This window comes from Apium graveolens, chromosome 5 (genome assembly GCF_009905375.1).
Source record: "Apium graveolens cultivar Ventura chromosome 5, ASM990537v1, whole genome shotgun sequence".
NCBI classification, from domain to species: Eukaryota; Viridiplantae; Streptophyta; class Magnoliopsida; order Apiales; family Apiaceae; genus Apium; species Apium graveolens.
The window spans coordinates 25,014,137-25,086,225 of NC_133651.1; the positions used below are offsets into that span (position 1 = coordinate 25,014,137).

Here is a 72,089-nt window from a genome sequence, read left to right on the forward strand (position 1 = left end):
ACGCTGTAATCAGCTACTGAGAGCTCCAAAACTATTACAATATTACGACTATAGTGGCTACACAAGATCCACTAACTGTATATAAAGCAAGCAAGTTCTGGGTAAAGTAGATCTGAGAAATTGGGAGTGAAGTTCTTACTGAAGTGTGGTATTCTGAGTTCCTGGGGGGAGTAGAAGCACTGGACGGAGGTTCTACCCCTCCTTCTAGCGCCAATAATAATCCCAAATCACCCCGGGGTCCCTTCCCTGTTGAACCCGGACTCAAATTCCGTTTGGACAGAAATAATGGTGGCGTGCGATGTAACTGTAGGGTGAGAACCTACAAAACAGAACCGGAGGGGGGTGGTGTCCCCGCGGCACCTCCGGCGTGAGAATGAGAAAGGGTTTTGAAGGAGAACGGGGGTAAAACGAGAATTATACGGATATTGTGGTGTCTGTATATATGTGTGTATATAAGAGATGAAGTAACCCTTTATACTCCTTTTATTCAGCCTTTTATAGGCTTTCCACTAGGGTTTAGGGGTTTGTATCTGTTGATCTGGACCGTAGGTGTGTTTTTGGACTATAGGACGTGTGGAGGCCCATGATGAGCCGGTGTACTATTGAATCCGGACCATAAGAACGTTCTGGATCCGGGGTATTTGGACGGTGATGATATTGATACGTGTCCTGGGTCCTTCAGTATTACTGCTAAACGAGCCCTGAACCCTTTTTATTGGGCCTTGGGCTCTTACAGCTGGGCATGTTATATTATATGCTACCAGTATCAAAGTTTAAGTTGGTAGAAAACTTTGTTTGATTCTCTACTATTTCCTAAATTCTAACAATCATTTATAAATAAAATGAAGATAAGTTTTTATCTTGCATATAATGGCATGTGCTCCATTTTTCGACTTAAAAATAAAAAATGGATCACATACAGTGATATATAGGATAATAATATCTTAAAAATGGGTGAATAAAGAAAATTGTTAAAATGGTAGTTTCTTTTGTCCCATCTATTTATTTTATGTTTCAATTTTTTAAATTTCAAAACTTATCAAAAATAATAAAATCTTATAATATAAAAATTATTTATATTCACTCATTTTTTTCATTATACTTATTTTATACATTAAATATTGTTTAATATTATTATTTTACTCATTTTTAATTTTTTCCTTCATTATTTTATATTTTGTCAATAACTGGGCGGGACTGCTTAAGATCTGGAAGGAAACCAGTAACTTTACCCCTAGTAGCATATTATAAGTGAACTCAGACGCCGCCGTGTATATTAAATTAACTTTTGAAAATGAAAGAGGATCAAGTACCAGCCCAGTAGGCAAATATTGACAATTTTAATTTTTGGCTTGAGACCTCAAGATTCGAATATAATGAGAGGGCAAGAGAGAGAAAAGACACATACGGAATTGTCCGACACTAGCACGGAGGTTTTTGGAATTAAAATATATACTACATGACAGAGTGGAAATTAGTGGGTCCCATCCCCCTCTATTATCATTCCATCAAATAGCTCCTCCTTCAGCTCCATAAATATAATTTCTGGGTTCTTTATTAAAATTTGAAGTAAACTAAAATCTGCATATCATCTAGTGTGGACAGAATCGAATGTGTTAATCCAAGTTAGCATCTCGGCTGAACTTCAGTTGATACAATATTCTATTTTAACAAATTTTTGTGAGCGGAATTGAAAACAATGAACAATTTGAGATAAATTGTCACCGTTTGAGTTTGTAGTACAAAAGATAGCAAATACAATAGAGTTAGGAAGCTAATGTTGTAATGTACAACGGGATTGTACAAACCACAACATAGAAGGAAACATGAAGTACATGCTCATCTCCACGCAACTGTACACGCATATTATGTTTACAGTAAATGGCAATATGGAAAAAACAGGGGGGACTAGTAGGGAAGAAATAAAAAGAGAGTGATAATCAATGCAACATAGCCTGGGTGGCCATTGTCTCCTCTCTAACAGATCTTTGCACGTTACATAAAATCACAAAAACACAACTCATAATTCACACACACACACACAGTCCCAAAAGGAAAAAAAATAAAACAGACAAAGCAAATTTGCCAGCTCTCCTTCTCTTCTCTTGCAGCTTTCAATACCCTCCACCTAATAACAGTCTCACCCTTACATATATATTCACTTTCTTGTTTTCTCCAACCCTTAAAATCTACGGTCACAGCTGCATTTGTAAAATGTAGCTTCTTTTACTACTATAATCTTGAATCTTTGTTTTCTCTAATATTTTTATTCCAAGACGGTTTTTCCACTGGTTTTATAAGTTATATTGAATTTTGATATATGAACCTATGAAGAAGTTTAACTGGTTCAAGCAAATTGCGAATAATGGTAAGCTGGAGAGGAGACTATCTTTAGGTGAGTACAGGAGAGCTGTGTCATGGTCCAAGTATTTGATATCTTCTGGTGCTGCTATTAAAGGAGAGGCTGAAGAAGAATGGAGTGCAGATATGTCTCAGCTTTTTATTGGTAATAAGTTCGCTTTGGGGAGGCATAGTAGGATTTATAGAGGGCTGTATAAGCAGAGAGATGTGGCTATTAAGCTCATTAGTCAGCCTGAGGAGGACCAAGATTTGGCTGCATTTCTCCAAAAACAGTTTACTTCTGAGGTTGCTCTCCTGTTTCGGTTGCATCATCCTAATATTATCACTGTAAGCTCTCCGTAAACTGTTTTAATTTTTGCCCGGATTTAAACTTCATTTTGCATTATTTGTATCCAAGTAGAGTGGATTTCTGAAACAGATGAAGTTTTTTTTCTTATGCCTTCAACATGCTTTGGAGTTTCTGGTTGTAATTTTTATTTTTTGATTTCATTTCGAATTTTTGGTTTTGGGGTGGAATTTAGAGAATCATAATCTCTGCCTTTGTCCGAACTTTTTAAGCTTGAAAATGATTCCTCTACTTAAGAGTAGGATAAAGTTTGCGTACATCACACTCCCTCTTGAACCTACTTACGAGTGAGATATACCGGATATGTTTAGTTGTCTTGTCAACATAAAGAATTACGTTGTAATAAGAAGCTTGTGGAAAAGATAGCAAGTACTAGCATAACTATAATGTTGTAAGGATCATTATACCACTAGATATAGAGTCAAATTCAGGTAACTCGCAATTTTTTTTGGTTTCTCCGTCTTAAAATTTTGGACTTCACATGTGTTTTAGTTTGTGTTTTAATGGCATTGAGAAAACACTTTATTTCGTAGGCAGAACCACATTGGGACCTGAGGCAGTGCCCCCTAATTTATTATCAGGTACTATTCTGTTGACATGGTCACTTTAAGTTGAGTGGGCTTGTTGGTATGTTTACTTGTTCATATACTAGAAGCTATCAGATATCAAGATTCAAGATTCAAGATTCAATTACCTCATTTCAGTTTATACACATCAAAAATGATCCATGGAATGAACCTTGTCGAATTATCGTCTCGAACTCTGGATATTACTTACACTATTCACGCATTTCACTACTTATGGTTTTGCTTCGATGTTCATCTTATTGACAGAATTGTGCATTGCACTGTCACACTGACGTTCACCCAAGACTGGCCTCTAAATGTAAAATGTAGTTTGTAATTGTTATGTTATGACTGCTCATAGAGCTTGAAATTAGACTTCATAGCTATAATACATACATATAAACAGGTATAAATATACTCTTTATGCTTTTATCATGCAGTTCTTTGCAGCATGTAAAAACCACCCAGTATTCTGTATCATTACTGAATACTTGGCTGGGGGCTCCCTGCGCAAATATCTCCATCAACAAGAACCGTATTCACTTCCCATCAACCTAGTTTTAAAGTTTGCAATCGACATTGCACGAGGAATGCAGTATCTTCATTCTCAGGGTATAATTCACAGGGATCTTAAATCAGAGAACCTGCTTCTGGGGGAAGATTTGTGTGTTAAGGTAGCAGATTTTGGAATCTCGTGTTTGGAATCTCAGTGCGGTGATCCAAAAGGATTTACAGGAACTTACCGATGGATGGCACCCGAAATGATAAAAGAAAAGGCTCATACAAAGAAAGTTGATGTTTACAGTTTCGGCATTGTCCTATGGGAGCTTTTGACTGCATTAACACCTTTCGACAACATGACTCCAGAACAGGCTGCTTTCGCAGTTTGCCAAAAGGTATTTTGATCTGCCTAAGATAGTATCCTTTCACAGTTTTTCATATTCAAATGGATACTTATGACTTTGTTCCATTAATATAGTATTCCATTTATTTCCTGCTGTCCTGTGTTGTTCTTTAAAGTTTTATATGTCCTCAGTCCTTGCGTCGATCTAGTTAGTCATCCGGTCTAATTGTTTGTAGTTGATCATTCTTAATAAAATTGTCTTAGATGTGCTCTCAGAGAGCTTTTTTTAGTGTTAATATTGCATATACTTGTCTGTCCTCCAGCATCTTGTAAAGGACTGTCAAGTCAGCATCAGCATTTACAAGCTCCAAAATTCTTTTTACCATTTCATTTCCTGGTGTTAATACTATGATTAGAAGAACTTATGTTTACCTGGAATAACTTGTGTTTCGTGAACCTTTAAGTGCTTTATTGCAGTAGACCATCTTCTTTTAACTTTCTTGGCATTGTTGACAGAATGCAAGACCGCCACTGCCATCTACATGTCCTCTAGGGTTTCGCAGTCTCATTAGAAGATGCTGGGCAGGTAATCCTTCTAAGAGGCCACAATTTGATGAGATAGTTACAATCTTGGAAAGCTACTCGGAGTCTCTTGAGCAAGACCCTGCTTTCTTCTTATCGTATGAAGTTCCCAGTCGTCAAGGAATCTCCTGTTACCTGCCCAATTTGATAAGTTCTTGTACCAATGCTTCTCAAGAAGCATAGCTAAGAAATGTTGTAGAAGCTATATAATGCTAGTTACATATATTGCACAATGCTTTAATAAACATTTAAATAAATGTATATTCCTATTTGTGATGCTGGAATATGTCAAAGGCAGTTCCCTTCACTGTTATGCTTTAGATTTCCGTGTGTATTTGTATTGGAAAACCAAAGAGCATCTACAATTTGAAAAAATGAAGAGTTCAATTTCACCCTCACTGTACTCTCGTGCCTTTCTCAAATGTGTTGTGTTTGATGCTTTATCTGTAACCAGGGTATACACCTTTCGCGTACTAGATAAAGCGTTTTGTATGTCTTTCGGAGATCATATTCACCATTATCATTTCGCTGAAAAAGATCCAAGTCCCCTTCTTTGTCTGTTTGCCAAAATACTAAACAGAAATAAAAATCGAAACATGCAATATTTATGCGAACAACATATACATGAGAGTGCACGTACCTTGGGAAATATTTGTGGGGAACATCCTACCTTCAGCTATTGAATGACTTATCAGTTATCACCATGGCATCATATCTCATTGCAATTTTTATTGTTTTGCATTTATTTGTAACAAAGCAGTCGCATGAATTTAGGTACCGTTGATCCCTGTGATGTTTATGCAATGGTTTTACAATACGGAGGACATTACTGACTCTCCCAAATTTCAAGCTCTGCAGGCACAGAGAGGCCTGTTTTAAAACTGTGTTTCTTCCGTCTTTTGTGAACAGGTACTTTGTTATTGTTATTGGTTAATTCCTAAAATCCGAAAATTTTAACACAAGACAGTTTGGCCGAGTGGTCTAAGGCGCCAGATTTAGGCTCTGGTCCGAAAGGGCGTGGGTTCAAATCCCACAGCTGTCAACTTTTTTCCCCTGTTATATTTATATATAATAATAATAATAAAATAAATACCTCGTCAGACTGTAGTCTTGAGGACTACTTTGAAAAGAGCGAAAACCACAAGCCACCTCCATATCTCTATCTCCTTTATTCAATCATCACTACCATTAATAATACTAACAATCTCAGCTTCTATCTCCACCCGGCCCAACCATGGCGACTCAATCGGCGCCTCCTTCCAATCCTCCTGACCCTACTCCAGGTTCTCTCCTCTCTCTCTCTCTCTCTCTCCCCCATCTCTCTCTCTCCCCCCCATCTCTCTCTCTCTCTCTCTCTCTCTCTCTCCCTCTCTCTCTCTCCCTCACCCCCTCTCTACACCTCCCTCTATCTATCCCTCGCTATCTCTCTCTCTCACACGCATATCTTCAATCAGCTTGATTTGTTTTTTGTAATTTGATTAGATTTTGTATGCTTAGTTTTTGTGGCGCAGGTTTAGATGCTAGTCTGAATTTCATTTCTGCATATTATGTTAAATCCTGTTTCCCCTAAATGTTCGGAAACCTAACCATAGTCGGTAGGGACATATACCGGATACATAATTTAATTTAGAGACACTATTGCTCTAATTGACTTCATTAAACTAAAAACTAAAAGCTCTAAATTCCGTTGAAATGAACTTCCTTCACAAAATAACTACATATCATATCAACTAGTTAAGTCTGTTATTATCTGGTATAAGACTTGTAGCACCTAGCAAAGTACTATTGTAATCAGCAAGTTGGAGGCCGGAAACAAATTCAACAGACCAAGCTTGATCGGAAATCATATTATCTTATATAAATATAGTAATATACAATATTTATTAATTAGTATTATTAGAATTTGGGTTTACAATTAATTAGGAAAAATATGCAGAACTAAGAATAGGAAGGAGGAAGGAGTAACACAAATATTAAGATGCAATTTGGTATAAGTATGACTGTATGAGTATGAATTTGCGATTATAAAAGTAACATAGCAATTGATAACAATGTGTTGCTTGCACAAACACTGGACTTTTAGAGGACAGATAAGTTTTACTAACTTACCACTAGTTTGACACAAATTAAATAGCTGACGGGTGACTTTGTTTATAGAGCTAGACTTTATGGATTGTTTTTTATTAAGGTTTCTTTTGGCCTGGATATATACCGACTCCAAAGTTGACGCATAGGAGACACAATCCAGTAGGGGGGTGCGGTAATCTAGAGATAAAACGTGATGTTACTCGCTCAGGATGTGAATAGGCATCGCACCAAGTGAATTAGTGCCATTTTGGATGTCTAATGTATTTGTGTGCTGATAAAGACAAATACTCCTCAAACAAGAGGGCTATTTGAAGGCCTAAAATTTTTAAGAAGCTTTAAGGTCTTTGATGGTAAATTAAGAAAAAAAATAATATCAGAAGAGAGAGCTTGTTTTTATGTTGCTGGTAATAAGAGAGCGATTATTGCACTGTTCTTTACATGATGCTGAGGTTATCGTTACTTCATACTTCATATCTGTAGTACGGTTTGTAATTACTTTTTTTTGTAAACAAGTGCCAGCTTCCAAAGAGCTATAATTTTTTTGATGTAACTCACTACAGTTCCTACAACTTCGATAATTGGTGGGAACATAGACGAATGATGTATGAATACTTAAGCAATTTAAATTTACTAATCGCAGTTTCAGAGGTTGCAAAACCAGTTTCTGAGGTCCATCAAGATGCCAAGGATATATCTCCGCCATCTGTGTTTGTCAACTCTGAACCAATTCGTGAGGATCAAGTGCAGAATGCTGTCAAATTTCTTTCACATCCGAAAGTTAAGGGATCTCCTGTTATGTACAGACGTTCATTTCTTGAGAGGAAGGGCCTTACGAAGGAGGAAATAGATGAAGCCTTTCGTCGTGTGCCGGTATACTTCATCAAATACGCACTTTAACTATCCATTTTTCAAATACAATTTCTTGAATATTATGAATAGTTTATATGGTGACATCTTGTTTTTTGACTGAAGGATCCAACCCCAACCGTTTCAACTGGTCAGCCAACTGAAGGTAAACCTTATTATTTTTAAGCCAGGCTTCTTATTTTAATAATGACGTAAAAGATTTTGAGGGTGAGTGGAAAATGGTCATGTTGAATCTGTTTGTATCTTTTATGTATGTTGACAACAGGTGTGAATTTGAACTCATCAAATATGCAACAGCAAACCCCAACTCAAGCTTTGCAACCTGCATCCAATACTCCTGTTGGTACCATCTCTAAAGGAGGGACCTCGACACTATACCGACTCGGATGGCAACAAGCTCTTCTTGCTGTAGGTTTATTGGCGATATCAGGTGCTGGGACAGCTCTAGTTTTTCAGGTACTAGGATAGGACCTATGTCCTGTTTTCGGTGGGTGAAATAGCGCATCACATTTGCCAAAGCTTTGCGTTCATATACGTTGAAATTAATGAACTTATTTTATGTATTTGTTTCTTATATGCGGCTTGCTTTATGCTTCTCTTTTTTTTATTTGTGATTTTTCCTCGGCAAAGATAATAATTCTTCAAGTGGCTTACTCTTTTAGTTTACACTGTCTTGTTTCAGAAAGCTATTGTTCCTAGGCTAAAGTCTTGGATTCGCAAGGTTATATCAGAAGAAGATGAAGAAAAGAAATTAATTTCAAAACCCAGCTTGGCTGAAGAAGCTGCTAGTGCTGCAAAATCTGCAGCAACTGCCGCTGCTGATGTGGCACGGGCAAGTCAGGAGATGTTGATCTTAAAAGATGGAGGTTGGCAATGATTAGTGTTCCAGCCTCTCTACTAGCATTAACAGCATAGCTTATCTTTTATTTATTTTTTTAATTTCAAACTTGTCTTTTTCTTCCCCTCTGTATCTAAATATTCGGTTTCCTTTTACTACGCAATAGTAATATAGTATAAGTACTCATAGCTGACATTTCTGTGTCCATGCAGAGAAGAAACACAATGAGGAACTGATGAGGCTGCTAGGAATGCAAGTACAGGAAATGAAATTAATGAGTAATGCCTTGAGAAATTTGGAAGGTAGTTCAAATTTTCTATTTTTTATTTGTTAACAATTTATTGTTATTACGAAAAAGATTGGGTATACAGTAAAAACAGTTGCTATTCCAATTGTATATTCAACGCTCACTATTATATTATTAAGATTGCACAAACCTATCTCAGGAAATCTCCATTGTCTACGGCCCAAATTTGTTCATCAATAACTTACTATTCATTCTATATCATGATTAACTACATATTCCACTACTTTATTAACTCAAAAAACAATTATCTTCTGCTTCCTTTATGAATATTTTGATTTACTTGCAAAAAAGAAAAGAGGTTCTGTTGCTGATTAAATTTTAGCAATTATAGATTGACCATGTAGTTACCTGCTGGATATTATTGTTCGTGATAGATTGATAACTCTTATGAGTTGCGTATAGATGCTGAAAAGTAACACTACCTCATCTTTTTGTGGTTTTGTTGCACTAATTGTACAATATGGATGAAATGGTATTACGTGCCCGTTTGGGAAATCTTAAAATAAGTAACTTATGACTTAAAATGATTAAGTGCGAAATAAGTGATAAGTTGATAAATACTTATAAGTTCTATAAGTGTTTGGATAAATTTACTTATAAGTCAGAAGTTTTTTTACTTAAATGAATTAAAACAAATAATTATTAAATACAATTATCTTAGTTCATGAATCTTAAATTAGAAAATATTTAAAAATTTATATTTTAAAATCAAAACTTTAGAAAAAAGTGAAAAAATGAAAATAAGTTGGAAAAAAGTACGTCACTGCCAACTTTCAACTTATCAGCTTATAAGTTGTAAATTCAGCTTATAAGTTGGGTCGACAAACACTCGTCGATAAGTTGTTACGGGCTTATAAGCCATAAGTGACTTATAAGTATATTGCCAAACACGCCCTACATCTTGTACGCTTTTTACAGATTGCACTGATAGGCCATAGGGGCATAAATATCTTAAATTACATGCAGGCAAGAATTATTATGCAGCCTCCCAGACGTCATGTGCATATTATTTTATAAGTCGGAAAAGGAGGGGGGGGGGAGTTGGAATATAATTTAGTAAAGAGGTTTTGATTTTATATTTATCTAAAACCGTCTACAATCATATATCAATGGCTGTCTTTTTGCAAGTCTCATATTTTTGTACTAATTGTTTCTTTCTTCTAAATAGTAATTTGGACCGTAGGCATTAGCTTATCTGTTTATTACATGATTTAGGAAAAACTAGTATTTCTGGGCAAGACGATGGATTCTCTCTCAATAGTTCAAAGGTAAGTATTTATGTGATTGGAATTTCTTTATGGATACTAGGAGTTGGGTTGACATTCTTTGGTATATTGTCAAATTTTTTCATTTAAATCTCTTTCGTATGTTCTAGCCACCGTATTCAAATGGCAAGTCAGACTTCAGTTTGAGCTCAGGTTTGTTTGAATTAGATACCAAATTCTGGTCTTGTAAACTAACCACTTGATGCCTTTAATATCTAAAGCATGTGCACATTTTTTGTGTACAGCAAGACCTTTATCTCCACCTGCATCCGTGGAACCATCTGTTGCGCCACCTCACCCAAAGTCATATATGGAGGTTACTTTAAATATCATATTTTTATTATTCAATATTCCAATTTAATGTGTTTTGTTAAGGTCTGAAGGTCGTTGAAGCCATAGTCAGTATATAATCTCTTTTTATTAGGTCTCCTTCACTCGAACATATGTTTTCACTATTTGAAAGTGAGATCAATCCTTTCCTAAGATTTTATTGATCTTAATCTTGTTGCAGATCATGGCTATGGTTCAGAGAGGAGAAAAACCCTCTAATATCAGAGTAATTTCAATCGAACTTTTATCATCTTGGTAAATGTCCACTTTTTGTTGGGCTTACTCCTGACTCTATTCTGATCTTGACTTTTTATCAGGAAATCAATGATCTTCCACCAAACCCGAATCAACCAGTACCAAATCCTAGTCTAGCACCGAGACCAAAGGTTTGGAATATATTATTAACTTACAGATAGTGAGATAGTTGTGTTACATTTTTCATGTTTCCCTTGCCATTTTGTTTTCATTGTCACTAGCAGCACATGCCAGTCGCATCTGATTAGTTTAAAACTATAATTAGGTTCTATAGTTTTAGCTCATAACACACTGTCACCTGAAGTGCCTATTCCTGTCAATTTTATTGTCATATTGAAGAAGTGGAAACATAACTGGAAATGCTAGACTTATTGCTAATATGGATATGGTTTTTGTAATGATTGTGGCAGCATCCACACTAGCCATGTGAAGAATTTTACTATTACATTATTACTCTGGACCTCTGGTTAATTGGAAGGAGTGAAATAGGGAGAGAATTGAATAAAATTTGTACTGTTATATGGATTAATATCTATAATTCTCATTTTTTGGTCCATTTGATTCCTACCAATATAGGCTAGATCGTAGGCCGACCAATTTGAGGATTAAAGTTACGTTCTCCTTTCTACTCATTTTCCTCGCAACCTGTAGAAAATTTACGTTCCATTTTTTTTTCATTCTTCCCTCCTATATCATTCTCTTCCTCTTTATATTGTTACATTTTATTCTTCCCCTGATCCATTTATTTCAATATAAATGCAACATGAGTGATGAAACTATTGATTTTCACCTCTCCTTGTCCACACTTCGAAAAAGTTATTACTTCTGTTATATTACCCAGGGTGTCTGATTGTGAGTTTGAGGTCTGAAAAGACCTTCCTTTAACTCAACACCAAAGCAGCTTTCCTTACTCGTCCTGTATGAATATAGAAATGAAACATTTGACCAGTGCACCGATAATTTGATTGCATTACTGTCAAGGATCATGTTTGCATGCCTTCACATAAGAAGGTTCTAATTAGTTTAATTGTTGTTCCCTCTCTGAGTAGCCATGGGAAGCTGTTCAGATGCCGGGGGGCTCAAACCAAGCTCTTCAATCTCAAGATAATGGACTTCTTAATAATCAGATGAACGGTAACAATTCAGTGCCCTGGTGGCAACAAAAGCAATCAAACAATGTGAGAATTAATGAAATAGAATCTACAGATGAATATGGTGCTGGATCTTCTGGTGCACAAACTATTGATCGACCCATTCAGCGCTCTTGGGTTCCTCCTCAGCCTCCTCCAGTTGCAATGGCAGAAGCAGCGGCAGCAATCCGACAGCCAAAAAAGTCCACATATCAGAGTGAACCATTGACCGACGATCAGTTTTTGGCTCGTTCTTCAGAACTGACGAATGAATTGCAGAGGGTCACCAAAATATCTGAATCAGGAGGTGTAACAGAGGCCAATGGTGGAAGCTCTGTGCTGAACACAGAAATACAAACAGAGGAAAGCAACTCTTACATTGAGGCCTAAATGAAGACTCGGAGGACGGGGAAGGGGTTTTGTGGGTTTATAATTATTGTTGGCATCTGGGATTTAAGGTAATGTTTGTACTTTGAATGGCTTGGACTTGGTAATAATTACCCTCAAGTACATTTCTTGGTACATGGATGCACTTGTTGAAAAAGTTATAAATATCCATGATACTTTTAATTTGTAAGTGAATGCAAAAGTATTACAAGGAATAAAGTTTTAATTAATCAGCGGACGCATCACACTTGCGTGATGTAAATTGATTTTCCAAACTAGGTAGTCATCTGAAAGTCACCCCCCTCCCCCACTTGTTTTTTACAATTTGTGGGGTTTATCAAGCTATTAAGCTTCTTAAATTAGTTGGTGAGTGTTCTTCATGGCAGGAGATGTTGATAAATGACAGTTGATATCGATTGACAAATTTTTAAGTAATCGATTTTGTCGTTTTAGAAAGTCGAAACCTCTGTGGCAACTCGGATCAAAGATATTAAAGATGTCTACAATATGATTTTAAAAATAAAAAGATGTCTACATCATATAGCAGATATACTAAAAAAGGTGTCTACAAAGATATACCAGAGGGTAACATGAACTAGATACAATATTATTGATCGCCTTTTTAACACAAATTCAGTAAAAGTAACGGGTCGGGTCGGATACGAAATCCAATTCAATTTTTTTATGTTTCGGCTTGGTTTCGGGTTCGAATATCGAAAATAAAGAATCAAATCCAATCTTTCAGAATTTGGAACAATTTCAAGTCTAATTTGGATACTTTAAAAGAATTTAATTATAAAAAAATTATATTATTATGTAAATATGTTAAGTAACATATTTTTTAAATGGTAAGAATACAAAAGCAGTATTTTATTATATCAAAAAAGGTAGTATTTTATATATTGTCAACAAAGATTTGATAAAATGATTGAGGTTTTACTATCCCAAAATGTAGGTTAAAGGTTCGATTCACTCATGTGTGTGCGTGTGCGATTGTTTAACTAAAAACAATATACTGTACGTATTCACGCAATTTAATATTAGCATAAAATATAATAAATTTGAAGGGATATTCTCTATGGTACCACCGTAGAATTGGCTTTTCCCGTTGATACCATCAATTTATTGATTTCTACTCGTGGTAACCTTGTACATTTAATTTTTCACTTAGATACTCCCCTGTTAAAATGTGATAAAATTGATTTCGGTTTGAAAATAAATTGTATATTTGAATTCTTTGTGAAAAAATACATAAATTACATTCTTAAATAATGTAAAATGGAGTCAATATGAGTAAATTAATAATGGTCTGTTAGGTAATGAATCACACACAGAGGGGTGTGTGAAAGTGTTTTTCTGATTTTAGGCTTTTCTTGAAAGATAATGGTTGAACAAAGTAAATTAAATCTTGTATAGAAAAGTGTTCATGCAGAAATTAAACTTGCACAAAATAAAGAACACAAATCTTCAAAACTCACTTAATTTTTGTATTAAAAATTAAGATGCTTTGCTACAAAATTTCTAATCTCTTTGAAGTTAAAGAGCTCAGCTTCTTCTCGAGAGTGTTACAAGAATTTTGATCAAATTGTTACTTCTAACTAGAGGACCAGTGTTAACTTTATAGCTCAGTTAATTGATGGTTTACACAGTGGATAATAAACATGCTATTAGCTTTTCTAAACTGTCACTTGTCATTTCTATTTATAGAAAAGCAAATCTTCATTTCCGGCTTAGCATATCTTTAGTATCCAGTGTTTACTTTAGTATTCCTCTGTCAGTTAATCTTTGTCATTGATCTTGCACACACTTCAAGCTACTTTTTGTAGACTTGTCAATCCAGCTGTTGGATTGTTTGTTGATTGTTTATCTTGGATATTAAACTGATCTGCAATTTTGTACTTTGAGACTATACTTCGAGATTTCCAGTTTGATTCATTTGAACACTTGATATCTCAATAGGTACAAAGGCTTATCGAGATCTCTAGTACTCCATCATGAGTTTGGCTTGTAGAGGTCTTCAGCTCATCGAGATCTCTAGTCTTCATAACTTCACTTGACTTGTAGATATCTCTGAGTTCTCGAATGGATATAGACTTGTCGATAACTCTGAGTTCTCTAGTGAAAGAATGACTTGTTGATATCTTTTTGAGTTCTCGAGTAGCTTTCCTGACTTCTCTACTCCCGGTGGATATTGCTTATACGTTGAGTAGATATTACTCATCCGTCGAGTAGATGTATAGCTTATCCGTCATCCGTCGAGTAGATGTTATTCATCCATCGAGTGAATATATAGCTCATCCGTCGAGTAGATATTGCTTATATGTCGGTACTCTCTGGAGTTTGAATGACTTCTCGATAAGTCATTATGGAGTTTTCGAATGACTTCTCTATAACATTAAATTTGTGACTTGTAGAGATCTTGACTTAGAACATTTTTCTCCAACCAGATTTATTCAACTCCAAGCTTCTTCAAAATTCTTCTGAGGCATGATCTTCTTGATCTTCTTCCAGATAAAATCCTTAGGCTTGATACTGTTTTAGGAAAAAGACTTCAGTTTGCTCCTTTGCATTTTTACAGACTTTAAGTGTTACAAGTATAGAATACAAATTTAGATAACGATACAACTTACTTAGGGTTGACCCCAAACTTAACTGATTACTGAAAATAACTATTCATTAATCTTCCACTCAGATCATAGATGCTAATGACATTGTTAGCTCCAGTAATCTTTGACATTATCTATTATATATTACAATCTCCCCCAACTTGTTCATTATGAAATTATGCACAAGTTCTGATTGATGATGTCAAAACTTTATCTAAATGCAGAACCCAAGAACCCAATTTTCCCATCTGATCTTCTTTTGTGAGTTGCATTTAGATTTATTCTTCCTTCTCCCCATATCAAGAAAAGAATATTATTATATGGCAATATCCATTAGTTGTCTTGGCATTTAGATATATTCTCCCCCCTTTTGACATTATCTTCAGGAAGAAAGATCCAGCTAGATGCACATTGTTCAAGCTTTTGTAAATTTCATTTAGAACACTATCAACAGCTACAAGTTTTAGTGATGTCTGTAGTGATGAATTTATCAAGTAGAATAGAATAGGCAATTCCTAAGCTCTCTGTTCTTTTGAATAAGTAGTCTGACTACTTCTCACTGCACTATCCTCATGACTTTTAAGCGTCAGAGTAACCTCACAAGGATTGCTTAATCTAAACACTCATCTACCTCTCCTTTTTCCAGGAAGGATCATGCCTCTCTTATTTTCTGTGATTCTCTCAATCTTTTCTCACATTCTCACATGAAAAACTCAATTGTTGTTTGTCCTACAGAAATAAGAGGTGGCTGAGAAGAGTTAATCTGTGATCATATAATTAGGGGAAAGCCATATAGGGCTAATCATACTCATTTCACCAGAATAGTGAGTGCATAAGCATCTGTGACTTGGGTCACAGTTTGACTTACAGATTGCTCTGTGGTTATGACAGTGTGTTGTCCTCCACTTATAGTAGGAATCTCCAATTGAATTGGAGGGGATTTGACTGGGTTACTGTCATGTGCACTAGCCTCAAACCATTGTGTGTCTTGCAACACACTGGCACTTGAATGTGCTAAGCTTGCCTTTCTCATGACAGGATCATGGGCAATTGTACTTCTAGCTCTTACTGCTAAGGCAGCTTTTGCTAGAGTTATGAGGGGAGTTGTTCCTTCTTGAGAAATCTCCAATTGAATTGGAGAGGATTTAGATAGCTACCCCTCAGGAGTACTACCCTCAAACCTATCAGTCTGTTAAGACTGTTTTGCACATGAAAGTGCATGAGTGATATTCATGAAAAATCGACAAGTTTTCATGTTTGTGATACCAGTTCCTTTTTCTCAAACAACAAAATAACTGAAGAACATTCTGGGGATTTTGTCCTTTTGTAAAACAGGTTCCTTTTGGGAGTTACCTGAGCGGGGTTTTATTTGAGTTTGTGTTTGTGTTGCTGTGCTTAGGTGAACTGCAGTTTAGTTTTGAAATATTTTAGCTGCAGTTTTAGCACTAATACATGTGGATAGATTATCTGAATTCCCTGTTGTGTTGAACTTGTAATGCATTGAACAAATGTCCCCCTTTTTGAGTTTCGTTAGACAAAGACATTGTAAGATATTTTTAGTTTCAAGCATTATTGCAGAGAAGACAATATTCAATACAGATATAAGCACATAGAAATCATTACACAAACAGAAGAATGCTTAGAGAAGAATTTGGATTTTTATTAATAATAGAAACAAAGTACATTAAGACATAGATTCAACAAGTAAATCCTAATTTTACCTACTCTAGTTTGGACTTCTTCTTCTCTGCCTCCAACCTCCTTGCCCTGCGCTGATAAGCTCTGGACATGGAGTGTGCAAGAGAAATGATTCTCTCCTGCAACTCCAGAGCAGCTAGGCGTTGCTGCTCAGCTACTCTTGCACGTCTCTCCTGCCTGAGAGAGACTTCCATCTCAAAGAAAATGATGTTGAGTTGATCATCCCATGAGAGTTCATCAAAGATCTCTCTTGGAATATCAAAGGGGCTACAAACAACCCCCTAAGACGGACACGGAGTCCGAAGGGATCAAAGTAAATTTGATCTTCATCTCAATGATGAACAGGCTGATAAGCTCCATGATTAAGCCTGTAAAAGACCGGGGCATCTATTAGAGAAAGAGAGAGAGAGAAAGAGAGAGAGAGAGAGAGAGAGAGAGAGAGAGAGAGAGAGAGAGAGAGAGAGAGAGAGAGAGAGAGAGAGAGAGAGAGAGAGAGAGAGAGAGAGAGAAACATGAGGTGAGTTTGAAATCAGAAGTTTGTTGAGAATAGGAGAGTGATGAATGATAAAGAGTTAAGCATTTTAATTTATAGAGGGAGTAAAAATAGATACCAATAGACTCTTGAGTTGCCCAGATAATAAGAGTAATAATCACATAAGCACATTTGACACTTAGAAGTGACTAGTTACTATTTCCCATGCAAGTACTCAAGAATATTAGTTCACTATTTAGAATAACTGTTTCCCATGCAAATAAACAAGTACTCCCTACAAAAAAAATAACTACTCCTATCAGCATATAGTCAAATAATTTACCACTATTAGCATACTCAAAACAACACAAATAATGTACTAGTCTACCAACATTAAACTAACCCATTTTCACGTAAACAAGAAATCACAAGAGTATGTAAATGTGTCAATAAGTCAGAGAAATTAGAGACAAAGTATGTCAAAAGTATTTTTCTAAACATAATTTATGATTTAAATTTGTTCAGTTTTTCATACTTTTTGCTTCTTCTGATCTGTTATTTATTAACTTCATATACTGAGGATATGAAGTAATAAATATTCAGTTTTTTTATAATTAAAAAAAATTCCAAGTTCAAATTAATCGAGAAGTCTGGGTATTTGTAGTGAAAGAAGATGACTTGTCGAGAACTCAAAAATAGACATTTGGAGTTTGACTATCGAGAAGTCATTTAGAGAAGTGAAGTACATATCGAGAAGTAATTTTAAATCACTCTTATAGAGAACTCAAACTTGACTTATCGAAATGTCAAATAAATACCCAGTTTGTCCCCAAAAGTGGAATGAATTAATTCTAACTTTTACTTGAATAAATTCAAAATAAAATTAAAATACATTTTCTAAAAGTATTTTACTAAAATAATTTATTAATTTAAATTATCTTAGTTCTGAGTTATTGATGAGTTAAAGTTTGTACTTATTGAGAACTCTATGAATGAATACTACTAGAGAACTCTATAAGGACTTATCGATTAGTCATTTTGAACCTATCGAGAAGTCACTTGAGAAGTCAATAAGTTGACTTCTCGAGTGACTCACTCGAGAAGTCCTAAAATGACTTGTCGAGAAGTCACTTTATACTTATCAAGAACTTAGTTCTCTAGATACTTTTGGTTATTGTAATTTTGCCTTGAGTTAATTTTACATATTAAAGATGTAAATTAACAACTAAACAGTTCACTCAGAATTTGAACGATTCCAAGTTAATTAAATTTGAAAGACAATTATACAGTTAATCAAATTAATTTTGATTTACTGGAGATTAATCTGCTGCACAATATTTGCTGAGTTCTTACCTTAGGATGAAGAATTGAGCATTCCAATTTCACCTACAAGTCTAGTGAAAGTTGTTTCATCCAAAGGTTTGGTAAAAATATCAGCTAGTTATTTTTCTGTTGGTACAAAAATAAGCTCAGTGGTACCATTAGTAGCATGTTCTCTAATGAAATGGTACCTCACATCATTGTGCTTTGTCCTAGAATGATTTACTGGATTAGCTACTATAGATATAGCACTAGTATTGTCACACATGATAGGAATTTTGTGTAACACTAGGCCATAATCCATTAGCTGATTTCTAATCCAAAGCACTTGAGCACAACAACTCCCTGCAGTTATGTATTCAGCTTCAGCTGTAGAGGTTGATATAGATTGCTGTTTCTTGTTGTACTAAGATACAAGTCTTTGTCCAAGAAATTGACAGCTTCCACTGGTACTCTTTCTGCCAACCCTGCATCCAGCAAAATCTGCATCTGTGTATCCAACATCTTCAAAATCAGTTCCCTTGGGATACCATAATCCCAAGTTAGGAGTTCCCTTCAAATATCTGAAAATCCTCTTTACGGCTATCAAATGTGATTCTTTTGGATTGGCTTGAAATCTTGCACATAGACATGTTGCAAACATGATGTCTGGTCTACTTGCTGTCAAGTAAAGCAATGATCCAATCATCCCTCTATAGCTTGAGATATCTACACTCTTGCCCTTTCTATCTTCATCCAACCTTGTTGCAGTAGACATAGGTTTAGATGCAGGTGAACAATCAATCATTCCAAACATTTTCAAAAGATCCTTGACATATTTAGTTTGGCTGATGAAGATACCATCACTTCTTTGGCTGACTTGAAGTCCAAGGAAGTAACTCAGTTCTCCCATCATACTCATTTCATATTCACTTTGCATAAGCTTGGAGAATCTTTGCAACAACTTCTTATTAGTAGAACCAAAGATAATATCATCTACATAGATCTGAACTAGGATCATATCTTCACCATGTTTCTTGTAGAAGAGAGTCTTGTCTATGGTTCCTCTAGTAAAACCATGCTTCAATAGAAAATCTGATAATGTGTCATACCAAGCTTTAGGAGCTTGTTTTAGTCCATATAGAGCCTTGAGTAACTTATACACAAAGTTGGGAAATTTTGGATCCTCAAAGCCAGGAGGCTGTTGTACATAAACTTCTTCTTCTAGCTCACCATTCAGAAAGGCACTTTTGACATCCATTTGATACACTTTAAAATTTGAATGTGCAGCAAATGCTAGAAAAATTCTTATAGCTTTAAGTCTTGCAACAGGAGTAAAAGTTTCATCATAATCAATCCCTTCTTCTTGTGAGTAGCCTTTTACAACCAACCTTGCTTTGTTTCTGGTGACTATACCATTTTTATCCATTTTATTCCTGAACACCCATTTTGTTCCAATAATGCTTCTGTTCTTTGGTGCATGAACTAATTTCCAGACTTTGATTCTTTCAAACTGATTCAGCTCTTCCTGCATGGCAGATATTCAGTCAGGATCCAGCAAAGCTTCATTAATTTTCTTAGGCTCTGCTTGAGACAGAAAACATGCATGTAGGCACTCATTAGCAGTTGTACTTCTAGTCCTCACACCAGCAGTAGGATCACCAATAATTGCTTCTCTGGTGTGACTTTTATCCCATTTCCTAGTGTGAGTTTGTTGATTTGTGTCTTCATTATTTTCTTTATTATTAGTATGAATGGTAGATCCTTCTTCTCTTTCTCCCCCTGAGTTTGTGCCATCAAGATCAGGTGTTTGAGATGAGCTTCCATTACCATGTTTTCCCTATTCAGTCTTCATTCATCATTTGTTGTGCATTGACTTCATCTTGTCCATCAGAGTCACTATCAATGTTCAGGTTTTTAAATATAAGGGCTTCAGCTTCTTTATTATCAAGGCATTCCAAGCCTGAACACTTGTCATCATCAAAGGTCACATCTTTGCTTTCCATAATCTTCTTTTGATTAGTCACATACACTTTGTAGGCTGTTCTTTCCAGTGAATATCCCAGAAAAATTGCTTCAAAGACCTTTGAGTCAAATTTTCCCACATATTCAGAATTGTCTTTCAAAATATAACACTTGCTTCCAAACACATGAAGATGCTTTACAGTAGGCTTTCTCTTGGACATGATTGAGTAGGGTGACTTGCCATGTGCCTTGTTAATGAGATATCTGTTCTGAGTATAACATGCAGTGTTGACTACCTCTTCCCAGAAACTTGTTGGCAACTTGGCATCTTGCAGCATTGTTCTAGCAGCTTCAACCAATGTTCTGTTCTTTCTTTCAACTACTCCGTTTTGTTGAGGTGTCCTGGCAGCTGAGAATTCTTGAACAATACCTTTGCCTTTGCAGAATTCACTTGATGTAGCATTTCTGAATTTTATTCCATTGTCACTTCTCAGTCTTTTCACACAATTGAAATCTTCAGCCTGCTTTTCTATCTTCTTGATGTGCTCAATTATGATATGTGGAGTTTCATCTTTAGAGTACATAAACTCTACCTAAGTGTATCTTGAGAAATCATCCACCATCATAATTGCATATCTGTTCCTTGAGATTGATATGACATTTACTGGTCCAAACAAGTCCATGTGAATAAGTTGCAAGGGTGCACTAATAGAATTCACAGTTTTTAACTTGAGACTAGATCTTTTCATCTTTCCTTTCTAACAAGATTCACAGACTTCAACTTGAGCAAACTCCAGCTTGGGCATGTCTCTTATTAACTCCTTTTGGACTAAGTTGTTAATTGCCTTGAGATTCAAGTGAAACAACTTCTTGTGCCATAGCTTGCTTTGTTCTTCTGATGCCTTGGTGTAGAAGCAGCAAATACCATCCTTATTTGTTGAGTCCAAGTCTGCAACAAATAAGCCTTCTTTCCTTGCTCCTTTCAGAGCAATTTCACCAGTTTTCTTGCTGATAAAGGTGCATTCTTCTTTGTTGAATAAAACTTCAAAGTCTTTGTCTGCAAATTGGCTAACACTGAGAAGATTCACCTCAAGACCAGCTATCAGTGCTACATCATCAATGATAACATTTTTAGAAACAATCTTTCCATATCCCATTGTGAATCATTTGTTGTTGTCTCCAAAGGTCACCAGTGGGCCAGCTTTCTCCTTAAACTGTGATAGCAGGGCCTTATCACCTGTCATATGTCTGGAACATCCACTGTCTATGATCCATATGACTTTCTTCACTTTGCCCTGCACACAATGAGATTCAGGTGTGTTTAGTAAGCCAAGCAGTGTTGGGTACTCTTCTTGTTAACTGATTTAACAGAAGTAGAGTGATTTGTTTCAGATAAAATAGAGTTCAATGATTGTTGTGCATTTTCCCTTTCTGATGTAGACTCAAATTATGTTTCTTTTAGGTCTACTCTCAGTTTGTGACAACTCTTCATCACTTTCAAGTTGCAAGGGATGCAATCAAACTTATCACGGAATGAGTAGGGATCATCTAAATCTACTTCATTATATTTGCATGTTCCTTCAGTTGGCTTACTAACACCCTTTTTACAAAGATGAGTTAGATGATTTGTAGAACTACATATTCCACACTTCTTTCCAGGAATGTCTGCAATATAGTTCATATTGTTGCTTTTGTTTTTCCCAATTCTTCCACTTCTATTTTTCTTTTTCTTACTTGTATCTTCAATCTTAGTTTCTTTGACAGGAGTCTTGGTACTTTGGTTGCCCATGAGATTTTCTTCAGCCTTGGAAGATTGAATTGAATATGCATTCTTCTTTTCATTATCCTCATATGCAATTTCTTGTTTGATAATCAATTCTTCTTCACTGAAGTTTACCTCACAAGTCTTAAATACTGGTGACCCAACATTTTTCAGCATTGCTGGAACATTTTCACTCTTTGTTGCTTTTCCTCCGTCACCAGTGTTTTTCTTCTTGTTGTTTAAGGTATTATAATCAAGACCAATGGCAATGTTTGCACATGGTTTATTTTTCTCATGGTACTGACCAACCAATTCAGATGCATTCTTGAAGGACTTCAACTTTACTTCACTTTTCTCCAGTTTTTCTCTTAGCACACCCTCAATCTCATTTGCACACTTGAGCTTATTTTCAAATAGCCATTTTCTTATTTCAAGGCTTCAAGCTCCACTATCAACAATTCAGCTTCTTGTTTTTCACTTTCAAGCTTCTCATTTAACTTTGTTAATCTGTTAACTTCTTCATTAGCAGCAATTATGCTTGTATGAATGTGAAACATTTCTGTGCTCATTTTTTCAACAGTTTCCTTATTTTGATTCTCATTTAAATCAGTGGAGGTAAGGGTTGGTACCTGTGATTTAGATGAGGATGATTCTCCTTGCTCCAAGGCCATGAGCGCATAGTTTCCAAGTTCTTCATCTTCATCATTTTCAGAATCATCCCAACTTTTACCTTCTGCAATATAAGCTTTGCTTTGCTGTTTTTTCAGAAGAGCTTCATACTTTGCTTCAAGTTCAAGATAAGCCTTATCTTTCTTTGCCTTCTTGGGTTTCCTGCATTCTGTAGAAAAGTGACCTCGTTCATCATAGCTGAAGCACCTTATATTAGATCTGTCAACAGATCCAGTTTTGTAACCACTTTTGCTATCAAAATTATACTTCCCTTTCTCTTTCCAGCTGCTGTCTTTGTTAAAAGACTGTCCTTTACTTTTGAAGTATCTTGGCTTCCTTACTCTAATGTTAGAGAATTTTCTAGCCAGATAGGTCATTGACTGATCTAGCTCATCCAGTTCTTCAAGAGTGTAAAACTCATCCTTTTCCAATTCTAGTATGACTTGCTCATGTGAATCAATTTTTCTCTGCTCACTTGTTGAGGCAACTGAGGTATGAGATTTGGGTTCATCATTGGATATTTGGCCTTCATTTACTATTAAAGCACTTGAACCATCTATAATATATCCTTGGCCAGATCTCAATGATTGCCTTTGAATCATCTCTAGTTCATAGGTTTTGAGAATTCCATATAGAACTTCCAGAGTTATCCTGCTCAAGTCTCTCCCTTCCCTGATTGCTGAGATTTTCTGTTCCAAATAATCAGGAAGAGTAAGCAAGAAATTTAGATTCACCTCTTCAACTTCATAGTAATTGTCATGAAACTGCAAGTCATTTATCAACTTATTAAATCTTTCAAACACTTCAATAATGCTTTCCTTAGGCTTAACCATACAACTCTCATACTGTGAAATCAGTATTATTCTTTGATTAGATCTAACTTCCTCAGTTCCTTCACAGAGTATTTCAATCTTCTCCCATATTTGTTTAGCAGTGTCACAATTGATAATGTTGTTGTACATCACATTGTCATGTGACTCAATCAATATCAATTGTAAGCTGCTATCCAGGGAGACTTTGTCCTTTTCAGGGTCAGAATACTCAGCTGGATCTTTAGGAGCATAATGAACTGGTATGACCATGTCTCCATCTGTAGATTCCTCAACTCTTACCATAGGAATGAAGGGTCCATTCTTGAGAATCTGAACATAGAGTGGATTGGCCATCTTGATAAACAACATCATTTTCTTTTTCCAAAGAGTATAGTTAGCTTTGTCAAAGGTAGGGATTTTGATGCTACTGATTTTCTGTGTATTCATTCTTCCAAGATCTTGAATCTGTTTTCTTTCAGATTTTGCTCTGATACCACTTGTTAGGTAATGAATCACACACAGAGGGGGGGTGAATGTGTTTTTCTGATTTTAGGCTTTTCTTGAATGATAATGGTTGAACAAAGTAAATTAACTCTTGTATAGAAAAGTGTTCATGCAAAAATTAAACTTGCACAAAATAAAGAACACAAATCTTCAAAACTCACTTAATTTTTGTATTAAAAATTAAGATGCTTTGCTACAAAATTTCTAAGCTCTTTGAAGTTAAAGAGCTCAGCTTCTTCTCGAGAGTGTTACAAAAATTTTGATCTAAATTGTTACTTCTAACTAAAGGACTAGTGTTAACTTTATAGCTCAGTTAACTACTGATTTACACAGTGGATAATAAACATGCTATTAGCTTTTCTAAACTGTCACTTGTCATTTCTATTTATAGAAAAGCAAATCTTCCATTTCTGGCTTAGCATATCTTTGGTATCCCGTGTTTACTTTAATCTTCCTCTGTCAGTTAATTTTTGCCATTGATCTTGCACACACTTCAAGCTACTTTTTGTAGACTTGTCAATCCAGCTGTTGGATTGTTTGTTGGTTGTTTATCTTGGATATTAAACTGATCTGCAATTCTGTACTTTGAGACTATACTTCGAGATCTCCAGTTTGATTCATTTTAACACTTGATATCTCGATAGGTACAAAGGCTTATCGAGATCTCTAGTACTCCATAATGAGTTTGGCTGGTAGAGGTCTTTAGCTCATCGAGATTACTAGTCTTCATAACTTCACTTGACTTGTAGATATCTCTGAGTTCTCGAATGGATATAAACTTGTCGATAACTCTGAGTTCCCTAGTGAAAGAATGACTTGTCGATATCTTTTTGAGTTCTCGAGTAGCTTTCCTGACTTCTCTACTCCCGGTGGATATTGCTTATCCGTTGAGTAGATATTGCTCATCCGTCGAGTAGATGTATAGCTTATCCATCGAGTAGATATTGTTCACCGTCGAGTAAATGTTATTCATCCATCGAGTGGATATATAGCTTATCCGTCGAGTAGATATTGCTTATCTGTCGGTACTCTCTGGAGTTTGAATGACTTCTCGTTAAGTCATTCTGGAGTTTTCGAATGACTTCTACATAAAATTAAATCTGTGACTTGTAGAGATCTTAACTTAGAACATTTTTCTCCAAACAGATTTATTCAACTCCAAGCTTCTTTAAAATTCTTCTGAGGCATGATCTTCTTGATCTTCTTCCAGATAGAATCCTTAGGCTTGATACTGTTTTAGGAAAAAGACTCCAGTCTGCTCCTTTGCATTTTTACAGACTTTAAGTGTTACAAGTATAGAATACAAATTTAGATAACAATACAATTTACTTAGGGTTGACCCTAAGCTTAACTGATTACTGAAAATAACTATTCATTAATCTTCCACTCAGATCATAGATGCTAATGACATTGTTAGCTCCAGTAATCTTTGACATCATCTATTATATATTACATGGTCAAGTTTGGTTATGAAGTTTAAATATATCTTACTCATTTTAACTCCGTTTTATATGATTTAAAGGTCCATTTCATGTATTTGTTTTGCAAATATTTCAAATATACAACTTGTTTTCTAGTCCGAAATTAATTATAATACATTTTACTTAACAAGGGGTATCTGAAGTAAAAAAACCAAATGTACATGGATACCACGGCTAGAAGCCAATAAATTGATGGTACCAACGGGAAAATCCAATTAAACAGTGCACTACTAGAAATAGTAGATACGACATCGGTCATTAGACATCGGCATATAATGCACCCGATGTTAAAATGCAGTTTAACATCGGTTTTGTAAAAAGCGATGTTGAATACGCATATTGACATCGGTTTCACTTAGTAGCCGTTGTCTATCTTCAGAAATTAAAAATGCCACAAATATATTTTTAACTTTGACATCGGTTCATTTTGTTAACCGTTGTCTATGGCCTTTTAAAAAAAATTACTTAACTTCCCCCCCCCCCGTTTTTCAGTACACTTCCCCCTTTAATTTTAACAAAAAAATTCACTTAACATATTTTCCCCCCTTTTCCAAAAAACCTCCCGCGACCCTCTCATCTCTCCCCGACCCTCGCCTCTCTCGCCTCTCTCGTCTCTCTCGTCTCTCCCCTCCTTCTCTCTTAGTCTTCTTACATTTCTTCTCTCTTCTTACCTTAGTCTCTGTTAACGGTCTCTTCTCTCTTTTCTCTGAAACCCTAATTTTAGCCCCAATTCTAATTCAAGATTTGGAGCTTCAAATTAGAGAAAATTAAAATTGAAATTGGGCTAGTATCTGGAGGTTGGAGCTAGTATCTGGAGGTAGACATCATAATAAGGTACGTAGTTTCTCTTGCGTTACTATTCAGCTTCTGTAGTTTCTCTCTCATCTCTCCCAATCTCTCTTAGTCTCTCCCGACCTCTCTCTGCAAACTCAACTCAGTTGTCTAATAAGGTACGTGGTTTTGGAAAAGGGCAGGTGTTTAGTGTGTGTTTCTTGGAATGTGTGTGTGTAAGTGTGTCTGAGATGGGATTTCTTGATTCCTCATGGGATTTTGTGCTTTGATGTTATGGTGTAGTGGAAAACAATTTTTAAAGTTCCTTGCATTTTATATAATGTGTTTAGTTGTTAGTTTTGGTAATTTAATCGTACGGATTTAAGGATTTGCTATATATATGACGTGAGCATATTTTATTTAATTGTGATTGTTATTAAACTGGTGATGATGAATAATAAATTACGTATTCTATGTGAAATTGATTGGTTAAATAAATAATTAATATCACTTTACTTGTGGATCCTAAAAAAAGATTGGTATTGTTTGTTTGGATACATTTGTTATTTTGTTACTTGTATGCCCAGTGATTGATACTCCTATTTGATGTTATCTTAGTTCTAGTTGACTCATTGCACTTTGACATGCTCATTCAATTATTGATATTTTCTTTAGTTTTAGTCAACAAACTGAAAATTCAAACTAGAACTTATGAATTGTGATAATAATATCCTAATGTTGCTAATGTTCCATGTTATGAAACTATACCAAGGTATCAAACTGGTTCAATGGGATATGTCCATGTATACAGAATGGCAAGAAATAAACACAAAATCGCAAAATAGGAATTACTGGACGCATCAATTTTGAGGCATGTTTACATCAAACTAACACATTACTAATGGCATTGAATGTTGATGTTTTAGTTCTTTGACAAGGTTGTGATAAGTTACACCGTCAGGATTGAATAGTTCGGTAGATTTTGGAGTGCAATTGATACTAAACACCATATTCTACTCTTTAACACAATTAATTAGTGATGTTTTGATATTAACATATTGTTGTGTATAGTTTATAGGTGTCTTGGTCTTAAACAAAATGTTATTTGACATTGATATACAAATTAGTTGTACCCATTTAGGCTCTCAGCAAGTACCTGACATTCCTATATAGGCCATGCTGACTCGCCTGATGTTGCATCCTAAGGCCAAGTAAAAGCAGTGGAAGTATTCATAAAGCAATATATTGTGCTGTACTTCGTATTACAGAAGAGTAGTAGTACCTTCTAGGAATTTGCTATATGCAGTGGACTGGACATGCTGGAAATATATTATCTCAAATAGAGTACTCATCCGCCCATGAAACATGTACTTGGGTTTGTCATGTCATCTGGATCTGTAAATTAGTCTTCTACAGTTAGCAAAGTGGCAAGACCAAGATAAAATTAGTCTTCTACAGTTAGAAAATTTTATCTGTAAATTAGTCTTCAACAGCTTAGAACAGGTAAAGTTTATATTTCTTTCTAATTACTGAATGTGGTTTGTACTTATGACAACAAGATATGTCCGGTATCTGATTATTATGCAAGTCTTGCAACTTTGTCTTTCATTCTCGAGCATACTTTTTTTTCTGTACACCTTATTATATAAGTTTGTATTTTATTATCAGCTTTTGGTGAAGATAATTTAATTCCTTGTTTTGGATTCGGAGATGGTATTTCTTTATTTCTTCTTTCACTGTTAGTGCTAAAAGTACGACTTATGATGATGTTTGTCGTCAATGCAGCATTCAACCAATGGTTGGTTGAAATAAGTTGACTGGACCAAGGACTGTAACTGATTTTTTCATTTACAGCTTCAACGCATGACCAAGAAGTGTTCAGTTTCTATCCAGATGAGAAATATTGTGATGGATTCGAGGAAGTGTTGACACAATATAAAGAGCTAGTCCCACAACTCAGACTTGCAGGTTTGAACTTGACTAAATTAATATCCGTTTTCTTTTTGGTTGGGGCTAGTATCTTATAATATGGTGTCGGTTTATGTGAACAGGTCCAACTTCTTTTGCTCCCGTTATTGAAATGGAAATTACTATTGTTGAACAAAGTCGTGACCAGTATCATGTTTCGTTGATAATAGCCGAAGGGCAGGTATTATAAAATTATAGTCCGAGAATTGTAATTTATTAAAACAAACATGGCTATGATTGCTTTCTGAATACATATATGACATATGGATTTAATGTATAATTAACAATATACCTTTGATGATAGGTGACAAGAAGTGTCGATACTGAACGTGGTCAGCTAAGCCATCAGGATAGAAAAACTGTAGAGGCAATTGTGAAAGCCAGGTGATTTTGGCAGTCTAACTTTTTCTTGATGATGATTTTGATACCAAAACACCTACAAATGTTCTTACATTTACTTTTACAGTGAATACCCCTTATCGATCATATTAGTTGGTGTTGGGGATGGATCCTGGGACATGATGCGAGAATTTGGTGACAATATACCTGCTCGAGCCTTTGACAACTTTTAGGCAAGTAACAGGAATCTCCTAGCTACTGTTTAAGTGCTTGCATTTATGTTTCCGTTACTGACTGATTTCTATTTTCTATAGTTTGTCAATTTTACAGAAATTATGTTAAAGAATCTGAACCGATCCAGGAAAGAGGCAGAGTTCGCTTTTGCAGCCTTAATGGAAATACCTTCCCAATATAAAGCAACACTAGAGCTTAATATATTGAAGTATTACTTGGACTTATTCGCAATTAGTAATAATTTTAGATTATCTTTTTTTGGTTTCATTACTTATTATATTTGCATTTATCCATCAGTGCATAGAGAGGCAAGGCAATAGATAGGATTCCTCTACTCCCACCTCACTACGGCATGGCATCTCGAGGGGAATCAAAGCCTTCACAGTCAACTGTTTTATGTCCGAGTGGATCTTCTTCATATAAACAAACTTCATCCGTCCCTAGTAGGGAGCCTCCAAGTTCTTCAGCTGATGTCAATGTAAGTGCATTCCCAGTGGATTTTCCTACTGTATCACTTCTCACTTTACTGTTGGATCTGGTATTATGGGAATCTTCCTCCAGATGTTGTCTACCTCCAGATACTATCTGGTGGTACATATTAACTAGTCAAATATGTTTAGAATGTTGGATGTAATAACTTTGGAATTTGGGTTTCATTGTTTTTAGTTGGGATGTTTATTTTAGACTTGGAAAGTAATGTCCGAATTGAGCTCTTGTTGGATTGAATGTTAGTAAATTTGGTATCAATGTATACCTCTATATTTTTTACAAATTTGGTTGGATGTATTGCATATTGTTGGTATTTTTCTGGTTGAAAATGCAATTGGTTCCCTGGGCTATAAATAGTACCAGGATGGCATATGCAATTTACAGTACATTAACATCAGAATGGTAATTTAAAATCGATGTAAAAATGAACAAAAGACATCAGGTGAAACAATATTAAAAGAAAAAGAACTACAAAAACCAATGTCAAATAGTCATTTGACATCGGTTCTGTAAAAAAATCAATGTATTTTTAGCCAAATAACATCGAATTTTCAATAGCTGGTGTCTTAAATTTTACAATATCAAAGATTAAACATCGGTTAGAAAAAAACATTGATGTTAAACAAAAGGATTTAACATCACAAAATGAACGAAACCGATGTCTAACCCAGTATTTTACATCGGTTGATAAAAGTACCCGATGTCTGATGGACCATTTCACATCGGTCAGACAACATAACCGATGTCTGATCTAGACTTTCACATCGGTTTGTTCGAAAGATTTTAAAAAAAATGTTTTTTAGAGCTTGTAGGTTTCATGTTTTAATGGATAATTACCCCATAATATACTCATATTCACCTAGAAATACTGTAATATAAGCTGAAATTTGTTGCAAAGATATCAGAATTATTCTTAAAACCGATGTATAGCACTGTAATAGACATCGGCTGTGAACCGATGTCAAAGGCTGATGACATTTAACATCACGCGCGAAGACATCGGTTCAGTTTTTTTTAACATCGGTTCAGAACCGATGTCTGATCCCATATTTCTAGTAGTGCCTTCATGTGCAAAATAGTCTTCACAGACTGAAAGGTTTGAGGGTAGTACTCCTGAGGGGGGGCTATCTAAATCCTCTCCAATTCAATTGGAGGTTCCTTATGAAGGTACAACTCCCCTCATAACCCTAGCAGAAATTGCCTCTGCAGTTGAAGCTAGGAGTACACTTGCCCATGATCCTGTCATAGGGGAGGCAAGCATAGCACATTCAAGTGCCAGTGTGTTGCAAGGCACACAAAGATTCGAGGCTGGTGCACATGATATTGACCCAGTCAAATCCCCTCCAATTTAATTGGAGGTTCCCACTACAAGTGGAGGATAACACACTGCAAAACCACAGAGCAATCTGTGAGTCAAACTGTGATCTCAGTCACAGGAGTTTCTGATGAACCATCCACCTCTCAACCTCAACAAATTCACATACTCTCTTAGTGGCTACAAGAATCTACCTCTCAACCAACCTCTGTAAATGATCTATTAGTAGAGCAGATCTCTGGACTGGCCAACATCTCACAGTATCTTCTAACTTCAGACATGAGAAACCAAGACTATCAAGCTATCATACTTTCTTATAATGAAGAGGTTGAGGAGTAAAAAGAGAAAATTGTCAATGATGTTGAGCCAGATGGGAATGTGGATGCATGGCTGTCTGATAACTTTTCCTTAGAGATGAATCAAGTTCTGGCCAGATTTTGAGAAGAATATGTTACTATTCTGAGCAGCAATGCAAGAGACTTGACTCCAGAAGCTATCTATGATGCCATTACAGATGTATAAAAAGCTCAGCTCAAAGCATTTCATCTGTCTGGTAAGGCTCTTGAAATCAAACTTACTGGCCATGAAGACAGAATCATGAAAATGGTGAATGAGAAAATGGACAAAATCATACCATCTCAAGAGCAGATCTCTTCTAAATTCAAACATTTTTCTGAGCAAATGATCAGGATGGATCTTGTCTTCATTGAGAAGGAAGTCAAAAATCTCAAACAATCGTTCACTAATCTCCATGAAATGATGCAGAACCAAATTACTCATTTAAATGAGACTAAGGTTCAGCTGGATCAAATTCACCAGAGCAGATTTAAGCCCTCAGCTTTGCTAATGGAAGGGATCAAAGAGGCTATAGAAGAACACTTTGGCACATCTAGCAGTTCTTATCAGCCTGGATCCATTTCAACAAATCTGCAAATTCAGTCTCTACAGGGTCAAGTCACAGCATTACAAAACTCCAACTCCTCTCTCACTGCGCAAGTTGAGGCTTTGACATCTCTTGTCAAAAGCCAATAAACAGATATCCAAACTCTGGTCGATTCCCATAAGCATCTTCAAATGCAGAATTCTATAGCTTTAGGAGCCATCATGGGTAAACTCAACATACCACTACCTTCTTTGCCTGAACAAGTAAGGCCTGGAATCCCTCCTCCCCTTCTCATACCTGTCAACAAGACAAAGGGGGAGATAGAGGCTAGATTGGCACAATCAAGGTCATCTCAACATCAAGTTCAGGGTGTTGGAAAGAAAACTAAAGAAGTTGATCTTGACAAAGAGAGACTTATTAGGTCTGCTAAAGGACCTAGTTTGAGCAGAGAGTTTGAAGAACTACTCAATGCCTTCAAAGCTTCTCTCAACAACAATCACTTCACATATAAAAAGGCCCTGGAAAAGATAATCAATTTTATAAGAGTGATCAAAGTCGACAAGGACAACTTTCTGGAAGACATGATAGTGGTTAATGCAAATGACTCAGGGACAGACAGATGTATGCAGGTGTCCCTCAATTGCCTTGTCTCAAGGAGGGCATCAAATAGATATCTTTATCAGCAAATTTAGAGTTATAACTCATGAAGATACCAAGCTACTAACTGCACTGAAAGATGCTCATGTAGCTGCCTTTCCTGAAGCATATCTTCATCCTAGCAAGCGTATAGCATATATTTGTCCAATCACTAAACAATTCAGATTTTTCAATATCCCTAAACAATGTGTCAGGAGAAATGAGAAGCTTATCATGATCCTAGGAACTAGCTTAAAAGCTAAGAAAAACAAGAACCATTATGATTTGGAAATGATAAAGCTACTAAGGAGATATCTGAATAATGCAGAAGTCAACTTGCCCAAAACTCGGTTTAACAATGATGACTTGGATGATGATGAGCACAAGAATAGTGATCAGAATCATTTTGGATCAAATCTGAGTCAGTCTAGTAAGCCATCTGGCAGCAAGGGTGGAGAGAAGAAGAAGGAGGATGACAAGAAAGATGAAAAGAAGAAGAGAAGAGGGGAGAGGAAGAGCAGAAAACCTCATGATGATTCAGGAACTCAAACAACCCTAAAAATCCAAATACAACCATCTCAAACATTAGCTCAACCCACAACATCAACTATCTCTAATATCAAACCTTCCCAAATATCTAAGCCAAAATTTCTTTACAAACAAACTGCCAACTCCTTCCTAAAAATGTCAATCATCTCAAGCCTCACAAATCTCAAGAAAATAACAACCCTACCTTTAGCCAAACCTTCACTAAAATTCAAGCTCAAATCTGTTGGGAGAAAGCCTAAGAAATTCAAGCTTGTAAAGGAAGTGGAAATCACTGAAAGGGCCATCTGTAATTGCTATAAAGAATATGACTTTCTACCTCTAAATTGGTGCACCTCAGATGAAGACCATTTCCAACATCCAGCTGAGGAAATTGTTAAAATCTGGGTTGTATCCCTGAGAGAAGTTATAGTTTATTTAAAGGATGGTACATTCACTCTTCTAAACAAAAACTTAATGGATTATTTGACTCCTGCATAAATTCAGAGAGTGTTAAGTTTGTTAAAAGGCAAGGACACTGTTACAAGGACTTGGAGATCATCTTTGGCTGAATGGTTGATTGAAAGGGAGAAAACAAAGAAAAGAGATAAGGCTGAAGCTGAAGAAAGAAGAAGGAAACATGATAAAGAAATATATATATTTATAAAAAGATCAGAAGAGTTGAAAGCAAAAGGAATGAGCAGAATTTCTAAACATCAAAGTTGGTGGATTCTCAAGATTTAGCTTTGAGTATCTGGACCAGGGTTACCCTAAGGCAGCAAGGCAAAACTTGTGGAAGCTCTAAGTGGAACAATCATCATAGAAGAACTTGAAATTCTTGATCACTTGAAGGATAAACTTAGAGAAGAAGCAGATATAAAAACTGTCTTTATCTGATTCTTGTAATCTTGGAACCTGGTGAATCTTATGTTGTACAAGCTGTAATTCTATCAAGCTTTATGTTTTAATTTTATCTTCCATCAGTTTTAAACTTGGGGTTAGTCTTGTTAATAGACATGAATTTTTGGGAAGCAATCTTCTCACAAATTGGGGGAGATTGTTGTAAAAGACATGCATATGCTTTAACAAGACTAAGACAATTTGCCAACCCTAAGTAAGTTGTATTGTTATCTAAATTTGTATTTTGTACTTGTAACACTTAAAGTCTGTAAAAATGCAAAGGAGCATACTTATCAAGCCTAAGGATTCTATCTGGAAGAAGATCAAGAAGATCATGCCTCAGAAGAATTTTGAAAAAACTTGGAGTTGAATAAATCTGTTTGGAGAAAAATATTATAAGTCAAGATCTCTACAAGTCACAGATTTAATATTATAGAGAAGTCATTCGAGAACTCCAGAGAGTACCGACGGATGAGCAATATCTACTCGACGGATGAGCAATATCTACTCGACGGATGAGCTATATATCTACTCGATGGATGAGCAACATCTACTCGATGGATGGGTAATATCTACTCGACGGATGAGCTATATATCTACTCGACGGATGAACAATATCCACCGAGAGTGGAGAAGTCAGAAAAGCTACTCGAGAACTCAAGAAGATATCGACAAGCCAATTTTAAAGAACTGAAGATTGGAGATATCGATAAGTCATTCCTTCACTAGAGAACTCAGAGTTATCGATAAGTCATAGTGAAGATATGAAGACTAGAGATCTCGACAAGCTGAAGACCTCTACAAGTCAAACTCAATATAGAGTGCTAGAGATCTCGATAAGCCTATGTACTTATCGAGATGTCAAGTATTCTATTAATTCAAACTGGAGATCTCGAAGTACAGTCTCAAAGTACAGAATTGCAGAACAGTTTAATATCCAAGATAAACAATCAACAAACAATCCAACAGCTGGATTGACAAGTCTACAAAAAGCAGGTTGAAGAGTGTGCAAGATCAATGGCAAAGATTAACTGACAGAGGAACATTAAAGTGAACACGGGATGCTAAAGATATGATAAGCCGGAAATGGAAGATCTGCTTTTCTATAAATAGAAATGACAAGTGACTGTTTAGAAAAGCTAATAGCATGTTTATTAACCACTGTGTAAACCAGCAGTTAACTGAGTTATAAAATTAATACTTGTCCTCTAGTTAGAAGTAACAATTTAGATCAAATCTCTTGTATCACTCTCGAGAGGAAGCTGAGCTCTTTAACATCAAAGAGCTTAGAAATTTTGTAGTAAAACAGTCTTAATTTTTTAATATAAAAAATAAGTGAGTTTTGAAGATTTGTGTTCTTTATTTTTCGTTAGTTAAAATTATGCATGAACACTTTTCTATACAAGATTTAATTTACTTTGTTCAACCATTAACTTTCAAGAAAAGCCTAAAATCAGAAAAACACATTCACCCCCCCCCCCCTCTCTGTGTGATTCATTACCTAACAAACCGCACAAACCACTCCCACTGCACCACAAAATGCAGTGTAGTGCAGTTACAGTTTGAGTTTTTGACGAATCGCGCGGTACGGATTGCGGTTCAAACCGCACTGTACCGCAATTATATATATATATATATATATATATATATATATATGTTGTACATATAGAGATATTTATATATTATATATTCATTTCTTGTTTACTATAGTTTTGGGTTATAAATATTAGTTTAAATATTACAAATTACCGACATATTTTTCTATTTTTAATCAAAAACATATAATTTTTAGATTTCTTATAAGAAATTTTTTTATTATATTTGTATGTAAATATATTTTTTTAAAATAACTAAACCACACAAACCGAACCACACCTCACCACATTTTCATCGTATGATTTATACGATTTTTGAATTTACGCGATGCAGGTGTGATTTGAAAATTTGATTAAACCGCATGTGCGGTTTGAGCAAAAAACCGCACACCCCACACCTCGATCCCCCATTTCGTGGGGTTATTTCAAGTTATAGATTATATAAGTTTAAAAAAAGGTTATAAATGATATATCTATGCTATTAGGCCAAAATTGTAATTCTGACGGGGTTCAACAAATATAGATACGGGCCTTACTATTGTATATGCGTGTCTCCGGTAATTGTATGTGTTAATTTCAATGGGCTTTAAGTTTATATGAGCTTATCACGTAGTCGGGTAAATTTGTAAAGAGGGCAGTAATTTTGAAAAAGATAAACTATGAATTTTTAAATGAAATTTTTTGTTACTAAATAATTCAACAAATTTAAACATTTTTTTACTTATACAAAAAATAAAATCAATTATAAGTAATTTTGTTATAAAAATCACTGATTAATAACCTAATTAATCGTTATAAAGTATTCTATATTTCGATTTAAGAATCTGATTAATCACTACTAGTTTCCGGTCAAAAAAGATGTCAAGCCTCTTCCAAGTGATTATGTTAAGTTTTAGTTAAAGTAATTTGTTCTAATTTTAATATTGCTAAGATTCCGTTTATTCATCAGAAAATAACTTCACTTTGAAAACTATTTTCTGAAGAATAAATTTTTCAGAACAATATTTTTCTTGAAAAATAATTTCCTGGAAACTGTTTTCCTAGAAAATATTTTTTAGAAAAATGTTTACCTTTTCGTAAAAAATTTCAAAGAGTTTTCTAAAATTTCTCGAAAACTTTTCAGAAAAAGGAAAAAAATTTGGAACATAGTCTCCAAAAAAAATCTCGGGAAAATTTTTAGGAAAAGTTTCCGAAAACTTTCTAGAAAATTTTCCCCAAACTTTTTTCGGGAAAAATTTCTCCGAAATTTTCTTTGAAATTTTCCCATCCAATTTCTGAAAAAATTTCCAAAAATTTCTCAGATACTTTCTCAAGAAATTTCTCAAAAAAATTCGTCCTAAAAATTTTATCGAAAATTTTCCTTAAAAAAATTCTCAATAATTTTCTCAGAAAGATTTCAGGAACTTTTTCGGAAAAAATTCCCTCCATTTTTTTGGAAAAATGATATCTTGAGAAAAAAATTCTTCAAATTTTTTTGTTAGAAAGACGTTTAATAAATAAAAGTAATTGCTGTGATGAAAAATTCATTATTTTGCCGTTGTGAAAAAAATTATGAAAGTGGTGAGAATATGTTTTTAATATATTTTCTGGATTTAAGAAAGGGAGTTATTTTCCTGAAAACCTTCACTTCTTTATTAAAGTTTGGCTCTCTTGGAAAATATTTTATTTTTCTAAACGATAAATAAACGCTGAAATATATGAAAAATATCTTTCAAAACACCAAATAAACGCATAAAGAATATTTTCCTAGAAATATTTTTCAGAATACAAACAAACACCCAAAAATCAGGAAAATGAAAATATTTTCTAGCAAACACAAGAATGAAAAATCAAAATATTCAGCATTTTGAGGCAAATACCCAAAATAAATAAAGGCGCCAAGGCTGTCTAAAATACCCACCAAATATATATTTAGGAAAAACATATTAATATTTTTATATTTAACCAACAATATGCAAGATGAGCGTGCGTGTAGGTTTTTTGTTATTTTGGTCACGCATTTCCACAATGCGCATACAATTAAAAAATAAATTAAATGTGCGTACTACATGTGTATATTTAGTTAAATTTTAAAAAACTGAATACACATTCTCGGAATATATATTTTATGGTTATTTTGATCTAAAACTCCCCAAAATCAGTATTTTAGATAATTGAAGCACAAAAATAATATATTTTGGACATTTGCGAGCACATAACCTAAATTTGAATTATTTCTTTTGTCCAGGCTTGTTAGGATTTTGGTTGCCAGTACTGTGCTGTGGATGTTGGGTTGCTGGACTTCTAATTCTTGGATTTGTAAAGATTATGCCCATCTAAAGTTGCGGGCTTCGCTCATTTTCTACCTAATGTATTTTCAGTTTTTTTTTAAATAAAATATTTCATATTTTTTAAATTAATTTATTAAACTTAATTAATTAAATATTCTTACCTTTTTTAAATACATTCAATTAATATATCGATTAATCACCACAAATGTATCTATCAAATGATTTCGATTCTGACATTTAAAATAGCGTAAACAATACACTCAATTTATAATTTAACAATCAACTTATAATCCATAATCCATACTACACTTACTAAATTTAGGTGGCATTTTTTTTAGGAAAAATGCTAGAGACCCCAAATTTTTATACCAAAAAATTTTCCAAATCTGATGTGTTATATAAATATTTGGCAACCATTTTAATTATAATATTAGACCCCGCGTATATTTATATGCGCTCACTAGTTAAAATCAGCCATCAGCCATCAGCCATCAGCCATGTATCAGCCACATTTTTTAATAAATTTTTGGAAAAAATATTTAAAATATCTAGCATTACTCATTTTTTTACCATTTACCTGACATAGGGATGAATAGTTTGAGATACAGTATCTTGGACGTAGGCGGCAGAATTCACCCATTCAATGATTCAATTATTCTACAATTAACATGATATTTAATCAGATGAGTCAACAAACAACAGATTAATAGAACGCCTACAAAGAAATCGTGACACAAGTCCACAACATTATACATTGCACCATCGTCAAGTCGTTACACGTGAAATGCGACTAGAGCACAGCAGCAGTGCAGCACACACGTAAATCACCTATAATTCACATTTTTTTCCCCACCTAATTTTCGATAATTCTTCTCTCTCTTTATCTATCTGTGTAAGAATAACAATAAATAAGTACAACCATTTTATTAAATATATTTTGTATTTGTCGAATGTGCACAAATGGGATTATGTACCTAACTAGTGCAAAATGCCACGTACATATTTGTGAGGATATGGAAAGTAATTAGAGCAACATTAATTGTACTAGTGCTCTACATGGATTTTAGTAAGATTGACACTTTTAACCTACTATTTATCGGCCTTAAATGGGACAGATAAGAGTAAGCATTTTCACTAATTTATCTTATTTGTATTCCTTTTTATATTGGCAGGTTATTTTAAAATTGTTATGTCTCTGGGTCACTTATTTATCTTAAAAGCAAGTTAAAAAAATTCTAAAATAAAAAAAAGTGTAAATAAAATAAGATAAAATGACATAATCCCTAAATTTACATCAATTTTTAGTATTAATATTAATATTAATATTGTTGACAAAAAATTTCCCCCGGCGGTCAGAAGACTCAAAACTCGAAATGTATTAAAATTTCGAATAATATAATGTGCCAAAGTATCTGAGACGGTTGATTTAAGGGGGAATCAGTTTTTGTTTTTTTTTCCAATAAGAGAGACTGGTGTTATTTTCCTACTATGGTGTAACCACAACATATGATAAACAATAAAAGTAAATCAGCGAAATGAGTTCAAAATCAGTGTCCTAGTATTCTCATGTGTAATTCATTTATCTCAAGTCCAACGGGAATGATTCAAGAACGTTATATTTTATGTTAAGGAAACAAATATCACCATACGACATACATCGAATTATCTACTTCTCAGTTTGATTCTTGCTAAATCTGAAATTTAATTCATAATAGATTATCTACTACTTATTAAGTTTGTAAGTTCTATATCAAAAGGTTGTTAGCTAACGATGATAATGATCGGAGTTTATGATGTATAGAGTAAATTAGTGGTTAAAATAGAGTCACGTTATAAATTTATATAAATTATAACTCCTGATTATTAATATTATTTTATGTATTTAATCTGTACAAGTGTATAAATAAAGAAAACAAAACAAACCTAACGTAGAAGAGAATAGCATCTTTAATAAAGAAATGCAAGTCTTCGGACTTGAACGTAAGTTATTCATAATAGGCCAACTAAGGAAAAGGGGATCTTTATTTAGGGGATGCTTTCTTAGTTTTCTATATACACATTATTATCACCTGCCATGATTTTATCTTGTAATCTTTTAACTTGTCAAATTTTGAGTATGAATATGTTGACTTCATGATGTTACAAATGACATCTATTGTAATTCACTCATACATGCATAAAAAATAAAAATAAAAATTAGGCGACCACGTCGAGAAACAAGAATTATGCAATAAAAGTGTTTGATGCAAATGATAAATTTCAAACAACTCGTTACTTTAACAACATATGTCCGTAACAAAATGCAGGGATGACAGAGATTAAAGTATAGAAGAAAATCGCGGTCAGGTCATAAAAAATTAAATAAAAATTTTGAGGGTGACAAAGAATAATAAATTAAATAAAAAAATTGAGGAAGAAGTCGAATATGAGTTCTACGTAAATTATCACAAACGAGAGTAATAAATTTAATGAAGAGGGTGGAGAGAGTCGAACCCTAGTTATACGCTAGTCTATAACATACGGCCATTAATGAGAATAATGAGAGCGGGTAAGGAGTCGAACTTGAATTTCCTGCGCGAGCTCCTTATTATTTTAAGGAATCGGTCGCCTCGAAAACCTTAAATTGTTACAGAAAGACCCATCTATCGCTCAAAACACATTTATATCACATACGTCCTTGGTCGGGGCATTAATTTATCATTGTCTATAATAAATTATGAGAATATTGAGATGACATGGAGTCGAATATGAATTCCCGTCAAATTTTTTTTTTGCTAAGTAATTCCCCGTCAATTTAAACTCTAATATCTTGTTAAAGGATTAGTTACTCTAAAATATCAAAGTTATTATAAGAATGTCATTACCATACCTTATATTATTACTATGTTGAGAAAACACTCGCTAAAATTTCTGGATAAAAAACTCATGCCGATGTCTTATCTTATATTATTAATGTAACAATAAAAAAATCACACGAGCGAAATAAGATAACTCAATTGGTAAGATTTATATGTTATCATCTCAGGTTATTAGTTCGATTCTCGCTCACCCGATATTTGTTCGAACATATTTTTATTTATAAGGCTAAAAAAATGTCATGGGTTCGGTTCTTGTTCATCCCGAAATTTGTTAGAACATATTCTTATTAATAAGACATAAAAAAGGTCATGAGTTTGATTATCGCTCACACCTGAAATTTGTCGTAACATATTCTCATTTATAAGACTAAAAAAGTCAAATTACTCTGTCCTTATATTTATTTAAATTTAAACATATACTAATTTGTAAGATATAACTAAGCCAAATTAATAAAAAAAAGAAGAAGAAACTTTTACGATATTAGCATACTTTTTAAATTACATTTTACTAAAAAAAAGTAGATTTAACTGAATGTTTATGCAACAAAAATATTAGGTACGTCACATAATATTATAATTTTTCTTCAAATAGCGATATGTACATGGTATTATGATAACATAGATAATTGCTAAATTTTCTAATAATAATATAAGATATCTCATAAAAAATACGATCATTAATCAATGTTAATATCAAATAATATTATTCGATAAAAATAACGTTTTAATTACGCGCATAAAGAAGAAGAATCAGCGAAGCTTATTTGAGACAAAAAAAACCTTAACCGAAAGTTGATGCGACACAAGAGATAATCTAAACAATATGATGATACGAATAACATTATATGAGATAAACATAATGGGTCTTGAGGCTTGAGCAGTTTAGCTCTGTATTCTGTAGATAAACACACTAGCAGTAGTAGCAGATATGTTAAACTTCAGCAACTAGTCAACTAGTACAATTTATAAAATTGCAGGGAAAATTTTGAGATTTTTGGTTGCTTAAGATCCAATTTGGCATTTACACAAATCATCAAAGAGCAGGCAAGCAGAATATTACAACTGTTTTCAGGTATTGATCCTGTTTTGTATGGTCCAACGTGAAGGATATGATAAATTAAGATGATTTTTCTTTAATATATGGGTCAGACACGTAGCAAAACAAAAACAAAAATAAAAACAAAATGAAAATGAAATAAAAAGTGATAGATCATCTGTTTATTTAGCAATATGTAAAGAATTAAGACGCGCAAAAAGAAAAAGGAGAGTTGCAAGAAAGATGAAAATATTTAGGATGTCTACGTCAAATCCAATATAAATAAAATAAATATTAAGCAGGGATAGAATATAAATTGGTGGAGAAGAGCGTTAGGATTGAGCAATAAGAATACGCATCTGCAATTTATAAATAGTTTGATAGAAACACGCAAATGTTTAAAAACACAGGCCGGATCTATACAGTACGATTATTCGGGAAATTAGGGGAAGTAAACGACATTAGTTCGGCAACTCCACAAAACAGATGTCTTTTAAATCAACCTTCCTTCTCACTATTCTTCCGCGATTACTTGCTCTGTGTTTTTTTTATATGTTATTTGATTTTATTTTAATCTTCATCATAAAATTAAATTATTAATATTTACTTTTTTCTTTTCATAATAAAATATATAAATAAAACTTTAATTTACAAAAAAAAATTATTATTTATCCATGTGTTCAAAGTAGCAGCAAAATCTAATGACACGTAAAGAAAAACAGAGAGAGTATTTTTAATGCAGACTAAAGATGATGCTACCTCTTTATTTTTTCCTTCTATTATGGATTTTTTATGGTAAATTATTATAAACTAGGTTACACATTACACTTGTGTACTTTAGAGTACGTGATTAATTAATCCTCATTATATAATATGGATAAGGTGTTCTTATTTAATTTTTTGCTAGTTATGGTTCATGTACTTTTAATTAAATATGAAATGTTAAATCTTTAAACAAATTGATCATAATCGTAAGATTTAAAATAAATGAATATTTTATAATCAATTATAAATAGTTATTTTAAATTAAAAAAAAATATGATACTTTTTCAATGATTTAAACAAAAGGAAGCAAGTATACTAAATTGAATAATATAATCATGCAAAACTCATAATTATTTCTTTTCTTCAAATTCTGCATAATATTTTTTGAATAAATTTTTAAACCATCATTAAATTAAACATTAATTCGCGAGTCTCGTGTGGGGCTATAAAATCGTCAAAATTTAATTTATAGAACTTAAAGATAGAACTTAAATAAAATCAAATGGAACTCCGTAATTTTTTTGTTGTCTGAACTTTAATTTGATTTTTTTTAACTATTTCCAATTTTTAAACATTCGTTTAATAAAAAATACAACATTCATGCATTATATGCTGAGACATTAAAAAATTGATAGTCATTTCATCGGTAGAGTACTTAGGCTTATATAATACACGAAACTATTTTTGTATTTTTGTTATATACGATATTTTTTTTAAAACTTAAATAGAGATAATTTGTTCGTCGGTATAATGACATTGAAATAAGACAAAATATTATATACTACTATTTAGCTTAACCAATACAAAATTATACTACTGGTCGATATTAAAAATAAGTATAGTTGTTTGAATTTGGTCGGTATAATGCACATAGAGGGGGGACGTGTGTTTCTTTTTTTTTTGACTCAAAGGGTAGTTTATAAATCAAATAAATCATCCAACACAATAGAATTCAACCCAATAGGGACAGACCCCCTATCAAAAACTCGATCCGGAAAAGAACACGACTCTCTCGTAGTGAGCCGCCATGTTAGCAGATCGTTTAACAAAAAACAACTTAATGTTTAGATCTCGAAGCATCATACGACACTCTGTAATAACTTGGCCAAACGGAGAACTCAAGATGACATTACTCCTAATAGCCTGAATCACTGCTAAGCAATCCGAATTGATCACAACTCTCCTCCAGCCTTTCTCTTTCACCCAACTAAGAGCCTCCTTCAGTGCAATAGCCTCTGCGTGCTCTGGTCTAATTACCCCATCAAACAGCTTCGAAGCACCCTGCATCACCTCACCTTTGTCATCTCTGGCAATAAAACCAACACCATACTTTGAGCTCTCGGAAAAAAATTGCAGCGTCGACTGATACCTTGACTTTATCTTTCTCTGGCTTTACCCAAGATGTCGCTCCATCACCATTTTCTATGTCCTGATACAGAGTCTTAGTTGAAAAAACTTGGGCACTCTTCCATTCTGCAAGGTACTCTCTCGTCGAGTAAACCGCAAAATTAACATCACTCTTTTTCTGATTCCATACAATGTTGTTCCTTGCCTGCCAGATACTCCAACATAACGACACTATTTCTCCATGATCTTCTTTATTATTCATATGGAACATTCGATCAAGCCAACTATCGAATTCCATGCCAGCTGGGCTTTGACACATACTTCCTCTATTGCTCCAACACTGATAAGCAAACGGACAACTTACGAGCGCATAAAATATTGATTCTTCTTAAAAAATAATTTTTTCAAGTAAATCAAGTTATGTATTTTAGACTTTGGTGAGCTCAACAATGTTTGTAATGATAATTAATTAACCGTAAAGAACAGAGAATATAATGATCAAAACTCACTTGATCTTTGTTTAAAATCAACTGTATTGTGTTACAAATCTAAGTTTTTAAATGTAAATAACTTAATTTCTACATGAGAGAATACAAAGAGATATAGACTATTTTTTTGTTACTTCTGGACAAAGGACCAGTGAGATACATTATAGAACAACATGCACAGTTTATAGATTACATTAAAATAGACTAACATATTTTCTAATGTCGGCTTTTATTTTAAGTGTTACATATATGCAGACAATTTTTCAAAGCTTCTACACTCCTTTATCCAGTTCATCTTGACCCTTGATATTTGCACTGTTCAGTCTGCATTCGTAAACTTTTCACTTTAATGATAAAACAGTTTATTGACTGATAATTTGGAATCTTCATGATAATTGCATTTTGTAAATGAAATTGTTATCGAAATCCTCTATGTACAAAAACCTTGTTAATATACCTACATCTATATATATATTTGACTTGTCGAGATCTTCACATTTCTATGTGCATTTAACTTGTCGACATCACCACATCTTTACATGCATTTGACTTTTTCGATATCTCCACATTTTTACATGTATTTGACTTGTCGACAGAGATCTATGTAATTTGTAGAGAATTCTCTATAACTTCCATCTCTATATGACTTCTCTACATGCTTGGACACTTCTCGATATAATTTATCTACAAGTTAGAATAGTTCTCGATATTCCTCAATATGTGATTTCTCGACATCTGACTTGGAATATTTTTCAATCTACAACATTATTTTTCTTCAAGCTGTGTATCTTCATTTTGAGATATGATCGGGCTTGATCTTCTTTCAGAACTTTATTCGTTATATTGATAGCTGTTCATATAAAAAAATTTCGGTTCAGTCTTTTAATCATTTTTACATACCCGATAAACTACAGATTATACAAATTATTATAAGTCAACTAGTTCTAAAAATTGTTAATATGACTTAATCATGTTATGTTAAGGTATGTCTTGCACAACTATAATGCATTTCGATCTAAAATAAAATAACCACCATTGATCCGACAAAAGAAATAAAATGAAATATAATTAATTGGATTTGATCAATATAACAAGTCTCTGGAAAAAAAATCAAGATAAAACTAAATGTGATTCGTATAAACTAATATAAAACTTATCGTTTCAATTAAAAATAATAATTATATTTCGTAAATACAAATATAAATGACAATAATACTTTATATTTTAATCAATAATATTTTTTTCCCAAATTTAAATACCTCTAAATAAAAATATCAAATCAGATCTTAATTATTTAATATGCATAAGGGGATATTATAAAATTTTTAATAGTTATTATCCATATTCTACCAATTTAATATGGACAATTATAATTTTTTACAAATATATGTATATATGTGTCATATAAAAAATTTCGAATAAACAAATTACGTATCTTTAATGTTGGAATTCAATTTATCTTTTAAAAAAATTATATAATTTTAAAAAAAATCCGTGCGATCACAGATTCTGAACTAGTACTTATATAATACCTGGGCCCAGGATTTTCTACAATTTTTTACATAACAAAGGCCGAAAAAGAAAGAAATTTTGACTATTATTACATAAATAGGAATCTTAAAATGTGGATAAGATACATATTTTATAATGTGAGCTATGATTTTTTTCTATAAAGAGATTACATTTTTGAAAAATGATTCGAATATTTTATACTCATAAAAAAATATAATTTCTTCTTAACCCAAAAAGTATCATATTGATTTGTACTATATAAGAAATGTATGTTTTTTTAATAGAAAACTCAAAATAAGTACATGTTGGTATACAAAAGTTGAGAAATGCTTTAAAGTAGTATTAGTTAGTAAATGACAAAATTACCATGTTTTTTATTCTCAATATAATGTATAGTACATTTTGTGTATATATTAGTTACTATCCTAAACAGGAGGAACAATAACACACTTGTTTGTCAACTAGCTTACCTTCCCTCCTCTATAAAGCCTCCCTTGCTGATACCTCATCTTACACTAATCCTCTCTCTCCTATACCCATTAGCCCCCAAGATTTTTTCAGATTTTCTTGAAATTTCACTCCAAGAATTGGGCTGATTCCTGGTCAAATTCTAAGAAATGGGTCTCAATTTGTTGGCTCCAACTGATATTAAAGCTATCTCATTTATGGATACTTCTAAGTTCAACCATAGCCTTATCAAGCTTAAAGGTTCAAACTTTCTTACTTTCTTTCAATTCTTGATACTTTAATTTGATTGTTGTTGTGATTATTGCTGTAAAGATTGAATCTTTAGTGTTCTTGTAATAGGGATCAGTGAATTTACTAGAATTTTGATATTCTTGGCATTTTGAAATTGGTATATTGAGTTAGGCTAGTGTTTATACACACATGTGATATATGCATATGTAGGCTTGTGTTCATATATATGTTTGTAGACTTGTTGTGAAACATGTGTATGTGTGTGTGTTTTTTGAATTTCTGTGTTACTGTTATATCAGGTGGCTTTGGGTATAAAAGGAAGGATTTTGGGGTGACATTTGGAAAGAGAATTCAGTGTTCAGCAGCGCAGACGCCTCCTCCAGCCTGGCCAGGGACGGCTGTTGTAGAGCCTGGTCGTAAGACTTGGGATGGCCCGAAGCCTATCTCGATTGTTGGATCCACAGGCTCTATTGGAACTCAGGTTAAGAATCTCTACTTGTTTTACACATTAGAAAGACTGGAAAAGTAATGGAAGATTTAGAATTTTATTCCAGGATATGACTGGTCAAACAATTTTTAGTGCTTGTGGAAACTCCTTTTTTTAATATTATAAATTGATGACCTGTTTTGAGGGTTATGCTGAACTTTTAGAATTAGTATGTCATGCCATCGGCATATCTTGGTACTATATTGTCTTAATATATGTTTTGCTAATATATGTTGTCGATTGGCAAAAAATGGCACAGGGGTTTTTTCCAATGTTTACTTACGTATCAGTGTCTTTATCTCCAGACACTTGACATAGTTGCTGAAAATCCAGACAAATTCAGAGTTGTAGCACTTGCTGCTGGTTCAAATGTGACCCTTCTTGCTGATCAGGTGACAAATTGTTTCTTCCTTGTCAATACACTTTTAAGAATAGAAATTACTACCCTCTAATTTATTTAAAAATATTAGTAGTTATATCGTAAAACCATGGACTGCCGGCGTATTTGGATGACCAACTGAAAGACGGCATACTAATTATTTTAGCCTAGCCGGTCAATAATTATGATTTTTTGCATCAGTTGGAAGATAGGAAGTATATGATTGTTAAGTGACCAACTCATCCAAAATTTATGGTATGAGGAGAAGAACTTTATTTGAATTTTATATTATTTATTACTCTTTCACTAGAAAGCTCATTTCTGGGTTTAAGAGAGGATTCCTGGAAGCTTATATTTTGATGCAATATTCACCTTAGCCCGATAGTTTGGCATAAAATATATCACGTGATTTTTTTCCCTAGTTAACCTACGTTTGTTTGGTTAGAACATTAACCAAAGGATAATATTTTGCACTGTTAAAAAAGGGCTATAAAGTGAGGAAACGTTTACATCTAATATAGTTGGGAAAATATTTTACAAATATCTTATTTTCCAAAACTCGATATTTTACGCCAACTAAACAGCGTGTTAAGTGTCTAAATTAAATTTTGAGAATATTGGGGTTTGGATTCATAGTTCGGACTTGAATTTAACAACACAAAAAAAAAGGTTCGGACTTGAGACCTCTCCTAATCTACCAAGTGACCAACTCCCCCAAAACCATAAGGTGTTAGGATGACGGCTTAACTGGAGTATATAAACTTTTAATGATTCTTTTATGTTATAGTGTACTTTTAGGGGACTCGCAATCTCAAGTACCTAACTTACATACTTGAAAAAAATGACAATAATGAATGTTGCTTGTAACTACATCATATGACTACTAGAATTTTCTTAATTCCCACTTCTGAATTTTCATGTTCGGTATTGCAGGTCAAGAGATTCAGACCTCAGTTAGTTGCTGTTAGAAATGAGTCGTTGGTTAATGAACTTAAGGATGCTTTGGCGGATGCTGACTATAAGCCTGAGATAGTTGCTGGGGAACAGGGCGTCATTGAGGTTAGAAATTCAAATTTTAAATACCAATTTGTGTACTTGATAAAAAGCCTGAAAATTTTAATAATCGTATATTGTAATTTTCCTTAGGTTGCCCGTCATCCTGACTGTGTAACTGCGGTTACAGGAATAGTTGGTTGTGCCGGTTTAAAGGTAAAATTCTTAATGTTTTTTTAAAGATAACTCATAACTGCTAATGTTTTTATGTAGCTTACTATAAACTGTTTTGCCAAAATAAAATTCAAGCACTTCTGTAAGCCAAAGTATATATCCACATACATACGATTCGTACAGATCATGGCTTCTTTAGATCTAGCATGCGTACATTTATGAATGAGAAGAGTTATAATTTTTGTTGTGCAAATAATTTATATATTTTTGAAGGGTTTTAGGGATTTTTGCAATTTTTTCTGTTTTTTGTTCAGTTCCAACCTCGAAACTGATGTTAAGAAATTAATAAAGTGAAGACACAAAATAATTCATTGAGTGTCCACCACTCAAGCTACACATTTGTTATAATTTTCAGCTTTTAGTTTAATGGTAATTGCAGACCGCGCTTCTTGATATTCAGACATATTTAACTTTGAAGAGTCGCTGTTGAAATTTGAGACATGGTTGATTAAATCACTATTCCATGTCTAATCGGAACGTTTGTGTTTGTTAGCCAACAGTAGCTGCTATAGAAGCCGGAAAAGACATTGCCTTGGCTAATAAAGAGACTCTAATTGCTGGAGGTCCCTTTGTCCTTCCTCTTGCGCATAAGCATAAAGTAAAGATTCTTCCTGCCGATTCAGAGCATTCTGCAATATTTCAAGTATGTTGGCTACATTATATTGTTAAAGTTGTTTTGATCACTTTATTAAGGAGACTCATTGTACCATGCTAGCTGCAATTGTTATAGCTCATAATACCACTTTTTGTTGTGGATGATTGTTATTGTTACTGATAATAAGGTTCGAATTTAAAACTGCATGATTTCAGTGTATTCAAGGATTACCAGAGGGTGCTCTTAGGCGCATAATATTGACCGCCTCAGGTGGAGCTTTCAGGTATGATTATGAGTTTAAATGATGTTTTTATATCCATATTATATCTACTTACAATTTCAAGATGGAATCAAGATACAAAAGTTTAAATACTGTTAGTTTTTGTAAGTAATGATTAGGTTCTCTCACTATGATATTATCTATTTCCTTCGTTCTCTTCCATTGAAGAGACAACTTCACATACTTAAACAATCTCTATGCCCTAAGCGAGCATCTTTTTTTTTTTGCTCCAGCAAGTTGTATTTCTTTTAAATCTTTAAATCCAGTCTGGTATTTTTTAGCATTCTTTCCGCCCCCTCATTTTCAATCCTCCCACCTTTGTTTCTTAAGTCTTTTAGTATGCGGTTTGAGATTTTATGTCTTGCAAATATGATCTGGACAACGGAAATTTTATTGAACTCACTTATAGCTAAAGATCAAATCTTTTATGGGTAATAGGGACTTGCCTGTTGATAAACTAAAAGATGTTAAAGTCGCTGATGCTTTGAAGCATCCTAACTGGAATATGGGAAAGAAGATCACTGTGGACTCCGCTACTCTATTCAATAAGGTATTCTTTTCTGGCTACTCTTCTAGTTAGTTGACTTCTGTAATGTCCACCGCCGATCTCTCTCCAGTCTCCATGTTCTTATACTTAACCTTTTGATGTCGGGCTAAAATTAAATTCTTTTTGCTGCAACCTGTAACTTGTTTATTCTCATTCTGACAGGGTTTAGAAGTTATCGAAGCACATTATCTCTATGGATCTGATTATGATGATATTGAGATTGTGATTCATCCACAGTCTATCATACATTCAATGATTGAAACACAGGTACACACCTCTGTCACATTTACTTGTTGCTTGACATATTAAGATATAATTAATCTTCACTCAGAACTTCAGAAGCTTAAAACTGATAGCACATAACTATTTTCTAATGTTTAATATTTCAGGATTCATCAGTCCTGGCACAACTGGGGTGGCCTGACATGCGTTTGCCAATTCTCTACACATTATCATGGCCAGAGAGAATATACTGCTCCGAGGTTACTTGGCCACGCCTTGATCTTTGCAAGTAAATACCTTCTTCTTTCAAATTGTGGTTTCAGTACATTTCAATTAAAATAGGTCCTTTACAGTCAATTAAGCTGTAACTGAAGTCTCAGCTTCAAGTTTTAAATATATTAAAGCCTCATGTTTAGTAATAGTGTAGATGTCCCTCCCGATGATTAATAGAATTTTGTTCTCTTCCATTAACTTGATACTCAGAATGTGCTTATTATGTATGTTACACAAAAAGAGTTGTTTAACCTTCGCAATTGCCACAAATATATTAATTTTAACTACATATTACTACATGACTGTGGATTAAGGACATGATATGACCCTGTAAGTTTTATCATTCTGTTTACAGCGAAAGAACTTTGTGTACTTCTATTTCTCTTCTTACACTGGGCTTTGATATTAATCCTAACTTTAATATCTGCTGCATATTGGTACATACTCCTGGAGTTTTATATCTCCAATCTTAATGTTTCCTCAACTGAATTTATATTTCAGTTTGAATGGGATAGTGTTAAAAGCTGTCTTTTAGCTTACTGCAATTTGTTGTTATGGTGTTACAGTCTCTCATCACTACTTTATTATTTATCTGTCACTTTGTTTTCTGGCTTTCATAAAAATTCTCGTAGAATCGAGAATGAAGTTGTTGAAAAGTTAATGTTGGCGTGTACTTCTTTTTCAGTTGTTTACTTTGTTTTGATATGATCTGATGTAAGTGTATTGGTTCAGGTTAGGGTCTCTGACATTTAAAGAACCGGACAATGTAAAATACCCTTCTATGCATCTGGCATACGCTGCTGGGCGAGCTGGAGGCACTATGACAGGAGTTCTTAGTGCAGCTAATGAGAAAGCCGTTGAGATGTTTATTGATGAAAAGTATGTACTTGGAATTTTTATAACTTATTTATTGCAATTCTTTTTATTAGGTCCTTTTTCACTTGGAAAGATTGTGGGAGAAGTTAGTGGGCAATCTTTGATAAGCTTGCAACTGGTTATGGGGTGGATTGCAAAACATATTTTGCATGTCAAAAGGAGTAGAAATGTGAATAGAAGAATAAACCTGTCAGTGTACTTCCAATATTAGGAACTAATTTGTGAGACCACTTCAATTCTCACATCTACACTGGTAGAATTTCGAACTAACAGACCGAGGCTATTACTTCCATAACAGCTTCACGTTTTCCAAAATATATCTTATGCTATGGTTGTAGCAATATGTGCACACGAGTGATGCTAATATGTTTTATAACTTTCTTACAGAATCTTCCCGCATGTCTGCTGAAATTTTTAACTCGTGATTGTTTTTAAAATTTTAGAATCAGCTACCTCGATATATTCAAGGTTGTGGAGCTAACATGTCAGAAGCATCAAGACGAGTTGGTAACATCACCTACCCTAGAAGAAATCATACATTATGACTTATGGGCTCGCGAATATGCTTCCGGTTTGCAACCAGCTTCATCTGGTTTGAGTCCCGCTCTTGTATGATATTCCATTTTCCGTGTTGACAGAAGTAGTTTTCATCTGTTTTCAGCTTCTCGATTGGCATGCAAACATGCCAATCTTGAGATTAGTTGGGTGTCAATGTTGAAATTTTGGCTTCTATACCTAGTCATGCCATAGAAAACAGATTTATCATGTATGAAAAGGAACATATGGGCCTGTATTCCTTACATCATCTTTAGGTTACGAGTATGCAATTGCATTTTTTGATTCAAAGCGGTTCGAATCCTGAAATACAAAAGTGAAAAGTACTGTCTTCGCCAGTGTATACATTGGTCGAGTAAATGGTACATATAGCTGCTTAAAAGTTACTACCTCCGTCCATTTCGATTCTATACGTTTACTATTTGCACGTATTTCGAGGTTTTTATAAAATATAGTTTGATAATGTTTTTTTTTTAAATTTATTTTTTTGAATAAAAGTTTAAACATGAAACTTTTATTTAGAAAAAAAAAATTTTAAAAAAATATTGTGGAGTTATGTTTTAAATGAACATTGAAAAGCATGTCGAAAAGTAACGTATAGAATTCAATGAGACAGAGACTAGAAGGCAAAAGTGCAGTAAAACAGGGTTAGTGATCAGGGCATCCATGGAAGGCAAAGGGCACATGTACAGACTACAGTGACATCATATAATAGCCCGTCAGTTTTAGACACAAGTAGGGTTCTTCAGAACATGGCCAACTAAGCACCTGAACCTGTTTAAAGAGGTGGTCAGTCAACATGACTTGAGCCTAAATCTTCTAAAGCTGTCCTTTCAGAAAACTATCATCTATTACTTATTTACTTATATTAAACTGTTAACTAGTTGCTTTCTCTGTTATGTTTAAGTTATTAAAAATTTGAGGGCAAGTGAGATATACTAAGGTTATTCACAATTCATATAATTTTTAATATAGATCCATAAAGATAGTGCACCAATTAAAGGCCAGAAATAAAAAGGTAAACCAGCCCAACAGCCCCAGCCTGTCAGGCCCAAGGTTTTATAATTTTCATATTTGTATTGAAAATTACATATCCTAGAAGTTAATAATTCTAAGCATGGATTTGTTTGTTAAGTTGTATACAGGTACAGTACATCCATGATGAGAAGGAGTATTTCAGAACCTTCCTTATCGTGGCCTGTTTTCAAAGTTGCAATTATTTATGCTTGCCACACAACTTACAAGTAGTCCCAAGTGCAAAATATGTCCACTAACTCTTAGTCACAACTCACAAAGTGGAAATGATGCAATAGGCTTCAGATATTTACATACAGGAATATACCCCTGGTTTTGCTGCACCTTTAATCCTTGGAGTTTGGCTTTGTACACTCACTTCAACATAATAAAAGAACTAAAGAAGAAATGAACCATGTGATTTGTGAATCCCCTTATGCCCCCACAAACAGAAGAGCACTGTGCTCTCTATTTTTATTTTATGGGGTTGTGTGTGAGATTCATATTCCTGGGTTGCTCATCACTTTAATACTTTAAAATACACATGTAATTAAAGTTTCCGTGAATGACAAACGATTGTTGCAGCGTATTGATATAGTCAATTATACGTATTGCGAAAACTTTGTACGATATAGTATGCTATGAGAAATATATGCTCCTGAACACCAGTCTCCATGTAATTTAAGAGTCGGGCCTCGGAAATCACTTAAAGTTTACACATGACCGAGTGGAGTCGGACCCTCAAAATATTATGTGCATATTACATTGTGGGACTGAGAGGAGTTGCCACTGAAATATGCAAAATCTTGATGTCTGCTATTTGCAGCCAAGCAAAGAAATAATACTAAAGACTTTCACTTTGGGCAATTTCCAAGGTTGGTTGGCTGCCTAGCTGCTTTGCTTTATGACTCTTCTAGTGCAAATTCCAAAGACTACTGATACATACACCTCTTGAAAGACAAAACACCATCATCCACACACACTGTTGGTTGCCACCATTTAACAATGAAAGGGATTCACTTCTTTTCTCTTCTAATCACTAACACATTATTATCATTGAGTTGTATAAATTAACCTTTTTGTTTCTCTTTAAGTTCAAAGGTCATTAAGAAAAGCAGAGAGTTAAGATTCAAAGCCAGACTAATGATGCATATTCATATAGCCTAGAAAATTCTACATTGCATGAAGGGGAACTAGAACAAAAATTTAAAGTTTATAGTATTATTATTATTATTATTATTATTATTATTATACTAAACTAAGAAGTAATTATAGAATAACTCAAGGTGAAGAAACATTATAATCAAATTTAAATTTAGTCCTATAATAATATACTACTTTATTGTAGGTTATTGTGACCCCATTTTGATTCGTTTGCAGTACATGATACAGGTGGAAAAAAATATAATCAAAAGTAGCCCGTAGTTTATTATTGTTTGAAAGGGATTGACTATTATGAGATTACTTTTGTATTAAATACTAATAATATATTATTGTCTTGTTAATGTTCAAATTAAGGTGCCTAAATTTTGAAATCTCTAATCATAATGTGTAGTGACTTTTGGGTTACTTGGTATCTGTACATATAATGACATAAGTTTTCTCTCTTAGTGTGCTATTTTTATTTTTATCTACATTGATTTGGTAACATTACACTTGTGCCTAACAAGAGCCAAGTTGCCCTGGTACTGGTATGCTTGGGTGACTAATTATAAATTAATTCTGACTTATAAGCAGTTATAATTATCGAGTAGTATTTGTCGACAAATTAATAATTTATAAGCTGATAAGTTAAAAGTTAGTAATGACATATTTTTTTAAAAATTATTTGAATTTTTCATTTTTATTATTAATTTTGATTTTAAAATATAAGTTTTTATACTTTTTTTGGATTTAAAATTCATGAATTAAAAAACTTTTGACTTTTAAGTAAATTTATTTAAACACTTACAAGTTATATAAGTATTTATCTATTTATCATTTATAAATTTCATATTTATTTTAAATCATAAGTTAATTAATTTACGATTTTTCAAACGGGCGCCTAGATTTATCTAATGATTAGTGTGTTTTTTCGGATATTATGAGGAGTAGCCTTTTACGTTGTGATTTTGTAGGTTGTGTCGACTGGTCTCGGGGTGAGTTTGTTAGAAAATGGAAAGTTTGAGACATATTTTATATATGTTCTTGATATGATTTCCAGAAACTAACACTTGGAGGTTGTTCCTTAACATGAGGACTTAAACTTTCATATTTGGATCTAAGACATTTTCTTAGTGGAATCCATGAATATATTGCGACAAAGTTGCTTGTTTGAAATGAGTTTTGGGGATTTTGTCTCACATTGGTATTGTAAAAGAAAGATATTGAATTTATATAGCATCTTGTGTTAGTGTTGTTTACAACTACTAGCATAAGTGGAATGCTTGTGTGGCCTAGTGCTAGTGAGAACTCTTATATTTTTCTTTTCTATTACAAGTTTAATTATTTATATTGATTATTTAATTATTAATATAAAATATATTGAGTAAGGATTATTTTAATCATAATCTGAATATATTTTGTAATATTAATATTAATTAATCACGATATAATATAAATAATAAGGAAAAACCATTTTGTTTACTTTTTCTGTTTTATTACTTGGTGTACCACATCGAGTAAAATAGAAGAAGAGCAACTTGAGATGCCTATATATTGAGTGGTATACTTGAGATTAAAAGGACACAAGTCTCGGTGCATAACTCGCAAACATATATGAGTTGCATAGGTTTTTTGGGCAAATTGAGGTGCGAGTCGCCGTTGATCATTGTTGGTTCTGTGGCCAGATTGATCTGTTGCTGTTTTATCCTGGAAGCGATATTGCTGCATTCCATCACAGCTTAAGTGGGGGGAGCTTAAGTGGGGGGCAATAATCTCTTCAAGAACAGTCAAGTCCTCTTGAAGGATTTGGCGACTCAGCTGTTGTGTTCTTCTTCTTATCAGAATTTGGAAAGCGATAAGAGATAAGTTTTCTTTACTTTCTTTGTCAATTACAGTCTTTATAGTTTGTTATTGCCTTCGTGTTTTATTTCGTTAGTTGGTTATTTGCCATGTTCTTGTTATTATATATATAACTGCCCATTGTTGCTGTGTAGTTAGAATTATACCCAACAATCTTGAAGAGATTATAGTTATATATAGTTAATTAGCAAGATGGTTAACGAAACTGGTGATGTTCCTAAAATTGTTGAGACTGATTTTGGTTCTGGTGGTACTACTACCATTGACCGGACCACGTATCGTTTTTCCCATCCAATTGATTTATCGGGTATGCCTAATAAATTCAGTGGTGGAGCTTCTTTTCCTCGTTGGCAGAAAAAAATGAAGCTCTGATTAACGGTTAAGGGTCTATGGTTAGTGGTACAGTATGATCCTCCTGGGTTGGATCAAGAGAAAGCTGAATTTGTTAAGGTTTATGCTTTATGGGCTGAGAAGGATGGGGTGGCTAGGGCAGCCAATTTTGGCATCCTTGGAGAACACCTTGTTCGATGTTTATTCATCAGATGCCTATACTGCTAAAGTCTTATGGGATAAGCTGGACCAAACCCATAATACTGATTCTCAAGGATTTGAGAAGTATTATGTGGCTAGGTTTCTTGATTTTAAGCTGGTGGATGGAAAATCCATGACTGAACAGGTTCATGAGTTTGAGATGTTAGTTCATGATTTGGGTGAGTCCGGTATGGTCTTGCTTGAGAAGTTTCGAGTGATGTCTGTGATTGAAAAGCTCCCTAAGTCTTGGGAAGAGTTTGCTCTCTCCTTGAAAAGACAGAAAGGAGAGATCACATGGACTAACTTGATGTTGGACATCTCAGTACGGGAGCAGCACAAGTCCAAATAGGGACATGTGTTGCCTGTGGAACATGGGAGCTAGAAGGTGAATGTAGTGACTGTAGGACAGAAAAGAAAGGTAGTCACCAAGAAGGCTAACACTAAACTTGACAGGAACAAGGCTAAGAAACCAAAGGCGAACAAACCATGTTGGTCTTGTGGACAGGTTGGTCAATGGAGGAAGGATTGTCCAACTAAGAAAGCTAAGAAAGCTGAAGTGGTAGCTCAAGCAAATATTGTGCTTGGACTTGGAACCACGAGTGGGCCAGTAGCTAACATGGTCATTGGTGAGGTTGTTGCCTCTGGAACCGATGACGGGTATGTTACTTACAACCCTCTACTACTTTCCACTTATCTGTCATATGAGTGGTTGATTGATACTAGAGCTAATGTACATATTTGTGCTGATATTAGCTTGTTTGTATCTTATCAACAGAGTCATGGAGTGACAGTAACGATCGGGAATGCTAGTGTTGCACAAGTGCTTGGAATAGGAAATGTGGACCTGAAGTTTGCTTCTGGGCGGATTCTATCTCTCACTAGAGTGTATTATGTTCCCTCTATTCGTAGTAATATTATAAGTGGAAGTTGTTTTATTTAAAAATGGCTTTGAACTTTCTTTGAAGTGTAATAAAGTAGTTATTACTCATACTGGTACATTCTTTGGCAAGGGTTACTTGTCTAATGGTTTGTTTTAATAAATGTTGAACCCATTTTGGGTTGTTTTATTAATGATAGTGTTGCACCTTCTGTTAATTGTGTAGAATCATCTGATTTGTGGCACTTACGATTTGGTCATTTAAATTTTGGTGCTCTAAAGAATATGATGAATTTAGAGTTGATTCCAAAGTACGCCATTGATAAGAAATCTAAGTGTCAAGTGTGTGTAACTGCTAAACAAACAAGGAAACCTTTTCATAATGTTGTTAGGGATTCAGACTTGTTAGATTTAATGCACTCAAACATATGTGAATTTGGTGGTGTGTTGACTAAGGATCACTGTAGATGATTGTAGTAGATAGTGTTATGTTTATTTGCTTAAATATAAGGATGAAGCACTAGATAAATTCATTATGTATAAAAATGAAGCTGAAACACAAATTGGCAAAGTACTTAAACGTTTGAGGTCTGATAGATGTGGTGAGTATACGAGTACCTTATTTAATGAATTTTGCGCAAACAATGGTATAGTTCATGAGGTTACTCCACCATACACACCTGAGTCTAATGGGTGGCAGAACGAAAGAACAGAACTTTTAAAGACATGATTAACAGTATGCTAATTAATTCTGGGTTGCCTAAGTACATGTGGGGAGAGGCTCTGAATACGGCTTGCCATATTCTGAATAAAGTCCCTCTGAAACATATGGACAAGACACCATCTGAATTATGGAGAAAGCGTAGGACAAGTTTGAGTTATCTTCGTGTGTGGGGGTGCCTTGCTAAGGTGCTTTTCCCTGAACACAAGAGAAAGAAACTGGGTCCGAAAACTGTTGACTGTATCTTTCTGGGCTATCTTGAAACCACAACTACTATGAGATTTTTAGTATTAAAATCTGACATAGATGGTATTGTGGCGAATACGATAGTTGAATTTTGTGATGCAACTTTCTTTGAGGAAGTATTCCCAATGAAGACTGGTATATCTTTGGGTAGTTCTGAGGATGATCCCACTCACACATCAAGTTCTATTCCTGATAATGTGGAAAAGAAGACAAATGTGGGGGTGGATCCTGGTAGTAGCTCTACTCCTAATAAAGTAGAGGAACCTAGAAGGAGTAAGCGTGCAAAGGTAGTCAAGGACTTTGGAAGTGACTTTATCACTTACAATGTCAAGGATGAGCCTTTAACTTTCCGTCAAGCCAAGGATTCTTCGGAGTCAAGGCATTGGAAAGGCGCTGTAAAGAGTGAAATTGACTCAATTATTTCAAACGGAACATGGGAGTTAGTTGATCTCCCTCCAGGGTGTTCTACTATTGGATGTAAATGGATCTTCAAGAGGAAGCTAAACCCTGATGGCTCAATAAATAAGTACAAGGCTAGGCTAGTTGCTAAGGGCTTTAGGCAAAGGGAAGGCATTGATCATTTTGATACATATCCTCCAGTTGCCCGAATGACAACAATCAGAATGCTTATTGCATTGGCTTCTGTACATGGTCTTATCATCCATCAAATGGATGTAATGACAGCTTTTCTTCATGGTGACCTTGAAGAAGAGATTTATATGGATCAGCCTGAGGGATTTGTTGCTTCTGGTAATGAGAGAAAAGTATGTAGACTAGTCAAGTCCATCCATGGCCTTAAACAAGCACCTATAGAATGGCATAAAAAGTTTGATGAAACTGTTTTAGACTTCGAATTTTTTAGTTAATGAAAGTGACAAGTGTGTCTACTATAAGGTTAGAGGTAATGATTGTGTGATCGTGTGCTTGTATGTAGATGATATCTTGTTGTTTGGAACCAATATTGAGATTATTAACGAGACAAAGAGTTTCTTGAAGATGCACTTTGAGATGAAGGATATGGGTGAAGCTAGTGTGATTCTTGGGATCAAGTTGACTCAGTCAACTGATGGAATAACTCTGTCACAGTCTCATTATATAGAGAAATCTATACTTGAGAAGTATGGTTATTCAAATTGTAGAATCGCTAGTACACCATATGATTCAAAAGTTGCCTTAGTCAAGAATAGTTCAGGAGTTCCTGTGTCTCAGTTAAGGTATTCTTAGATTATTGGGAGTTTGCAATATCCTGCTAATGTGACTAGGCCAGATATTTCTTATTCTGTGTCTAAGTTGGCTAGATATACAAGTTTTCCAAACAAGACTCATTGGGAGGCACTGGATAGAGTTCTTAGATATCTGAAGGGAACTATTTCCCTTGACTTGCATTACCGGAGATTTCCGGGGGTACTCGAGGGGTACAGTGATGCAAGTTGGATAGCTAAGAAATCTGGTTCCAATGGAGTGACTGGATATGTGTTTACCCTTGCGGGTGGAGCAGTGTCCTAAAAGTCTTCTAGACAGACTTTGATTACTCGGTCTACTTTTGAGGCTGAGTTGTGTGCACTTGATGCCACGGGGACGGAGGCTGAATGGTTACATGGACTCATGAGTATGTTACCTGTAGTAAGCAAGCCGCTTCCTGCCATTTATGTTCATTGTGATAGCCGTACAACTATCGACAAAGTCAGAAGTGTAAAGTATAATGCTAAAACAAAGAGACACATCCAAGTTAGACTAAAGTCTATAAGGGGTCTTGTGTCTGATAGGATTATTGCTATAGAGTTCATAGGAACTCAGGATAATATAGCTGATCCGCTGACTAAAGGGCTTGAGCATGCTATAGTCCTTGAGTCGAGGTTGGGGATTGGACTGGTAACCCATCATAATTCATCAACAACGGGAACCCAATACACCTGAGAGGAGATCCCTCGAAGTGTATTCAATATGGTAATAACAAGTTGTAAGGATGAATTGGTAGTACCTTTACCATATACATTTAGATACTTATGTATCTAAGTCTATTCCCTATAAACCTTAAGAGGTACTTGAACTGCTAGTTAGCAAGAGTTATTTGAACTCTGAATGGGGTCAAGTCGTTTGACGAGATGATAGCAGTACATCTCTGGAGATGCCCAGCTAAGCGAATGTAATTGTGTGGTCGCAATTAGAGGAAAGGGTTATTCCTCGAAACATTCGACGAACAGGATCGAGACATGACTATTAACATCTCAAAGCCGTAGATTGGCACCATAGCCTTTGACTTGTTGTCGTCTATGGAGTGTGGTTACACCCAACGGATAAAGATTCAAGGTGAAACATTCCATCTGTATCCGGTAGCCATCGAAGTAGAGGACTTAGGAGGGTTCAAACCCGGGAGGGTACCGACTCTGAAAAGCAAGTCATGATAAAATCTGGTATGCAATTTAATTATGGATTTGTGGGGGATTGTTAGAAAATGGAAAGTTTGAGGCATATTTTATATATGTTCTTGATATGATTTCCAGAAACTAACACTTGGAGGTTGTTCCTTGACATGAGGACTTAAACTTTCATATTTGGATCTAAGACATTTTCTTAGTGGAATCCATGAATATATTGCGACAAAGTTGTTTGTTTGAAATGGGTTTTGGGGATTTTGTCCCACATTGGTATTGTAAAAGAAAGATATTGAGTTTATATAGCATCTTGTGTTAGTGTTGTTTACAACTACTAGCATAAGTGGAATGCTTGTGTGGCCTAGTGCTAGTGAGAACTCTTATATTTTTCTTTTCTATTACAAGTTTAATTATTTATATTGATTATTTAATTATTAATATAAAATATATTGAGTAAGGATTATTTTAATCATACTCTGAATATATTTTGTAATATTAATATTAATTAATCACGATATAATATAAATAATAAGGAAAAACCATTTTGTTTACTTTTTCTGTTTTATTACTTGGTGTACCACATCGAGTAAAATAGAAGAAGAGCAACTTGAGATGCCTATATATTGAGAGGTATACTTGAGATTAAAAGGACACAAGTCTCGGTGTCTACCTCGCAAACATATATGAGTTGCATAGGTTTTTTGGGCAAACTGAGGTGCGAGTCGTCGTTGATCATTGTTGGTTCTGTGACCAGATTGATCTGTTGCTGTTTTATCCTGGAAGCGATATTGCTGCATTCCATCACAGCTTAAGTGGGGGGAGCTTAAGTGGGGGGCAATAATCTCTTCAAGAACAGTCAAGTCCTCTTGAAGGATTTGGCGACTCAGCTGTTGTGTTCTTCTTCTTATCAGAATTTGGAAAGCGAGAAGAGATAAGTTTTCTTTACTTTCTTTGTCAATTACAGTCTTTATAGTTTGTTATTGCCTTCATGTTTTATTTCGTTAGTTGGTTATTTGTCATGTTCTTGTTATTATATATATAACTGCCCATTGTTGCTGTGTAGTTAGAATTATACCCAACAGAGTTTTCACTCGGTATTGGCTTATACTACTGGTGTTCCTTCTAAAATGACACCCTCTTACAAAGAAAAATAGATTGAGGATGTTTAGGGTATAATTTGTTGGGTCATTTTTCAGGTTGCTCTCGTTAACTATTGCACTTCTTATAAACAAAAAAAAGTCTTATCATGTTTATTCATTTCAAACAAAATATTTCCTTGCTAGGACGGAAAATGAATATTTGTGCATCTCCTCGAAAGCTTGTATTTTTTTTAATAATGGTGATACTGGAATCGGTAAATTGAAATCCTAAATTTTTATTGTGTGCACCTAAGGTCTTTGTTTCCTATGACTATAATTGGATCAAAATCAAAATGCGGAGCTCCGTCTACCCTATTTTGAAAAATAAATCCAAAATATTTCACAAATATGTCATGTCATTTATATGCCGCATCAGGATAATGTCCAGTTTCATATACCAACCCCATGCGTCAATCCGTGTTGTGTATGCAAATGAAATTGTATATGTATATTAGACTCTTTTTTTATAAAAAAAATGTCAAACGTATCTAGGGGATGGAAAGACCACTTGCTCAGCTAAAAAATGGGACATTTTGATAATCGGTCTTTCTAATGTGTGTCCAAGGTTACTAACTCCCATGAAAATGGGCTCTTTTTATTGATGGAATTGATGTGAATGCAGATGGCCATTAATATTTATTATTCAACCACCAATAAAAAGAGCCCATTTTCATGGGAGTAAGTGACTATTATGTACACTTAGGCACATCATAGAAAATCCCTTTGATAATTCTCTTTAATTGTTACTCCCCTCTACTTTGTCAGCGTAAAGAGGTGAATGGTTAGACACCTCCTCCAACCATAGATGTTGGCGAATGGCGAGAATTGAGTTGTCCCTCTGATTTTAAAACCTTGTATATGATTGACCGCAACTGCGAATTGAATTCTGAGTTGCTTTCACATTTTAATACACCGTTTGAAAAAAAAATACACCGTTTGAAAAATTAGATACGACTTCGGAGACAGTTTAGTTCCAAGTTTATGGATTATATCAAGTATACATTGATAATTAAAAAAAGGTTGATCAACATTTAAACAATCAGCTGATTATTATAATTATAAATAATAAGAGCACCGCACGAGTGCCACCAATTGATTTTTATAAATAATAAAACAGTTGGCCCGATCAACTAACAATCTCTGTCGGTCTCCACTTTATCCTCCACTATCTTGCTACCTACTTAAATACACAAATAGATTTCGAGGAGTATTTTGGTTTTTTCTAATTGTAAATTTAATTTTGTTTTTATGGGCATTCAAGTTAAATTATTTGTATACATCTCAGCTGATAGTGCTGGTAACAGCGTACGTTTAAACAAGCATGACATGTAAAAAGTTTTAATATAATACAAAAATATGTAATGTGTATAGCAGGCAGCACCGCAGCAGCACAGCCGAAATGCATGAAACAAGCAAAAGGGGAGAACGAAGACTTTCTGAAGAAATGCTTTCAAAATTATTGCTTTTTATATAAATCTTACGTACAATTTTGATTAATGATTAGCGAAGACAAATATACAATCACTGTGAAAAAAAATACAAATTCAAAAACATTTCTAGCACAAAAAACAACACTCCCTCCATCCCAGACCATTTATAAAAACAACCAAATACTCTCTCCGTATATAAATGGTTTGGGCACAAATGACAAGAAATTTATTAAAAAAATATTAGTTTTGATAAGTTAGTGGGATAAGAGAGAAAGAAAACATTCAATATTTAATAAATAAAGTGAGTGTATGTAGGGGAGAAAGCAGTGGTTGGAGTTGAATTTTATATTATTAAATTTTTACTATTTTTGGGAGATCCAAAAAAATAAAATGTATAGAAATGAATGAGAGAGAAATAAAAAACACATTAACTAATTGATACCAAAGGAACGAAGTTACGAATGATAATTACACGATCTTAAGAAATTCTCTACGTCCCTCTCATTTGTTTACATTTCCTTTTTTTGGATGTCTCTTCCAATTGTTTATATTTCAAAAATTTCCAAAAATAATAAAAAATTTATACTTTTTAAAATAACTATATCCACTACTTCTCTCCACTATAATCTACACCCATATTATATATATAATATTAATCGGTCTTACTACTTTACTTACTTTTTTAACTTTCCTTTACTACTTTATCATTTTTCTTAAACTCCGTACTCAACCCAAATATAAACATTTGAGAGAGACGGAGAGAATATTTTATTTTAAATAGCTTCCCAAAAGCAACCATTTCCAACAAAAAAAAATCATGATGATCCAAGTAATGTCATGCTTACATTTTATCTACATCAAGCATTGTTAATCCACTCAACACCTCAAAATTTTAACAAATTAAACTCTCACTTTTACTTTACAATATCTAAAAAAACCCTGCTAAACTATGCAAGTGACCAAGTAAATCACACACTACTAATAAATCATTTAATTTAAAATAATTAATTTCAAAAAGGACGTAAATTTCTGCTCACCCCGTTCACATCAGCAAGCATCCCAACAATATCCTTCTTGTACGAACCAACCATCCGCCGTTGATCATTTCTCTCGTTCCGTAACCGATACTCCAACGTCGCCGGGACCTCGCCGGAAATATCATTCACCTTGCCGGAAACTTTCACATCTTTCTCTCCTTTCTTAATTTTGTTTCTTTTAATCGGATTTGTTAAAAAGACGAAACTATCCTTGCCTTCACTGTTACTTCTTAAAAAATCTCGAAACTTCCATCGCTTAGACGAGCCTGTTGAGTTGCTCTTTTTACAATTCTCCGCCGTCTTTGGCTTCCACACGCAGTACATTTCCGCCGGAACTCTGTCGAGCTCGTCAGCCTCCGACGATGAGCACGACGGCGAGTCACGGTCACGCTCCTCGCTAAACAACTTCCTCAACGGTAGTCTCACCGGAGACGTCGATAAAGTCGCCGAGTTATTCAAATTCCGATCATTTTCAGCGGTATAATCCTCGTTGGATAGCAATTTTGTGTCGAAGAGTGGATAAGCAGGTCCGATCAGACCGTCACAATTTGATGACGTGTCGGATTGTTTGCTTATAGAAGGAAACTCAAATTCTTCATCATCCTCATCTTCGTGATCTTCAATTTTGTTAATTTTGTTCAATTCTCCGTGTTTTTGGGAAGAGATATGGTGAGAATTAGGATATGATTGGTGATTAAACAAATAATCATCGAGATCGTGAGATTGAAACTCATTAACGACTCTAGCTGCGATTAAAGAGAGCCTGTTAGAAGAAGAGTATGTGTCGAAGCTCGGTGATTGCGAGATTGTTGTGTTGGATTGCATGCTTCTCAGCTCAATTACACAATTCAATACAAATTTTGATGTGTATGTGTTGTTTGTTGTGTGTATAGGTGTGTATGGAGTATGGTAAATTGGTAATGGAGGAAGTGAGAGATGGAATTTTGGTCTAAGGTTTTAGGAGTATAAAGTGGAAAAGCGTTTTTTCATACAAGAGTGTAGAAATGAGAGAGAGAGAGATATGGGAGAGAGATAGTAGGTGGAAGAGGGAGGTTAGTTAAGGTGAACAAAAGTGTGGGGATATCTGTCAGTACTTGATAATACTTAAAATTTGTCTGGTACATGTACTTGTTGTGTAGCTGATAAAATGCACAAAATCTACGATCCATACAAAATATATATACTAATATTTAATTTAATTCAGTTCTTTTTTCATTCTTATAGTAGAATTTTTTATTTATGGATTGAAGGATAGTTTTGGATTTTAAAAAATTAAGTGTATTTAATTTGAAAGGTTTAATATATTAAAATCTAATAATATTCAAGCAAGATTTTAGTTGTATTTTTTGAAAATTTTGTGATCTTCGGTTAAGGTTTTAAATTATCTTTAGTAATTTTACGATATTCAATTAGAATTTCATATAATTTTTTTAAAATTTGATGTTACTTGAAATGATCTTTTGATTATGTGAAATGAAGTCGAACATCATCGTATGTTGCACGAAGTTTGGAAAAAAAATATATATTTAAAACACTACTCAATTCGAAAAATTGAGATAATATTAGGGTTATCAAAAAAATCTAATAAATTCAATATCCGTATTTCTATCCAAAGTAAAATTAATATTATATGTATTAAAATAAAGTGGACATTATTTGTATTTGAATCAGATAATTTCGGTAGAATACAAATATAAACATATTTGCATATTTGATCCGTTAATTATATTCAAATCTAAAATTAAATATATATGATGTTAAAATATTAAATATACAATTATATATAATCTAATATTCATTCTATTAATTTTATATTTTTTAATTTTTACTATTTATTTTATAATTTTAAAAAAATTTAATATAAGAATAATAATTTAAATTGAAAATCGGATTCCGCCCAAATCCGAATTCAGAAATTATACTTGAATTTTTCAAATTAAAAATAAAATTTTAAATTCAAATCCAAATACAAATATAAATAAATCCGTATACGAAATTAGTCGTTCCATAACCCTAGGATAAGAGATGGACGAAGCTTTTGCTCTGTCTTTTTAATAAGCAAAGCACGTGAAAAATATCGGATTCATTTAAAGAACGCAAAGTTCATTTAAATGTACTCCATCTAGATTGTCAGCAATTCGGTTACAGGAGAGCTAGAGGAGTTAAAAGAACTACTTGCATATTCAATAAAATATATTATATGATTTTTGTAAAAAAAAAAGGGAAAAAGAATTATGTCCGCGAACATGGCCATCTACAGGTATACACGGTTCCCGTTGAGGGGGCGTTTGGTTCACACCCAGAAAAGGGAAAGGGAAACAGGGGAAAGAAAAATAATGATGCGGAATTGATTTCCTTGTTTGGGTGATATCCAGAAACGGAATGAGCAGTTATCCCATTATCTTTGTGCTTGTTTAGTCCATCTACTTGGGAATAAACTATAACATAACACAATATCAAAATCAAAAATCACTTATACCATTTCATGGACGTTCTGATGACACCCGTACCCTCCAAATTCAAATTGTCCTAAGAACGTAAAATTTAAATATTGATGTATGAGTGAAACTATAGATACGCCTATTTAATTATTTATTACCACAAAACTATTCACATTCTTGTAACAAAAATTAACACCATGTACACAAAACTAATTGTAGATTAAGGATGGCAATTTGTACCGAACCGATGGATACCCGATCCGTACCGATCCGATCGGGTTTTACCGAACCCGAATATTTCGGGTTTAGATTCGGGTTTGAGTTTGATTTTTAAACCCGGACCATTTTCGGGTCGGGTTTGGTTTTAAGGCATACCGTTTCGAACCCGACCCGAAAACCCGAAACCCGTTTCGTTCCGACCCGAACCCGATCCGAAACCGGTGTTAATATATAAATAATATTTTATATTTTATAAGTAATAATATAATATATTACTAATATTAGTACTAAAAAATTATACTTTTTACAAACTATTGCATTAAAGTTGTTTAAATATGTTTTTAGTAGTATTTTCACTACAAGTATACTAAAGGTCAAGATTGTTGCATTATTTGACCAACAATTTTATTCATAGAGGTATATTATCCATTATCTTATCAAAACCCTCTAATTCAATCCCAAAAATTTCAATATCGTCATATTAATGAGCACTTCTATAAAAGTGACCACTAATTGTTCTATTTTTTTTGTGATGAGCTAGTGTATACAGAAAACCTGCAACAATCTCCTCTAAACACATATTTCTTGTCTCGTTCAACCCACCTATGTCCCTAACCATCTCAAGGAGTACAACAAATATTTTACGATTTACCCGGAGAAAATTTCTACACATAATGTCACTTTCCTTTATCATTCGATTCAAGTTATGCAATCTCCTTTTTCTTCTAGTCCTTTTGTCAAGTTGTATACAACGAGAATTGTTTAACGTATTTCTTACCGAGTACCACATCAGATATAAAAAGACAACACAATTAACCATTGTAATTATAAAATGTATATAATCCCAATTCTTCTAGTTCTCATGGGAGTACTGATTCGAGTCATTTCTATATAAAACAATGAAAAATTATACATATATATACATATATGATATGAAAGATAAAAAACTGAGTTTACATCTAAATTATACAAAAAAATTACTCCAATTAACTTTATCTAATTTAATGTTAAAAAGAGAAAAAAGTAAAATTATAAAAAATAAAAAAGTACAACGGCAGACTTGTAAAAGTGACAAGATGAAGGTGAAAAAGAGTAAAGTAAAAGAAGAATTACCTTGGGAGTTTTTGAAAGAAGATACTCTGAATGTTCTTGGATCGATGTTTCAGAATTTTTTACCGCTAAACATATGCATAAGAGCGTAACTGATAATAATAAGAGGGAAGATGGGGTAATGGGCCGGGGAAAGAGAATTGTAAAACCTAGTGGGTAGCGGGGAATCAGGATAGAAGGGTATTGGGTAAACCCAATAATAAAAATGATCAAAAGGATTGATTCTTTTTACTAACCAAACAGTAACAAATGGAATTAAAGTAGTTAATTCATTTTTCCTTTCTTGATTACCTCTAACCAAACGCCCCCTGAGTGGGTTACAGAAATTCGTTTTCAAAATCGCACCCCAACCCGTAAAAAAAATCATAACCCAAACCAATTTATAATACTTCCTCATTACTTTCGAGTTTTAAAAAGATTGGAAAGTAAGTAAAAAATAAATAAAATAGTTTCACTTTCATTACTAATCATGATCTCAAATTTTTAAAAGGAACGAACATAAGTGATGATAAATATAAATTTTACATAATTCACCTTCAAAACGTTCATCTCAATTTTAGGATAAAAGTACTTTACATTCGTATTACCTTCTGTCAGACTCTATATGTGTTCCTGGTTTAACCTAAACTAGCTTAAATCTCGTGCGATACACGGGCTCCCGTTAATATTTAAAATTTTTATTTATCTCATGATATTATAATTTTAAGATATATATATAAATATATAATAATTACTATAAATTTATAATAAAAATAATAAGATAACATGTACTCGTATTTGTTACAGTTATAGTTTAGTAGGATAAATAAATTATGTCTAGTAGGTTAACAGATATATAACACTATTTGTTTATTTATTTAATAATCAAAATTAGGGGATAATCGTTAAACCAAATTATAGCTCATTTCGATTATTACAGTATAGTATATAGATGAGAGGGATAATGAATTACAAATGCCAACAATTGCAGGATAACTTAAACATATTTAATTATGTATGTATATTTCCTACTCGGGTTAGGTTGGATTGGTTAAAAAATATCGAAACTCATATTTAATTCAATTTAATTGGGTTGATATTTTTTCAATCTAAATATATTTCGGATTGAAAATGTCAATTTGAATCGGCTAAAATAGTATCGGTTCGCATTGAGTTGGTCGGGTTATATACACCCCTAGACATTCGTATTAATGCAGGCAGTGGGAGATCAGCTCCAAAATAAGTGGGTCGATTTTTTTTTCAAATTCAAAGATTAATTGTTGATTGGTAATTTATCAACTCGAATATGTTAAACTCACTTATTTATTTATTTTTTAATTCTTCACCTTCCGCAACATCACGTAGAATAATAATAGTTTGAGGTTTTTGGTTAATGTCGAATTAAAATAAGACTATTTTTTCGGAAAAACTCTGAAAAAGTGCATCACTTATTAGTTATCCCTAATTTTTATATTTATGTCCCCATTTTGAAATTTATTACTATAAAAATGAAGGACAAGAAGGTCATTTTAAATGTATACCCGAATATACATAAAAATCAATAGAAATTATTTAAGGGGTCGACCCCTATTGACCTTATTAGAATCCGATCCGCCTTAGAACGCATGACATAGTTGATTTGTAAATACTGAAAAACTTTCTAAATTTACTGAATGTCATTAGTGATGTACATGAAAAAACAATAATGATTTTAACCAAGATAATAAATCAATAAACAATTTGTTAACATAATTATACATCAAAATGGTTTTTTCCTGCGACACATAATTTGAAACTCCAATTTCAATTATTGATATCCGACTTAGAAAATGACTAACAAAGTAATGAACCAAGCTGGCCACGGAGGTCTCTTATCTCCGAGAAATGTACTAATATTCATACAAATAATAAATCTTAGCATACATACTTAAAACACTTGTTTAAGTTCAATGTAATGGAGGTATATAAAATTTTATCAACTAACGAAAGTTTAAAAAAAATTGCACTGTACTTATTTTGACGTGCTCCTGTAATATATTATAATATTATTTTGAAACTAATATATATTGTTAATTTTTTTCAGAGATTAGGGGATATGATGTGCGTACATATCACTATTATCATACACTGCTCTAAACATGATGATTATGTGGGTATGTTTGGTTTGATTTTTATTTAAATATTATAGAAATGTAACATAAATAACTTTATCACATTTTTTAAGCCAAATGTTGTTAGCGTTTAAAAATTATGAATTAAATAAGAAACAAGTAATTACGTGATAATTAGTTGTTAAAAAGATAAAAGAAATAATAAATAGAAAATACACCCCAGCCTCCTCAATAACAGATAGTAAATTAGCAGTGAACACTTGTGTACGCAAACATTAATTATTCCTACAAATTTGAATAAATATAATTTCATTCATACAAGCTAGGTAGAGGAGGTTATCCATTTGTATGGGTTTTGTTAATTTGGTAGAAAAGAAAAAAATTTAAATAATGAAAAGAGTTGGTTACCTAAAACTTGGTAGCAAAGAAAACAGGCAACGTAAATGCAGCAGCTAATTACTACTACACTCACTAATAAATTGAGTATGCATGACTGTATGAGGGGAGGAAAAGCCACGTACACGCTGAAAACGGCAGCATTAAAAATTTAAAACGGCCGAGTAGGAAATTTAGCATTTCTCATAATTTTTTTTTATAAATTGAAGAATATGAATCTTGCACTCATTTATTAAATATTCGATATTCGATTAGAAGAAAATCATAGCTCTAGCCTCTAGGTACGTTCTTGTGGTAGCTTCCATCATTTTCACAATTTTTTTTGACAAAAAATGATTATTTTTTAAGGGAAAGAGGTTACCTATAATCTTTTTTCGAGAATTAACACAGTCACACGTGTCTTTAACTGTGACAAAATTCGAACTATTGACAAATCTTAAAGAAAGTGAGTGCTGAACCGGTAAACTAAGAGGTCTTATTAAGTGTATAGACTTGCAATATTAAAAATTCTAGTAGATTAAGATAGTTTGGGAGCTGGGACTAGCCAACTCTGTGGATATATATCTCTCAACTTTTCATTCCAAATGAGACATATATGTTAGTTATATGTAGACCAGATAGATTCGACTTTAACCAATTTTCAATCACTTTCAGAAAAGACCATATACAATATAGTCTTGGGGGGGTTTTGTAGAGGTGGAAGTTAGCTGGTATCCATTCAAATTGCCCAATTTCAAGTAAATCGCACAAACCCTAGTGCGGGAGGAAATTATGAATATATATTAGCATAATAGCATGTGAACTGTGAGGTGAGGAGAAGCAGCCATCCTACATATCGCTTCTTGGGCCATGTAACTTCCCACTTGTAAAACACAGATTTTAGCGGCTATTCTTTAATTACCAATTCACCCAATTTTACGAGTTAGTCGTGCTTACTAATAACTCCTATTCACCTATCCATCTGGTTCTTCCGAGTGCGTATTTGAACTCTGTTGTGATATCTCTGCGAGCGAGTATCTGTAAAATAATATCGTAAGGGGGTTTGAGCCCCATGATACCTTTGATATGAAAATAATAATTTATTTTTGGATAATAAAGGTAGATAATAAAAGGTGGTTGTGTATGTGTTTATAAGTGGAAGAGAGTAACTCTATACCTATTTTTTCTGGACTATTTATTTTTTAAGAATTAATAAAGTAACTTTTTATTATATAAATTAAGTTTTATATATATTAATTTTGTAATATAAGCCGCCGCCAGACTTTGTGGTTCTTTATTGATCAGTTCTATAACATACATTTCATCAAGTTTCGGATCCAAGATCCTTCGGAAGATGTTCAATGCTTTTCTTTCATCCAAGTTCGAGATTTTATTGATTGATTCTTGGAAGCACTTCGTATAAGCTGAAAGCGTATTGTTATCATATTGTCAGATTGTTTCTAAGTAACACATGTGCAGCTGAGTCTTGTTAGCCGGAACCTCCTTAAGACCCTGAATTCTTTCCAGTCGTTGATGCTTCAGGAGGGGATCTTACTGAATCATCTCTGAGCCCATTCCTTGAGTGTTGATACGAAGAAACGACACTTGCTCCAATCATTGTAATAGAACATCGGGGTTATTTGCTCAAAATAGTTGAGGTGTTCTTCCGGGTCTCCCATCCCATCGAAGAAGTTGAAGTTGTAGTGTTTAAGATTCTTCTATCTTGGTATTGCCTTGAGTGAATGACTGAAGGTGGGACATAGTTCCTTCAATCTCTAGTCCGGAGTCTCAACCCACTTTTTTTTCTAAAGTTCGTGGATCATGTCCATATGATCTTGTTGGTCATCATCAGATATTACCTCCGGTATAAGATCTCTCCGGGTTCGCTTAGACTTAGACTTTCTCAACAACCTCGTATCTTTAATTTGCATTCTTTTCAGGATTTTGAGTTCTAGCTTTTCCTCTTCTTCCTTCCT

General features: G+C 33.9%; 5 protein-coding genes, 1 non-coding gene and 1 pseudogene across 8 annotated transcripts; 5 read left to right on the forward strand and 2 right to left on the reverse strand.

The window, feature by feature from the left end:
• Positions 1-1,904: 1,904 nt before the first annotated feature.
• LOC141723696 (serine/threonine/tyrosine-protein kinase HT1-like) lies at positions 1,905-5,019 on the forward strand. Of its 2 annotated transcripts, XM_074525558.1 has the most exons (4): positions 1,905-2,688; positions 3,241-3,288; positions 3,714-4,169; positions 4,634-5,019. In XM_074525558.1, exons 1-4 carry the CDS (start codon positions 2,329-2,331, stop codon positions 4,880-4,882), a joined length of 1,113 nt encoding a protein of 370 aa, XP_074381659.1. In that variant the 5' UTR covers positions 1,905-2,328; the 3' UTR covers positions 4,883-5,019. The 2 variants fall into 2 exon arrangements, with proteins under 2 accessions (XP_074381659.1, XP_074381660.1); XM_074525559.1 differs by lacking the exon at positions 3,241-3,288 and having other exon boundaries at positions 1,914-2,688.
• Positions 5,020-5,661: 642 nt separating this feature from the next.
• On the forward strand, positions 5,662-5,741 carry TRNAL-UAG (transfer RNA leucine (anticodon UAG)). The gene has a single exon. It is a non-coding gene; the product is annotated as a tRNA-Leu (tRNA).
• A 63-nt stretch (positions 5,742-5,804) lies between these two features.
• On the forward strand, positions 5,805-12,404 carry LOC141723697 (peroxisomal membrane protein PEX14). The gene is made up of 12 exons (XM_074525560.1): positions 5,805-5,982; positions 7,428-7,657; positions 7,760-7,799; positions 7,920-8,110; positions 8,337-8,520; positions 8,705-8,794; positions 10,015-10,067; positions 10,175-10,217; positions 10,310-10,380; positions 10,576-10,620; positions 10,712-10,780; positions 11,699-12,404. Exons 1-12 carry the CDS (start codon positions 5,934-5,936, stop codon positions 12,167-12,169), a joined length of 1,536 nt encoding a protein of 511 aa, XP_074381661.1. The 5' UTR covers positions 5,805-5,933; the 3' UTR covers positions 12,170-12,404.
• A 15,362-nt stretch (positions 12,405-27,766) lies between these two features.
• LOC141659926 (E3 ubiquitin-protein ligase RGLG1-like) lies at positions 27,767-29,471 on the forward strand (annotated as a pseudogene).
• A 13,525-nt stretch (positions 29,472-42,996) lies between these two features.
• Positions 42,997-43,663, reverse strand: LOC141659927 (uncharacterized). Its single transcript, XM_074466866.1, has 2 exons — positions 43,388-43,663; positions 42,997-43,299 (listed from the first exon to the last, which is right to left on the reverse strand). Exons 1-2 carry the CDS (start codon positions 43,661-43,663, stop codon positions 42,997-42,999), a joined length of 579 nt encoding a protein of 192 aa, XP_074322967.1.
• Positions 43,664-45,811: 2,148 nt separating this feature from the next.
• LOC141723698 (1-deoxy-D-xylulose 5-phosphate reductoisomerase, chloroplastic) lies at positions 45,812-51,796 on the forward strand. 2 transcript variants are annotated; one of them, XM_074525561.1, is made up of 12 exons: positions 45,812-46,073; positions 46,364-46,545; positions 46,857-46,943; positions 47,864-47,989; positions 48,077-48,139; positions 48,651-48,800; positions 48,968-49,035; positions 49,471-49,582; positions 49,742-49,846; positions 49,969-50,090; positions 50,807-50,953; positions 51,394-51,796. In XM_074525561.1, the coding sequence occupies exons 1-12, from the start codon at positions 45,983-45,985 to the stop codon at positions 51,563-51,565; spliced, it is 1,425 nt and encodes a 474-aa protein (XP_074381662.1). In that variant the 5' UTR covers positions 45,812-45,982; the 3' UTR covers positions 51,566-51,796. The 2 variants fall into 2 exon arrangements, with proteins under 2 accessions (XP_074381662.1, XP_074381663.1); XM_074525562.1 differs by lacking the exon at positions 45,812-46,073 and having other exon boundaries at positions 46,811-46,943.
• Positions 51,797-63,598: 11,802 nt separating this feature from the next.
• LOC141723700 (uncharacterized) lies at positions 63,599-64,980 on the reverse strand. Its single transcript, XM_074525563.1, has one exon. It carries the CDS (start codon positions 64,701-64,703, stop codon positions 63,852-63,854), a length of 852 nt encoding a protein of 283 aa, XP_074381664.1. The 5' UTR covers positions 64,704-64,980; the 3' UTR covers positions 63,599-63,851.
• Positions 64,981-72,089: the final 7,109 nt, after the last annotated feature.

Coding starts and splice junctions, on each gene's coding strand:
- LOC141723696 (XM_074525558.1), top strand. CDS start 2,329: ATGAAGAAGTTTAACTGGTTCAAGCAAATTGCGAATAATGGTAAGCTG. Junction 2,689..3,240: donor ATCATCCTAATATTATCACT/GTAAGCTCTCCG, acceptor TTTATTTCGTAG/GCAGAACCACATTGGGACCT. Junction 4,170..4,633: donor CTTTCGCAGTTTGCCAAAAG/GTATTTTGATCT, acceptor CATTGTTGACAG/AATGCAAGACCGCCACTGCC.
- LOC141723697 (XM_074525560.1), top strand. CDS start 5,934: ATGGCGACTCAATCGGCGCCTCCTTCCAATCCTCCTGACCCTACTCCA. Junction 10,381..10,575: donor ACCCAAAGTCATATATGGAG/GTTACTTTAAAT, acceptor ATCTTGTTGCAG/ATCATGGCTATGGTTCAGAG. Junction 10,621..10,711: donor AAAAACCCTCTAATATCAGA/GTAATTTCAATC, acceptor ACTTTTTATCAG/GAAATCAATGATCTTCCACC.
- LOC141659927 (XM_074466866.1), bottom strand. CDS start 43,663: ATGGAATTCGATAGTTGGCTTGATCGAATGTTCCATATGAATAATAAA. Junction 43,300..43,387: donor CAGAGAAAGATAAAGTCAAG/GTATCAGTCGAC, acceptor GAGGTGATGCAG/GGTGCTTCGAAGCTGTTTGA.
- LOC141723698 (XM_074525561.1), top strand. CDS start 45,983: ATGGGTCTCAATTTGTTGGCTCCAACTGATATTAAAGCTATCTCATTT. Junction 46,074..46,363: donor TAGCCTTATCAAGCTTAAAG/GTTCAAACTTTC, acceptor CTGTTATATCAG/GTGGCTTTGGGTATAAAAGG. Junction 47,990..48,076: donor GGGAACAGGGCGTCATTGAG/GTTAGAAATTCA, acceptor AATTTTCCTTAG/GTTGCCCGTCATCCTGACTG.
- LOC141723700 (XM_074525563.1), bottom strand. CDS start 64,703: ATGCAATCCAACACAACAATCTCGCAATCACCGAGCTTCGACACATAC.